This window comes from Ochotona curzoniae, unplaced genomic scaffold (assembly GCF_017591425.1).
Source record: "Ochotona curzoniae isolate NIBS_2020 unplaced genomic scaffold, NIBS_Ocur_1.0 contig_3819, whole genome shotgun sequence".
NCBI lineage: Eukaryota > Metazoa > Chordata > Mammalia > Lagomorpha > Ochotonidae > Ochotona > Ochotona curzoniae.
In genome coordinates this window covers 2506713-2576355 of record NW_024466004.1, presented here as the reverse complement: position 1 = coordinate 2576355, position 69643 = coordinate 2506713, and the positions used below count along the sequence as shown (strand labels likewise).

General features: G+C 52.5%; 3 protein-coding genes across 3 annotated transcripts in view; 2 read left to right on the top strand and 1 right to left on the bottom strand.

Annotated features, from left to right (window-relative positions):
- PXT1 (peroxisomal testis enriched protein 1) overlaps positions 1-11749 on the top strand; it is a 12873-nt gene extending 1124 nt beyond the window's left edge. Inside the window, exons 2-3 of the mRNA XM_040983047.1 lie at positions 3071-3201; positions 11645-11749. Of these exons, the coding sequence (XP_040838981.1) occupies positions 3071-3201; positions 11645-11749 (236 nt within the window). The remainder of the gene's footprint in view (positions 1-3070; positions 3202-11644) is intronic.
- Positions 11750-25225: 13476 nt separating this feature from the next.
- BNIP5 (BCL2 interacting protein 5) lies at positions 25226-36373 on the top strand. Its single transcript, XM_040983045.1, has 13 exons — positions 25226-25231; positions 25281-25436; positions 27709-28264; positions 28788-28898; positions 30084-30148; positions 30273-30513; positions 31348-31479; positions 32008-32066; positions 32283-32523; positions 33210-33341; positions 34019-34083; positions 34999-35262; positions 36004-36373. Exons 1-13 carry the CDS (start codon positions 25226-25228, stop codon positions 36031-36033), a joined length of 2058 nt encoding a protein of 685 aa, XP_040838979.1. The 3' UTR covers positions 36034-36373.
- Positions 36374-38225: 1852 nt separating this feature from the next.
- PNPLA1 (patatin like phospholipase domain containing 1) lies at positions 38226-65191 on the bottom strand. Its single transcript, XM_040983044.1, has 11 exons — positions 64987-65191; positions 49300-49532; positions 48683-48748; positions 47648-47857; positions 46782-46842; positions 42801-43410; positions 42121-42167; positions 41042-41114; positions 39984-40109; positions 38917-39022; positions 38226-38369 (listed from the first exon to the last, which is right to left on the bottom strand). The coding sequence occupies exons 1-11, from the start codon at positions 65189-65191 to the stop codon at positions 38226-38228; spliced, it is 1881 nt and encodes a 626-aa protein (XP_040838978.1).
- Between the last annotated feature and the right edge of the window lie 4452 nt (positions 65192-69643).

The window sequence follows — 69643 nt, the reverse complement described above, 5'->3', positions numbered from 1 at the left end:
CCCCTGCCAGCCCTTTCTCATGTTTTCACACTTACCCCACCCTCGTGAAGCTGACGGCTAGCTTTGGGCGACCAGCTGGCATCGCCCCGTTTACCTAAACCCCTTCAGGAGCAGAGCGAGGGCGAAATTAAAAGGCGCTGCGCAGCCAGCCGCCCGCCCGCTCTCCGTGTCCATTTTCGGGCCAGGGTCGATGCCCTGTTGACATAAACATCTGCTGTGGGCCTGGGGCGTGAGCCTCGCCGCCTGCCCAGCAGGAGAGGCGCCTCGGTCCGCAGCCCCGGCCCGCCTCGTCCGCCCCTCACGGTCCACTGGCCCAAGACGCGCGCGCGGGCGACGGTTTGGCCGCAGACACGCGGGGTGTGGGTGTGGCGGGGCCAGGCTTGCGAGGCGGCGCCGTGAGGGCCGCGGGAATCGGGACGGCGGCGCCCAGCGAGGCCTGAGCACACGGGGCGACAGGCCGAGGCGAGCGGGCGGGCCGTGCCACCCGGGACTGCGCGCCGGGCGCTGACCGTCCCTCAGGCGGCCGGGAGCGAGCAGCGCGCGCCCCATTGGCCGGCCCGGCCCACGTGACCGCTGGCGCTCCTCCCCCCCGGACAGGCTGTAGGTGCCAAGTGGGGGCTCTGCAGCAGGACAGCTTAAAAAAATATATATTAAGGATGCAATCCAGAACTGGGCCTGAAGAGATGAGGGACTGGGCTCGGGGGGGGGGGGGGGGAGCCTGCACGAAGAGCTACGAGCCCTTCCCGTGACCACCCTCTCACCCCTGGGTGCTGTGCCTTACCTGTTAGCTCTCAGATGAGTCTTATATTTACTTCTAATGGCAAGCTTTTAGGGAGTGCCTTGCTGCATCCTATGATTACTATTAGAGACGATGTCGGTCCAAGTGGGTAACTGCGTTAGCATATGTACTTAATACAGTAAATAGAAAAATGCACAATGATTGCAGCAAAGTGGAGAGTATGATGTTCCCAGATAGAGCTTAACAGTGCTCTGTGAGAGGCCACGTCTTTTTTGGAAGACCGAAAAAGATACCTTAAAGAAAAATTTCTTCTTCTTCTTTTTTAATGTTTACTTGAAAGGCAGAGTTTACAGAGAGGAGAGAGAGATCTTCCGTCTTCTGGGTCACTCCGCAGATGGCTGCCGCAGATGGAGCTGAGCTGGTCTGAAGTCAGGAGTCAGGAACCAAGGATTCCTTCCTAGTCTGCCATGTAGGCGCAGGGTGGCAAGGACTTGAATCGCCTTCTGCCACCTTCCCAGGCCACAAGCAGGGAGCTGGATCTGAAGTGAGGCATCTGGGACCCAGACCAGTGCCCACACAGGATGCCAGTCCCTCAGACAGAAGCTTACCCTACTATGCCAAAATGAACTTCAAATATAAGAATTGCTCAGATAAGAGATTGTTTAGTAAGAACATAAGCTTCTAGAAGGGTAAGGAGCTGCAGAGGTAACTTCACCTACGTTCTAAGGCCCTAAAAAGCAACCTGAAGAGTTTACGTAGCTATTAAGAATTTTTCTGTGATGCTTTTTCACCTTCAATATATATTTTGGAAAATTTTTAATCTACAGAAAAGTGGCAAGAATATGTCTATGGCTAAAAGCACTTCATGGTGGATTCACTCCCCCCCCCCTTTTTTTTTTAACATTTGCCACATTTGCTTTATGTTTTATCTTTTTCTCTATTTTTCTGTACATGTGTATAAAACACTTACCCAGAGGTGTTTTCCCTCAGTAAATCATTTCTGAGCGAGTTGCAGACATTATTTCATCCTTAAGTATTTCCACATGAGGAAGAAATGGCCTCAGAACAAATGTATTCTTCCACATCACCACAGCCCAGACATTCCTGAGATATTTTTGAGTATGATACTTATGACACGTAAGAAGTGCTTTATTTTATTTAATTAATTAATTTATTTTTTTGGTATGACTTGTAACAGTAGTTACACATTGAAAATAGTTGACATGTTGAAAGTGCTGTGTTTTTCGTAGACAGAAATATATTTTCTTGAGGTGAGCATTTGGCCTACCAGTTAAGAGTAGTTAGGCCACCTGCATGCCTTATTAGAGTGTTCAGGTTTGTTCCTGACTCCAGCCTCCTGGCAAAGTAGACCTGGGGGCAGTAGTGATGCCTCGAGTAACTGGACCCCCCTAACCCAAATGAGAGAGGCTGGATTGAGGCACCGCCAGCACAGACTATTAGATTCACCCGGGGAGAGAGCCGGTGGATAGAATCTCACTTTCTCTGCCTCTCTTTCTCTATAGCCCTGATTTTGAAAAATAAATAAAAGCTTTTAAGTTAATAGATAGGGCACAGCACGAAGGAGCATGGCTAAATCCTCGCCTTGCACGTGCCAGGTTCCTGTATGGGTGCTGGTTTGTGACCCAACTGATCCGCTTTCCATCCAGCTCGCTGCTTGTGTCCTGGGAAAGCAGTAGAGGATGGCCCAAAAACTTGGGACCCTGCACCTGTATGGGAGTCTCCTGGCTTCTGGCTTCGGATCAGCTCAGCTCTGGCCATTGTGGTCACATGGGGAGTGAATCAGCGGACGGGGAATCTTTCTCTCTGTATCTCCTCTCTGTAGATTTGCTTTTCAAATAAAAATAATAAATATTTTAGGAGTTAACAAATACATTGAATGGTTTAATTTCTTAAAATAAATTATTTTACTTGAGAGGAACAAGGAGAGTGAGAGAGAAACCTCCATCTGTTGTTCACTCCCCAGATGTTCACAGTGGCCGGGGTTGGGCTAGACTGAGATGGGAGCCAGGAACTCATTCTAGGTCTAACTGGCTGGTGGCAGCTGCCCGTTCTTTTGGAACCACCACCTGCTGGCTCCTAGGCTGTGCGTAGCAGAAAGCTGGATTTGAACCCAGGCACTCTGTTATGGGCGACAAGCATCCGAAATGATGTTTGACCACTTCGCTCCCAGGGTTTGCTTTTAGCTAGTTATTGTTATGGTTGCGTCCATCCCTCTCACTGTCTAATATTGTTTTGAGTAACTAGTAGTAAATGACTTTTATCAACAATTAAACGGAGCTCTCCCTTTTGAACTCTCTCCTGTCTGTGCAGATCCCAGTCCACCTTCACAGTCCAAGGAGGGTGACCTCGGCCTGAACCATCACCAGGAGGAGGTCATCCAGAGGTTGGCCATGCAACTGAGAGACATTGGGGACAGCATCAATCAGAGGATGATTCCAGAGGTAAGACTTCAGTGTTCCCAGCCAGGCCTGTCAGGTGGAAGAAAAGAACAGAGAGAGCTGCCGCCCAGTGGAGTCCAAGGCCCAGGAGTTGTCAGAACCCAGGGGTTGACTGTGCCTGCACTGCCACCCATCAGATATGACCATTGTGAGGGTACCTCCCAACCAGCGCTGGACATTGTCCCCGCTGCCCTTCCTGCGAGCCCTGGCCTGGCAGCCTCATCCTCCCTTGGCAGCTGGTGAGATGCTCAGAATCTCAGGTCCTGCCCATACCACCAGCCAATTGCAAATCAGACTGAGGCCTTTTTAATTTTTTTAAGATTTGTTCATTTTTATTGGAAAGGCAGATATAAAAGAGGAGAGACGGAGAGGAAGATCTTCCATCCGAAGATTCACTCCCCAAGTGGCCACAACGGCTGGAGCTGAGCTGATCCAAAGCCAGGAGCCAGAAAATTCCTCCAGGTCTCCCATTGCAAGTGCAGGGTCCCAAGGCCTTGGGCTGTCCTCGACTGCTTCCCAAGCCACAGGCAGGGAGCTGGATGGGAAGAGGGGCTGTTGGGACATAAACCAGTGCCCATATGGGATCCAAGCACGTGCAAGACGAGGATTTTAGCTGTTAGGCTACTGCACCAGGCTTCAGACTGAGGACTTTTGTACACATTCCCGGGGGACCTGTGTGTGCATTAGGGCGTGGGAAATGTCTCCTCACTCTCATGGTAAGATGGGAATCACCTGTCGAGTTCTGGCAGTAGTTGCCTGAACTAATAGTTCTGTAGTAGATGCCTGGGCAGTTCTGATAAAGGTGACAGTCGCAGCTCCCCAGGTGACTCTACTGTGTGGTCAGGGAGCAGAGCCTGTGGCTTAGCTCACGGTTCTCCTCCTGAAACCTATCAAAGGCTGTGTGAGCCAGATCCCCCGGCAATTTCTTCATCTGTTTTGATTAGGCGTAGAGACAGGAAGGGAAATAAAAGAAACAGAAAGGAAGACCTCTGAGATCTTGAGGGGTGATGAAAGCCACAGAAGGCGCTTTTTCCTCAGTTGGCAACAGAGGGAAAATGAGCACGTGAGGCTCTGTGGTGGGAGGGGCCGCTGCCCCCAGAGCCCGACCTCCTGCCTTAAGGGAGGGCTCCTGTTGTGAGAAAGTTCTTGTGGGTCCCTGTGGCCCCACACCGTCTTCTGGGAGTGCTGTGTCTCAGTCTACTCTCTGCTCTCTTCATTTACTTTGTTGGGACATTTTAGTATACAGGCTCCCGCAGCGAGCAACTGTTTTGGACTTCTTAAAAAAAGTCTTTGTGTATTGGAATAATTTCAGAGAGAGGGGGATAAAAAGAGAGAGGATGATCTTTCATAAGCTGGTTCGCTCCCTGAAGAACGACAACAGCCGAGGCTGGGCCAGGCACAAGCCGAGAGCCTGAAACTCAACCTGGCTTGCCCACGTGGGTGGCAGAGTCCAAGCACTAGTGTCATCCTGTCATTCTCAGGTGCACTAGCAGGGAGCTAGATCAGAAGTGGAGCAGCTGGGCCCGGCGGCAAGGCCTAGCGGCTAAAGTCCTCGCCTTGAATGCACCGGGATTCCATATGGGTGCCAGTTCTAATCCCGGCAGCTCCACTTCCCATCCAGCTCCCTGCCTGTGGCCCAGGAAAGCAGTCGAGGATGGCCCAAGGCTTTGGGACCCTGCATCCGTGTGGGAGACCTGGAAGAAGTTCCTGGATCCCGGCTTCGGATCAGCATAGCACCAGCCGTTGTGCTCACTTGGGGAGTGAATCATCAGACGGAAAATCTTCCTCTCTGTCTCTCCTCCTCTCTGTATATCTGACTTTGTAATAAAAATAAATAAATCTTAAAAAAAAAAAAGAAGTGGAGCAGCTGAGGCTTGGACTGGTACCCATATGGGCTGCCAGTGTTGCAGGTGGCAGTTTTATCTGCTGCCCAACAATGCCAGCTCTCCCTCTTTTTAAAGACTATTTATTTATTTGAAAGAGTTTACAGAAAGAAAGAGAGACAGAGAATTTTATCCACTGCTTTACTTCTGAGATAGCTACAATGGCCAGGGCTGGGACAGGCCAGCAGCAGGATCAGGAGCTTCATCCAGTTCTCCCATGTAGTGACAGAGCCCCAAGCACCTGGGCCCTCCAGTGCTTTCCCAGGCATGTTAGCAGGAAGCTGGAACTGAAGTGGAGCAGCTGGGACTCAGTGCCAACTTGGGACACTTGACATGTGAGCAGTGGCTTGAGTAAGCTGATACTCTGCTTTCAATTTTTTAGGGAACAGACTTAAGAGATGGAATTTCTGAATCATGTGGCTGCTCTATGTTTCACTTTTTGGGGGACTTCCAGGTTGTTTTCCACAGTGGCCGCACTGTTACGTTGTGGTCCAGCAGCAGGGTTTGAGGGTTCTGGTTTCTACTTTCTCATCATTGATCATTAACTGTGATTATAGCCAGCCCAGTGTGTGAAGTGGAATCTCATTGTGGCTTTGATTTACATCTCTTCAAGGGCTAGCCAGGTGCCTCTTTAAACACACTTGTGCAGCTCTTTGCTGAAATAGCTATTCAAGTCTGTTTATCTTGTTATTTTTGAGTTAAAGTTCTTTTAAATTTCAGTTGTTAGGTCCTTGTCAGGAATAGGATTGGCATTGGTTTTCCTCATTTCTGTAGGCTGTCCTTTCACTTTCTTCAGCAGTATGAAAGCATTTAATGTTGATGAAGTTTAACTTATATATTCCTTACTTTTAAATATTTTTATTATATTTTTATTTTTAATACTGTTTATGTAGTTGAGAGGTATGTACACCCATGTGGATCCTTGATTAGGGTAGGAGGTTCAAAATACAGAGACAGGTGGATGGGACAAATATTTCAACTTTTTTCCTCCTGGGTCCTGCAGCATGAGAAGGGGAGGGGCCTACTCCCTGCTGTCTAACTACATCAGCACCCAAGGATGAGGGATGGTCATTTGATGACACCTTAGAGACTCTGATGTGTGGAAGAGTGTTCTGAGGGTGTTACAAGGTGGTTTTGATAGTTCTGAGCCATTGCCAGATTCATTGCACCAGGGTTGGGAAGACTCTTTCAAAGGTCTATTGGCTGACCATGTCTACCATAGTGTAGCCACAGGTTGGAAACGTGTTGCAGAGCTTGTCCAGAGGGTGGTCCAACCTGTTTCGCCTTGGATCTTCTGACTAGCCACTCGATGTCCTCTGCCGACCTGGCTGAGCTGGCAGTCATGTCCCTCATGTGCTTCTGGACATGCTGTCCACTGCACAGGCATCAGGAATTAAGGAGGCTCAGTCCTGACCACATGCACTCCAAGATTGGACCACATACATGGTAATTTTTCCTGTGGCTGGGGTTTGAGTCTAGCAGTCTAGTTGGGGAGTCCCTCAAGAAGCCTTGCTTGAGCTAGCCTCAGACTTGACTCTTGTGTTTGTCAGCCAGTGCAGGGTCAGGTTCCATCTGCTCCTGCACCAGCCAATGCACATACCAGTGAGTACAACTTTCTGGTCAGTTCTGTCTCTAGCCCCTCTCTCATGTGAACTAATGGGTGCTGTGGCTTAGCCCAGCCCAGCCCAGCCCCCCACAGGCCCAGTCTTCAGGCACACCAGCGGATGCTGTGACCTAGTTGGAGCACCTCCCAGTGACCCTCACAAGACCTACCCCAGCACTGACTTTTGTATGTGCTGGCATGTACTTGGCTTAACCCAGTCTGTCCTACATCCCATATGGCTCTTGTGCATTCTCATGGGAGTGCTGCAGCTTAACTCAGCCTGACCCACACCCCCAAGCTAGGCCACACTTATGCCAATGGGAACTGCTGCCTTGACTAACCTGGCCTGCCCTCAGTCCTGGATTTCACGATGACCAGTATGAACTGCAGTCCAGCAGTGAGTTCCTGCTGTTCCCCTACCATGCCCACTCATAGACCTGGATCTTGAGCCTGCCAGGATAAACTGTGGTCCAGTCTGATATGATTCACATCTAGTCCCCTCACTTGCCAGCAGGTGCTACAGCCTTGCCCAACCTGGGACACTCCCATTTGCAGCTCTCATGTGAACCTGTGAGTATAGTAACCTAGCCCAGCCAGACCCACTCCCCATCCCAGCTCTCACACACACACCAGTGGAAGCTGCAGCCCAGTAAGGGAGTCCCTGAAGTTCCCTTACCAGGTCTACTCCCAGCACCAGGTCTAGTGCATGCCAGCAGGTGCTGTGGACCAGTCTGAGATGGCCTGCTCCCAGACTCGATGTTTGCCAGCTGGTGTTACAAGCATGGCTCAGTCTGGCCCATCCCCAGTTCTAGCTCTTGCCAGCCCGTATGGCCCGCCCCTAGCCCTCATGTGAACTGGTGGATGTTGTGGTTCAACCTGATCTGGCATGTGTCTCATCCTGACTTGCACTTGTGCCAATGTGTGCTGTGGTCTGGCTCAGCCCAGCCCAGCCCACTCACAGAACCAGCTCACACGTATGCCAATGGGTACTGCAGCCCACCCTGGTCTGGCATCCCCCAGTCCCGGCTCTGATACTCACCAGCAGGAGTTGCAACCTAACAAGGGAGTTCCCGAAGTTCCCCTACCAGTCCAGCTTCTAGTCCCAGATTTTGCATATGCTTGCGGCTGCCAAAGCCCAACCTTATATGGCTGGCCCCGAGTTATGCCACTCACCAGTGTGTACTGCAGCATAGCCCAACTGGCCTACATCCATTCTGCCTCTTGTGGGTGGGTGGGTGCTAGAGCCTTGCCCAGCCTGGTCCACCACAGCTCCTGTTCTCCTGCTCACCAGTGGGAGCTGCAGCCTCAGCAGGGGAGTCCCCAAAGTCCCCTATGATGCCTGTTCCCAGCACCAGATCTCATGCATGCTGGCTGGTGCTTCACCTCAGCTTGGCATGGTCCACCCACAGTCTCAGCTCTCACTAGTGAGTGTTACAACCTATCCCAGCTGGGCTCAGCCCACACCTTGTCCTGACTGTCATTGTGTGCCAGCTGGTGCTGCAGCCTTGCCCCTCCTTGTCCACTCTTGGCCCCAGCTCCTGTGCTTCTCAGTGGGATCTGCAGCCTACTAGGGGAGGTCTCCAAGTTCTTCTATCAGGCCTGCACCCAGTCCCAGATCTCATATGTGCTGGCAGGTGGCACAGTCCTGCTTGGTACAGTCTTCCCCCCGTCCTGGCCTTTGCATGTGCTGGTGGATGCTACAGTCTGGCCCTACCTGCCTTCTTCCAGCCCTAGATCCAATGTCAGATGAATTCTGTGATCCAGCCTGACTCAGCCTGTCACCACCCCCAGCTCTCCACAAAGACCAGTGTGTTTCAGTCCCACAGAAGTGAGCCCAAAAGTCCCCTAAAGAATCTGCCCCCAGATCTGGTTCTTTCACATTATGGTGAGTGTTACCGTACAGCCTGACATGACCCACCCCTTGTTCTGATACTTGCAGAACAGTGGGTCTGGCCCAGCCAGGCATGCCTTGAGCTCCAGCTTTTGCATATGGGGATTGACTCATCCTAGTATCCATTCTTGAAAAGGCTACTTCTGTCCTTTAAAAAAATATATATTTACTTATTTTTATAGGAAAAGTAGATTTACAGAGAGAAGGAGAGACAGAGAAAGATATTTACCACTGGTTTGTTTCCCAAATGGCAGCAATAGCTGTCCTGAGCTGAGCCAATCTGGAGCTAGGAGCCAGGCACCAAAGCCTCTTCCAGGTCTTCCCTGTGGGTGCAGAGTTCCAAAGCAGATGTGGAAGGGCACATCTGCTGCCCTTCCACGCCACAAGCAGGGAGCTGGACCAGAAGTGGAGCACCTGGGACAAGAACTGGCGCCCACAGGGGATCCTGGCGCCAGCAAAGGGAGGATTTAGCTAACTGAGCCATTACCCCTGTTTTTGGACTTTTCCTTCTATTCTGTTGGTCTATTGTCGTTAGCTTGTTCCAACTTGTCTTGCAGAGTTTTACAAACCTGGCTGCACCATAGACTTTTCAATGTATCACGTACTAAACTATAAATTGCATCTAAAAAACACCTCTAAATGGACCTCAGCATGTTTTAAAAATAATGTAGAAATTTGCTCCTGAGTTTGGCTCAGAAATGTTGAATCCTTTGCTATCTGAAGGCTGGCATCAAGCTACTCTACCAGCATTTCGTGGCTGCCAGGGTACCTGGCCTCAGTAGCCATCATTATTTACCTTTGGAGTCACTCTGTTTGAAAGATTTATTTTTATAGGAAAGGCAGATTTACAGAGAGAACGAAAGACAGAGAAAGATCTTCCATCTACTTGTTCACTCCCTGAGTAGCCACAACAGCCAGAGCTGAGACAATCCAAAGCCAAGAGCTTCTTCTGGGTCTCCCACGTAGGGTACATGGTCTAAGGGCTTTGGCCCGTCCTCTGTGCTTTCCCAGGTCACAAGCAGGGAGCTGGGTGGGAAAGTGGAACAGCTGGGGCACGAGCCAGTGCTCATATGGGATCCTGGTGTGTGCAAGGTGAGGATTTAGCCATTGAGCCATTGTGCCAGGCCCTGGGGTCACTTTGATTCCCTAGATGTCTTAAGTAAACTGTTATTCCACCCTGGGGACTTCCTCCCAGGGAGCTCACCACAACTCATTTTTGTCTCATGAATTGGTTACATTTGAGCTGCCACATACTTGGCTCTCCTGTACTTTTCGCTGAAGTGAATGCTTGGTTGTTTTCTGAAAGGTTCTGTGCCTTTCAGCACAGTATCTTCTGTTTTACCATTTATTATCTGGGGGTTTTTGTTCAACTCTTTGCTTTGTTTTCTTGAAACCTGGGCCCTGGGACTTTTTGACATAGAGAATTATTTTAAAACAGACTTCTCATTCACAAATGCTGTGCAGTGACATTTTTTTTTTTTTCTCCGCAGACGGTCTCCTTTGGGGAGATTGCGCCTCCTTGGCCCACAGGCTTGGGAGTGGTGACAGTTCTGCTGTTCACATCCCTATGACTTCTCTACACCTCTGTGGACAGTCTGCAATTTTCTCTTCCCGAATTAGCCTAGTTTGAATATGCCATCTGTTTTTACCGTGACCCTGTCTGATACAAATAATGCCTTTCTCGGTCAGAAAGAAGGCAGGAAAGCTGATGTTCATTTACCTAATTTATTACTTATTTTTAAAAATTCCTTTTTTGGAAGGCAAAGCAGCGCACACACACACACACACACACACACACACACAGAAAATCTTTCATTCTGTGGTTCACTCCCCTGTGGCATCAACAGCTGAAGCCATGAGCTGGGAACTCCGTCCGGGGCTCCAACGTCGGTGCCAGGGACCCAGCTACTTTTACCTGTTGCTGTTCAAGATCTGCATTAGCAGGGCGTGGGGACCTGGAGCAGAGCTGGACTCTGATAAGTGATGTACGTGGCCCAGAAGATGGCTTAATTGCTGAGCCAGGCACCCACCCCTTAGCAGTTTCTGAATAATTTTTTCCCAAGCTTTTGAGACATGTTTACATATTTCCTTTAGTTTTCCCAACAGCACCATGGATTCCATCACAGGTGTCACAGTAGAGACAGTCGAGTGTTTGACTATAAGGTACCAGAAATCAGTTGGCTTCTAAGCTGCACCCTTGGATATAAGCGTGAGGGTGCGTATTGTTTTCTGCCACGCTGGTAGGAAGTACGTTCAGCTTTTCTAACTAGAATCCACTGTATCAGGGAGCCAAGGCCTTTAATAAACTCCAGTTACTGATAAAACAAATCTGGATGGCTGAGCTTACTGCTGATTTATCATTCATTCATTCATTTAATTAATATTTATCAAGTATCTGCTGTGTGTCAGGTTCTGCTTAAGTCTTGGCGATATGGCAGTGCCAAAAGAGTCAAAAATGCCCCCAGTTTCAAGGACTTCATTAGGGATAAACAACTGATCCAAGTGTCCTAGGGTGCTGAATGTTTTGATGTAAGAGCAAGCAAGGATGAGGGGTACTGGTCAGGGCCTTGATGGCACCGGAAGGGCTTTCTATGAAGCCAAGGGACAGCAGCCACGTGCAGCCACCCGGTGAGAACCCTGTAGGAGACAGCCTTGGGGTCTGCCCCCTCGGCCTCCCCTTCCTGAGACCCCCACAGGAGCACAGTGCTGCCAATTTACAGCTCCCAAGCAAGCTGATCACCAGCAGCGTGGCTCACATCCACGCCCCATCTGCTCCCTGTGTCCAGGCAGCCAACCTGCCGGCTTTCCAGACGCATTCTGGAAGGGCCAAGGGACAGGCTGCCGGTCCCCTAGCCAAGGCATCAGACTTTCCGTGGGTCACCATGGGGTCACCCCAGCAGGCCACGTGGAGGCCTTGACGTCCTGTTACAATTGCTCACCCACAAAGTGACCCAAGCAGCTTGCTGGTCACCTGAACTCAAGCAATGCTGTAATTGTGTTTTCAATTTGGGATTACACTGTCTCATCCTTTTTTCCCCCTAACATTCTCCTCCCTCTCTTTGGAAACAGGATCCCCCGCTGCACGGCAGAGCGGCCCTGGCTCGCTTCGTCTTCTTTTTCTTCAGGAGGGCTTGGGTGCTGCTGCGCCTGGCCCGGAATGAGCATTTGCTGTAAACGGAAGATCCACATCGCGCTCTGTCTTCTGGGACACAAAGAAACGCCATTTCCCACCTTCTACAGACAATGGGGAAGGGGGCTTTTTGCTTCCCTTCTTCGCTTCAGCAAGATGCTGAAGCACCGTGGGCTCCCTGGCCGAGCACCCGCCCAGTTAGCGAGCCACTAGGTGTCTGTGGTCCCCTGTGATGAAAGCCCGGGCCCCAGCAGACACCATGTTGGGTCTCAGCGCTCTTTGTAAGCCTGGTTTGAGAATTTCCTTCCACAAGCCCTCATCCGTGAAGCTGGGGTCCCAGAAGTGGGCTCTTTGTCCTGAGCCTCTCCAGGGTAACCCCCTGTGACTAACACACAGGTGCAACAGGGGCCAGCTGCACCCCTACCCACACCCCCGGATACCATTGGAGTCTGCAACTGCTACACCAGCTGGAACTTCTGACCTCAGCCCTATGACCTCTGGCAAGCCATCCCCAAGTCCCTTCCACGCGGCTGTGCCTACCAACCTGTCTGCTCCACCATTCTCCTCTACTGGCTCTGCAGCTGGGACTGCATACACCCTGGCCAGCAGCCTGCCTTCTGGAAAATTAGCCAGACCAAATGAGATGGGAGCTGGTCACAGGCAAAAGCTGGGCACTGGCTTCCTGCTGCCAGCAACCCCACCAGTGGGCCCTTTGCTGGGTGGATGTGTTTTGCTCATTAGCCTCCCTTTGGGCCTGTTTTTTCACCTCCTATTCCCTCATTCCCCTGTTAAAAATAGTTTCAAGTGTTAAAAAGTTTCTTGTTAGAAGTTAAAAGTTCATCTAAATACCTTGTTCAAAAAGAAGTAAATATTGTGTTACTGAGCATCAAAACCCTGTGCACGCTGCTTCTGTGACGGTGGGGCCCTTTGCTCCTGTTCACTGGTGTTCTATAGCACCCACATAGCACCCCTCATCCCCCCACAGGGAAATGACCCCAGGTTTTGTTTTAAGATTTAATTATTTTCATTGGAAAGACAGATTTAGAGAAAGAAAAGAAGACACAGAAAGATTTCTTTCTGCTGTTCATTCCCCAAGTGGTCATGACAGCCAGTGCTAAACCTATCAGAAGTCAGGATCCAGGAGCTTCTTCCAGGTCTCCCACACTGGTGCAGGTACCCAAGGCTTTGGAACATCCTCCATTGCTTTCTCAGGCCACAGGCAGGGAGCTGGATGGGAAGTGGAGCAGGTGGGACATGAACTGGTGTCCACGTGGGATCCCAGCACTTGAGGACTTTAGCCACTAACCACCATGCTGGACCCCGGCCCAAGGTTTTTAAAATCTCTTTAGGGCAGTTCCTGTTCAGCTCCATCATCACCTAGGTCATGGCTGACTGGCATGGAGCAGAGTCTAAAATTTCCCTTTTCTTGACTTTTTAATTCTTTTGCAATATTTATACAACTCCCCAGTTGGCCACAATGTTTGGAGGTGGGATGGTCCGAAGCCAGGAACCAGGAGTTTCTTCTGGGACCCAAGTACTTGGGCCATCCTCTGCTGCTTTCCCAGATGCCTCAACAGGGATCTGGATCAGAAGTGGACCAGCCAGGACTCAAAAACTATGGGCTGGTGGCACCACAGATTTTGGCTTTACATAATACGCCACAACGCCGGCCTGTGTGTTCATATTTTCTACTTAACCATTCCCTCGGGATTTCCTGGGGACAAGCAGAAAGCACTCGGCCATGTCTCAAGGGCCTGGTGCCTCTAAAACGCCACTATTCATGGGTAAAGGGATGCCGGCTCAGGGTATCAGGCTCGGCCCCTCCCTACTCCCTTCCCATCGGCCAGAGTCCCATTGTGACCCTTTTTAACTAAGCCACCACAGAGCAGCACTTAGACTTGGGTGGGGAGTTTGAAGTGGGCTGTTATGAGACTGGAATGTGCAAATTGAAGAGGGAATGTCACCATGGTTTGATGTTTACAATTCCAAACCCCTTTGTAAATCAGTTGCTTGTTATGTGGGAGCCGGGTGGTGAGCACACAGAGGAGACTCAGAAAAGTCTGCACTTAAGTGGGAGGGGGCGCAGGCGGAGCTGATGAGCAGCCAACTGGTCACCGTTCCCAGGTGCCCACAGAGGGGACAGCAGGAGCTAAATGGTATGGGTGAGTGGAAGAGGGATTTGGGGGATGGAGAACGTAGGGAGAGAACTGCAGTTGTACATCATGTGCACCAGGTGGCGCAGTACTGTGTGTGTGTGTGTGTGTGTGTGTGTGTGTGTGTGTGTGTGCGCGCGCGCGCGCTTTGGAGCGGAGCTCTCCAGGGAGGTTGGTTCCAGGCACCAAAAAGCCACCTGAGCACTTCTGTGTCACCTTTCTGTGCTAATCCACAGTCTGCCCCTTCTAGAATTTCTATCTCCTTAGTTTCTTTGTTGGGGATGACGTTTCCTCTTTTATCATCTTTCATCATCGTTTTATTCTCAAGTAGCTTGTCAGATTTCTGAGACCTACAGGACTAGCACACCTGCCAGGGCTGGGTTAAAAGCTGCTCCTCCCCACCCATGCCGTCCATCCGGGACCAGACATCCGAAGGTCTCCTGCTACTTCGATTCCCTGTGGCTTTCCTGAACCCCAGTCTGCTGACTGTCCCCTTGCACAGGATGAGTGACCTGATTGCCGGGTGATGCTCTGCAGAACTTCCCAAGGAAATAAAGCATTCCTTTGCTAGTAGGTGGTGCTTTAGCACCAGTGATGGGCAAGGGCCTGGGGAATTCCACGACGTGGACAGGTGAACTGAGAAATGTGGAAGGCAATGTCAGGTGGTGCAAAGTGCTGGGAAGGTCGCAAAACAGTCAAGTGAGGACAGATTTTTTTTTTAAATGAATTTGAGAGGCAGAATGAGAGAAAGACAGAGAGAGCAGTTTTGTCTGCTGCTGCTTCCCGCCACCGTTCCTAATGCCCACATGACTGGGGCTGGATGCCAGGAACTGAAATAAGGTGGGCATTCACTGCTGCCTCCTGGTGTCCGCGTTAGCAGGACAGTGGAGTCGGGAGCCCCAGTGGAACTCAAACCCAGTCACTGCGATGGGAGATGGTGCTTTGGCTAGTAGCAAGAGCCTGCGAAAGCAGGAGGAGGGCCCTGTCAGTCTTTCCTGACATCTGTCTGTCTTCTTTCTATCTGACCTGTGGATGTGGGACAGGTGTCAGGGTTGCCAGTTTCTATCCCGCACAGTCCTATGCCCTGTTAAGAGGCAGGAATGGCACAGTCAGACAGGCTGGGAGAAGGTGTCCAGTGTGGCCAGGGCAGCCCCTCTCTGTCCCCTTCCTTAACCCCGAGCCAAGACCTTGGGGGAGACAGCAGCGTCTCATGAACAGTTAAGAGCACTACGCCAGAAGTCCCACTAAGAAAACGACAGGCAAAGCCCCAGTCTCCTGCACAGACAGAGTCTGACCACACCCAGCCGCCTTGGGGCCAATGTTGTGGTATAGTGGCTTCAGCCCTGCCTGCAATCCTGGCATCCCCTATGGATATGGGTTCAAGTCTTGGCTGCTCCGCTTCGGATCCAGTTCTCTGTTAATTATGCCTCCGAAGGCACCAGAAGGTGGTCCCTGCACCCACTTAGGAGACCCGGATGAAGTCACTGGTTCTTGCACTTGGCCTGGGCCAGCACTGGTTACTGCAGCCATCTGGGAAGTAAATCAGCAGATTGGGGGTGGGGGGACCTCTGTGTAATTGTGTAACCATGTCTTTCAAATAAATAAATACATCTTTAAAAAAAATCCGATGCCTTTCATGGGGGAAAAAATCAAAACAAAAACAAACAAACTAATAAAAACCCTCCAACTGTCAAGACCATGAGAACTTGACCTCAGGCTGAGCTGGGCCATTTGTGAGCACACCACACCTGTCAGGGCAGGTGGAAAACTGGCTGCTTTCACTCTCTGAGCAGGAGGGTTTGGCTAGGTAAAAGCAGTCAAAGGCACTGAAATTGGATAGGAGGAGGTCGAACTGTCTCTGTTCAGAGACAACACAACACTGTATTTCCAAAACCCGAAAAAATACACAAATGAGAACTGGTCCATGGGCTGAGCAGGTTGTGAAAGTCAGTTGCGGGGGTTGGCATTGTGGCACAGTGGATGAAGCCACTGCTTGCAGTGCCTACCCCTGCATTGGTGTACCGGTTGGGGTCCCAGCTCCTGCTTTCAGTCTGACCCAATCCTGGCCACTGTAGCTGTCTGGGGATCGAACCAGCAGATGGAGGCTATTTTTCCTCTCTCTTTCTCGCTCTGTTTCTATCATTCTGCTTTTCAAATAAATAAAGTCAATTTTATAAAAATTAACCGTGAACAATCTGAAACTAACATTAAAAATAGTTCTTCCTGTCATAACACAAAGAAGGAAAAATATTTAAGCATAAATCTAAAGTACAACTCATGCACTCTGAAAACAAGAAAGCATTGTTGAAAGAAACGAAAAAGCTCAATAAATGTTCTGGTCCCGGCACCGTGGCGTAGTGGCTTATGCCTCTGCCTGTGGCACTGTTTTCCCATAAGGGCTCTGCTGCAAGTCCCAGCTGCTCCACTCTTGATCCATTTCCCTACGGATGGCCTGGGAAAGCAACAGAGGATGGCCCAAGTCCTTGAGCCCCTGCACTCATGTGGGAGACCTGGAGGAAGCTCCTGGTTCCTGGCTTCAGATAGGTCCAGTTCTGGCTGTTGTGGCCGTTTAGGGATAAGCCAATAGACAGAAGATTTCTCTCCTTTTCTCTCTGTAAGTCTGCCTTTCCAATAAAAATAAATAAATCTTTTTTTATTTGTATAAAATATATAAATCTTTTAAATTTCATTTTATTTTTAATTTTTAAAAGATTTTGATTTTTATTGAAAAGTGAGATATACAGAGAGGAGGAGAGACAGAGAGGAAGATCTTCCACCCAATGATTCACTCCCCAATTGGTCACAATGGCTGGAGCTGTTCTGAAGCCAGAAGCCAGGAGCTTCTTCGGGGCCTCTCATGTGGGTGCAGGATCCCAAGGCTTTGGGTCATCCTCGACTGCTTTCCTAGGCCACAGGCAGGGAGCTGGAAGGGAAGTGGGGCCACCATATGGGATCCTGGCACGTGCAAGGTGAGGGCTTTAGTTGCTAGGTTACTGTGCAAGGCTGAAAAATAAATCTTTAAAAACAAAAATTTGGGGCAGGAGAGTTAATGTTTGGGAAATGGCAGTCCCCTCTTCCTTTCCCCCTAATCCCAGCTCCAGTAGATGCTCAAGTTCTAATTCGAGGTGAAAGGCTATGGAGAATGCTCTGCAGGACCCGGAGGGTACCCTAGCTTTACCCTCTGCTGCCAGGCAGAATTAGATACCTCGGCCGGGAGCATAATGGGGTGGTTATTTTCAGCATATTTTACTGACATACTTTCCTTATTCCCAGGAAGGGGCTGGATGCTCTGTGATCTCATGTTAGGTATTGAGCCTGGACATCAAGTCAGTCCCAGCTCCCCTGTGGCTGAGCCAGCCATCCTGTATGCAAATCAATGGCAGCCGCTGGCCAGTCAGGGCCAACATGTCCGCAGGACGTCGCATCACTAAGTGATCCTTGTGGAAGACCCAGTGGCTTCGATTTCCCTCCTGGGGTCTTTGTGTCCTTTTCAAGTTTTCTCCAGGGACTAGAGATCTGATTAAAAGGCTATTCAAGAAATCATCACAAGCATGACCCATGACTGTGTTGCTATCCTTCTCCATTTCACCTGGTTTGGTGGAAATAAAGAGCTGTGCCTGTCAGGGTTCAGTCACAGTTAATACAAATGGTAGCAGATAGATTCAACAGGGAAGGAGTCACGACTTTCTTAAAAAGATTTATTTTTATTGGAAAGGCAGATTTATAGAGAGAAGGAGAGACAGAGGGAAAGAACTTCCATTTGCTGATTCACTCCCCAAATGGCTGCAATGGCTGGAGCTGAGCTGACCTGAAGCCAGGAACCAGGAGCTTCTTCTTGGTTTCTCACACGCATGCAGGGTCCCAAGGCTTTGCGCTATCCCTCTATTGCTTTCCTGGTTCACAAACAGGGAGCTGGATAAGAAGTGGAGCAGTTGGGACACAAACTGGTGCTCACATAAGATACTGGTGCTTGCAAGGTGGAAGATTAGCCAGCTGAGCCATTTCTAAAAGTCCCTGGAAGGGCAGGTGAAGTGGAGTCCAAGTGAAACCTCCGGGAACAAGCCATGCACCACCACTGAGCCATCACCCCTGTTCCCCAGAGTTTGCATTACAGAAAGCCAGTGTCAGCAGCTGGTTCCAGGTACCCCAATGTGGGACACGCCTCTTAGCCCCTAAATGCCCACTCCCCATCATTGGATTTAAAATCCCCTGTAAGTTCATGGTGGTCTCAAGCTTGCAATCCTTAATTCCCTCTGCAGACACGTTTTCCAAGACAGTTTCACACCTATAGCTTCTGGGTGTTAGGACTTGAGCATGTCATTTGGGGGCCATGAGCCAAACCGCTCCAGAGAGGGACCCACCATCATGGAGCCTGGTGGCTGCGCCCCTCACCCTTTGAGTCACAGCAGTTCACTCATTGTGGCATGTCATTTGGTGGTGGCTGCCACTGTCCTCTGTCCCATCCCCTGAACAACCTCAGAGCTGTAGAAGAGGCCACAATCTTGTGGAGTCTGTTCAGATCTGGCCTGAGGTGTCAATGGAAGGCAAGATAGAAGGGCCCATAGGGCAGACTACTCCAGAGCACCCTGGGCCTTCTGGAACTCTCTCTCCTCCCTTCTGCTTATTGTCCAAAGCCACGAGGGGGGAATTCGATCTGAGCCTCCCACACACGTGGCAGAGACCCATCTGTGCGAGCCATCACCTGCTGACTTGCTAGAGTTTACATTTGCAGACAGCTGGAAGCGAGAATGGAGCTGGCAGTTGATCGCAGGTGCTCCTGGGTGTGATGTGAGAATTGCAAGTGGTATCTTCGTTCATTGCTGAGCCCACTGCCCCCTGCCTGAGAAGACGTGTGTGTGGGTCTGCAATCCTCCTGGCAGGCATTCGTCCCAGGCAAATGGTTAACACGTCTTCAGTTGGATACGTAAATAGTACTCACACACATTTTCTATGAAAAGCTTTGAGCACTTCACAAAGAATTTTTTTAAAGCAAAAATTATCTGTAATTCTAACCCAATAGAAAGTTACTTACAATATTTAGGAAATTGTAGTTCCATTAAAAATCATCTGTGGGTGTTATGGTATCATTTGGTTTATTCTGCATAGGCAATTTAAGTCCTGAAGTTTTTAATTAATATTGCTTCAAGCATATATCCAAGGAAGTAAGCCATGGGCGATCCAGGCGTGGAGCTTAGCTGGGGTTCCTGGGGTCGGGGCCCATTATCATTTTTCTTCTTAGGAAGTTCTGAACCCAAATGTAATTATTTATGCACATGGTGAATTTTTGAAACGATTTCTCTTTTTTTCATTAATGATTTTTTAATTTTTGATGACTTTTACATAGTTGATTAGGATGATTATGGTCAAGGGCTACAGGAAGTTGAGTGAGATCACCATTTCCACATTCTCTTTTTCCTTCCTGTGTCTTTAAACTGTTTTTATACGTGGTGCATTCGTCTATCTGGAAGGGCTGTTTTTTTTGGGGGGGGGAGCAGGGAGGGGGCGACACGTGTAAGAGTGTGGGGCTCAGCTGAGCCTCCTGGCCTCCAGGCAGTCTCTCCCACGCTGACTGCTGTGTGTTCCATCTCTTGCTGTCTCCTATGCTTCCTTTCTCATACATGAAATTCCTGTATTATGCAAAATGATTTAGAGCTCATTATGTTTTTCAACGAATTATTAGTTTGGTAGATAGATACATATGTAGCTACACAGCGGCTGGGGCTGGATCAGGCTAGAGTCAGGAGCTGGGGACTCCTTCCCACGTGAATGGTGGGAACTCAGGTACTCAGACCATCATCCTCTGCTACCCAGGTGCGTTAGCAGGAAGCTGGATGAGAAGTGGAGTAGCCAGGACTTGAACCGGGCTTCTGATATGGGGCACAGCTGTCCCAAGCAGCAGCTTCCCCCACCGTGCTCACCACGGGGTGTGTTTTTAAGTTGCTGTGAAGACATGAATATTTTCTTTCATTATACTTTTAGCTGCTTATATAGAAATAAAGAGAAAAATTTAAAACATTAGCCAAAAAGAAACTTTGGGAGTGGTGAGTATTCGTGCTGCAGGCAAGGTCTAAGAGCTCTCAGTTGCTCCCACTTTTCCAGGCATGTGACTATGTTGTTGCAAGCGCTCATCTCTGTTTTCCCTCCTGTCTCTGCCTCCCTCGCTTTAAAAATATGGCAAGAATCAGCAGCACGAGCCACACTTACACGGGCTCGTGCAGCATCCGCCCTCCTTATTTCGCTTATTTTTCTAGGGTTAACCATGTTGTCACACCTGGCAGCATTTTCTTCTTCGAGGCTGAATAATGTTCCACTGGAGACACGGATGGCTTCTTGGTACCCTCTATCCATCAGTGCATGTCTCGGTTGCCTCCACATCTCAGCTGATGTAAAAAACGCTAACGTAAACATACGCTGACCTCTCTGAGACCCTGAGTTCCACTCCTTGACGAAACGTCTAGCAGTAGGATTTCTGAGTCAGGGATGATTTCTATTGCTAACTTTTGGAAACATTCCCAGACTGCTTTCCATAGTGACTGCACGCCGCTGCCTGCCTGTCCACTCACCCAGCTTTCACCGTCCCTTTCAAGTCTAGCTCAAGGCGTAGGACACTGCACAGAATTCCACCCGACAACATTCAGTAACGAGTCATGTGATAACTGGCTTTCCCTTTTATTCCTGTTTTTAGTCGAAATATCTCTGGTGTTCCATGATTGTGCACGATGTTTGAAAGTGGAAGAAATTCATTATTTTTTGCTTGCTTTTGCTTTTTCTAGCGTTTCCCCACCCCCTGGGAATCTATGGTGCAGTTCATCAGCTGCATCATTGCCCCCACAAAGCCACACAGTTTGTGAGATGTGTGTGTTTATTCCCCACCTTTCTCTCCCCAGCCTGTGTCGCGTGAGCATGTTTTTGCACGTGTTCCTACAAAGGAGGCATTATGGTTTTGCATAATTCTATTTGTAGTTTGCATGAATATTATCAGATACATCCCATTCTGTTTCTTTAGGATTTATTTTATTCGTTGGAGAGGTGGAGCTACACACGCACACACAGAGTGTTGTAAATCAGAATACAGAATCTTCGATCTTTCAAGGAAAATGGAAGTTTAATATGGAGCATGGCAGCCACTACCTTGCAAAATGGTGTCTCAAGGGGAAGGCTAACCAGGATATTTTTTTTAAAGATTTATTTTATTTTTATTGCAAAGTCAGATATACAGAGAGGAAGATCTTTGGTCCAATGATTTACTCCCCCAAGTGACCACAATGGCTGGTGCTGCGCTGATACAAAGCCAGGATCCAGGAACTTCCTTCAGGTCTCCCATATGGGTGCAGGGTTCCAAGGCTTTGGACTGTCCTCTATTTCTTTCCCAGGCCATAGGCATTGCACTGGATGAGAAGTGAAGCTGCCGGGATTAGAACCGGTGCCCATATGGGATCCTGGCACGTTCAAGACAAGAACTTTAGCTGCTAGGCCACTGTACTGGGCCCCACACTATCACTTTTGTATATTGTCTATTTTAGCTGATCCATGTCAGAGAGAGATCTTCCATTCTCTCATTCACTCCACAGATAACCACAATGTCAGAGCTGGGCCAGGCTGTCAGGAGCCAGGAACTTCATTTGGGTCTCCCACATGGGTAACAAAGCCCCAAGTTCTTGGGCCAGCTCTCACTGCTTTCCTAGGTGCATTAGCAGGGAGCTGGATCAGAAGTGGATCAGCCGGGACTCAAACATCGCCCCCACAAGGGTCACAAGTGGTAGCTTAGCACACTGCATCGCAGCACCAGCCTCGACCATTTTTCATTTTCTAGAACATAGTCTCCTTGGTTGTGCTGGCCACGTCAGTGCATGGACTTCTAGTGAAACATAATGTAGGAAAAGACACCCCCAGGGCTGGGTGGGTTCGGAGGCTCAGACTGCAGGTGGGAGCTGGCCTTTGCCTGGGCAGGCTCCAGACGGGGGTGTGGCTTTGGAGTGGGGTTGAGGGGGGTGCAGTGCTGGGCACTGTGCTCTGGGCATCCCCAGGACAAAGTCTGCCAGCCTGCTGGAGCAGGGTTTCTGGGAAGCGGCCTTCCACAGTCAGGAGAGACTCACATAAACTTTGTGGAAATTCCCTGATCTGTTGCTCGCAGCTTCCCGACACCCAGTCCCTGAGATGTGGCCTCTCCTTAAGCCACGCCTCCTCTCGGGGCACCTTCTCTTTCCTTCAACTCCAGGTTCATCTTCTGTGCCCCTGTGGAGTGAAGCCAGGCCACGCAGGAAGGTGAACGGGAAAGTCTCGGGGCACAGGACTGCCTCATTTTGTTAACGTCCCACCTCTTGCTACTCCTGCCCCTGCTAATGCGCGTTAGAGCCGCTTTTGACTTTTGTGCTTTTTGGCTGCTATAACTCATGTGCAGATAAACCCTCTCACAGTGAGTGGGCTTTGGGTCTGGGGGTGGATACAAGGATGTTGTCTGTGACAGCCCCTGGGCTGTGCACCTGTAACGTGCGCACTGATCTGTATGGGATCCTTAAACATTTCAGAAACACACCCTGTCTCCTGATATCCTGCCTCGTATCACCCGATCAGGGACTGTCCCATTGAAAATGCCCTTCCCTACCATGTGACCTGATCAAGTGCTCTGTTTACTGCTCTGTGGTGTACGCCTTGAATTTCTTGGCCCGCAGAGTCCCTGGCTTCCCCTGGGTGCTGGGTCTTACAGAGCATGAAGCTGGCCCTGGCAGCCTCCAGGACCTGTCCCCAGATGGATAGCCCAGGTTGTGGTGGTTAACAGATGCTGGGGACTGACAAGGGAAAGCTCTGGCAGCATCTGGGAAGAAGCTTGGTGGCTGGCTCAGAGGGCGGGACCTGCACGGGACCCTGCCTGGCTCTCTCTCACCACCCTCCCAACCTGCCATTTATTTTACTATTGTGTGTGATGCAATACACATGATATAAAGTCAGCAATTCCAATCACGCTTCAGGGTGTGAGGGTATTTTGAACGTTTGTGGAAAATGAGCTTCAAAGATAAGTTTATATTGATGTAAAAAGTTGTGAAATCCATGCTTTTTTTAAATCACATCTGTTTTCGCTGAATGTCCTGATGAGCCATGGGTGGCCGCAGCAAGGGGTTATACACATGACACTGCCCATCCTTCCTCCCACCTTGAAGAAGTAATCTCTCCCCCACTCTCCTCTCCTCTCCCTTCCGTCTGCTCCCCTCCCCTCTCCTCTCCCCTTTCTTCTCTTCCCTCTCCTCCTCTTTTAAAGTGATCTTTCTATGTTTTTCTCCTTGCCCACTCCTCTGTGCACTCCCCAGAGGCCAGGCTGGATCAGGCCTGTTCCCCCGGAAGAGAAGCCCACTTGGTATGCACAAGGTAGGAGAGCAGAGGAGAAGTGTTTAACCAGCACAGTTTGAATCAATGAAAGCCACGGAAGATGACTTAACTCCTGCATGAGCTGAGCTAACCATGTCTCTGAGCTCATTGTTGAGGCCGTGTCTTGCTTAGAACTGGATCCTAAGCCTGTTTGTTGGCAGAGTGTTGGCAGAGTTCCACTCCTCATGGGAAACCATGCACCTGCTAGTGAGGACGTGCTAAGTGCCAGACACCAGGAAACCCCAAAAGGACAGAAGCCAACGCCTGGCATTCAGTGTGGGTTCTTCCTCTTCTTACATGTGTGAGCCCTGTGGCTTCAATGGGAATGCTTGTTTGGTGAGAGACAAGTTGATAGACTCTGTGGCCCCTGCCCAAGGTCACACAGCTAGCAGCAGAAAGGGTCTCAGGTACAGGCACCTCCAGCCCTCAGGGTTTCCCTATTTATTTGGCAATGCCTTCCCTATTAATAACCAAAATGAGATTTTTACTTTTTTTTTGGCCTTCATTTAAGTAAAGCCTGTATTCCTTTTTCTGATTATAAACATGTATATACTATTTATAAGGAAAATCAGACGCCTATCGAAAGTAAAAATATATCTTTTAAAAATTCACTGATTTGGAACTGACACTGTGACATAGCAAGTAAAGCTACCACCAGCAGTGCCAGCAATCTGTATGGGTGCTGGTTAGAGACCCCCAGTTGCTCCGCTTCTGGTCTAGCTCCCTGCTAATGCAGGTCTAATCTCCCTGGCAAAGCAGCAGAAGATGGCTTAAGTGTTTGGGGCCTTACATCTATGTGGAAGACCTGGAAAAAGCTCCTGGCTCTGGACCAGCCCAGTCTGGCTTTCATGGTCATTTGGGGAATAGACCAGTAGATAAAAAATCTCTCTCTGTGTCTCTCCCTCTATGTCTATAACTGTGCCTTTCAAATACATAAATAAATATTTTTTAAATTATTGGTTTAAAAGTTAGTTGAAAGATAGGGATTGAACAATCTATCCACTGGTTTACTCCTCAAGTGTCCATAACAGCCAAGACTGGGTCAGACCAAGGTTGGGAACCTGACACCCAATCTGATCTCCAGGAGGTGGCAGGAAGCCCTGTAACGGAGCTGCCACCTGCTGCCTCCCACCGTGTGCATTGACAAAAGTTGGAATTAGAAGTGGAGCTGAGGCTTGGACCCAGGCATTCTGATAACTGATATGGGCATCCAGGTAGTGCCTTCATTTCCGTGCTGAACACCCAGAAATCTAACTTTCTTTTCAGAAGATTCGTTTGAAAGATAGAATGATAGTGAAGGAGAAAGACAGAGCGAGCTTTGATCCACTGATTCACTCTCCAGATACCCTCAACGGCTGCAGATGAAGGCAGGAGCCAGGAACTCTTTTGGAGTCTCCCATGTGGGTGGCAGAAACCCACGTAGGTCCTTGGGCCAGCATCTGCTGCTTCCCGGGAGTGTCGGCAGGAAGCTGGGTTGGAAGTGTAGAACAGCCGGGACTCACCCAGGCAGCTTGCTATGCAACGCAGACACCCTAAGCAGTGGCTCCAGTGGCTCCGCTCTAATGCCTGCCCCTCAGTTTTTAACACTTATGATGGTCTCCCCAAGTTCATGGCTGACCTATCCAGGAGTAGCAGAATTTGGAAACTTTGTTCCTTATCAGCTCTTCCTTGCAGATGTTGTCTGGGTTATGAACTGTATTTTATTTTTACATATGTGACCTGTTTCTCTAGACCCATGCATCCCCACTGGCCTTCAGAGAGAATGAAGGAGGATGTGGAGATGACAGAACTGTCTCTGGCTTCCTTCCCCAGCCCGGGGTTCTTGGAAGGCCTTGTTTTCAATCCCACAGACTAGGCACGAGGCTGTTTGAGCGTTACTTTCTTCCTGGGTTTTGAGTGCAATAAGGAAGTGTCACACGAAACTGTTTTTTTTTTTTGTTTGTTTGTTTTTTTCTGAGCTCTGTACCCAGAAACTTAAAGCAGCCTTGGGTAGGGCAGTGACAGATGGCAGTAAGTGGGCTGGTCCTTGTCTCTCGGGATTGGCTACCTGTGAGCTCAGCTCCCGGAAGATGTGATATATACAACCACATTTGCTCCTGGAAGGAGCTGCTCCAATACCCACACTGTCTGCCTCTTGCTGCCCACAAGCAGTGCGACCCACCACACAGCCCGCTGTCCGGAGGCCCCAGCCCAGGAGCGACTTCCAGAGTCCCAGGTTAGTTGTACAATGCCTCCCTCTTTTGGGGTGGGACAGAGTGTTGGCTTACTGGGGTCCTGAAAGAAAGCTGGGCCTTGAGCCAGACCCTAAATCCAGTTCCAACCAGGTGTGGGGCTGGAGCAGAGCAAACTTTTCCTTAGATGTGGGAGGGACGGCCATTGCCAAGGTCAGCTCAGCCTGTGGGGGATTTTCCTTATGATCCAGGCTGGCCACAGTGGAATGTTCTACTTCCAAGGTAAGAATTTTGCCACTGCTGCCCCTGATGGAGCCCAGGTTGTGGGTCTGTCACTAAGAACTCCTGTGTTTGAGCAGATGGGGGTAGGTTAACTCTAAAAACCTATTTGGGATCCCACAGAGAGGAGGACCTTGCATTGTTCCTAATACCTGGGAGGCAGGTATGCCAGAAGGATGGGTCTAAGGTTGAAGGTAGAGGTGAGCACTTGTCCCCTGTGCCAGCCCTGCTTGTGGAAGCTAAGAGACCCCCACCCACTCATCCACCTAGAGGACTCCTTGATGCACTATATGCGGGGAGGTGAGAGCCACGGATGGAGCCAAACCAGGGCAGGAGACCTGTTATGCTGGAATTATTTTGAGTGTGCCCATGTGCTCTCCAGCCAGCTTCCTGCCCAGGGTTCTGGGAACTCTACTCTGCATTCACAGTCGTCACCTCTTGAGCACAGGTGTGTCTACCTGGAGAACAAGCCCACGTGTGGTTTTACACACACGGACCATGGCCAGGCATGTGTGTATATGTGGCTATCTCTGGTAGCACAAACAGCAGATTGGCTCCCGTGCATGCACATGTCTGTATTTGTGGAAATGCATGGGGGTGGGAGGGGAAAGGCAGGCTCTAGTGTCTGGAGAGGGGATTTCAAGTCCCATCCCTTGGCCTTTTTGCTGTGGGGCCCTGGGTGGGGGGTGATGTACCACTGGGGGCTGTGATGGGTTCCCCAGTGCTGGCCTCTTTCCCTCACAGCACATAATCCATGAGGTGATGGGGAGGAAGCAGCGTTTCCTCCATGAGTTGCTTTGTGTCTGTCTGAGTGTTGTGCCTGTGTTCTGCACACACTGAAGGTCTTCCAGGCCCCGGGGATGCTGTGGGAAACCCTGGCAGCGTGGATCCTCTTTCATGGGACAGACAGGTGGGCAGGTGCCAAGCAGGAAGGCGGTCACCTACTGATTCGGGACAGCAGAAGCCCTGGGCTTCTTTCTTTTTTTCCTTTTACAGTTTATTTATTTAAAAGTCACAGTTACAGAGAGAGGAGGGGAGACACACAGAGAGATTTTCTCTCTGCTGGTTCATTCCCCAAATAGCCACAACAGCCAGAACTGGGCCAGGTCAAAGCCTGGAACCGGAAACTTCTTCCTGGTCTCCCCATGGGTACAGAGACACAAGGCCTTGAACTCTCCTTTTCTGCTTTTCCTCAGGTCACTGGCATGGAGCTGGTGGGGAACTAGAGTAGCTGGGATACAAACCGGCATCCATATGGGATGCTGGCACCACATGTGTCGTCTTAGCCTGCTACGCCCTGAGACTGGGCAGCAGTGTGCTCCCGTGACACCCGGCTACAGCTCTCTGTGGCCAGTGGGTCCGCATGGGAGAGCCACATGCACTGCCCTCAGTAAGGCCATGTGGGTGTGTCAGCTGCCTGTTTTGTGCTCACTTTGCAAGGGACAGGGCAGGGAGGAGAGTGGTGAAGCCAGAGCAGTTCCAGGGTAGCCAACCAGGAGCACAGGGCAGAAAGCAGCAGACAGAGGAGGTCAGTGTGTAATTCAGAAACAAACCAGACTCAGCCGCGTGCCAAGCTCCCTGCTCAGGGAGTCCTCTGTTGTTGACTGCCCGTGTGAAACACGTCGTCATGTGCCAGCCCTTATCACAAGTCCTGGGATTGGCAGCTGCTCGGGGATTTCCGAGCTGGGATGGACTTTGCTCTGAAATCCAACTGAGTCTTCCTTCCCGAGATGAGGGTGTGCTGGGGCTGGGGAGGGGTATGCCCAACTGCGTGGGTGTCCCTGAGGGGCCAGACACCTGTGGATACATGCGTGTCTTGGGACTGAACCTTCCATGTGGTCAGGGAGGGCATGATTTCTTCCGGGGGGCTCTGGAGGAGTAGTTGGGAGGTGTGAGCACTGCCTCTCTCCTCTGGCAATGGGAACAGTGATATCTCTTCACCAGGGTCGCCATGACAGGGGGACAGGTCTGTCAGTTGCAAGCAGGGACTGGCCCCAAGTCCTCAGGGCCTCTCCTGAGCCCACTGTTTGCTTGCAGCCCACGGAGAAACAGAGGCAGCCACAGACACCCCCTGTGGACAGGAGAGTGCCTTCTCCAGAAAGACTGCAGGACCTCCGCAGGGACTCTGAGTCGTGCCACTGCCAGTGCCTGTCCGTGACCTCAGTTCCCCGCAGAAGTGCCCTCCGTCAGACTGCCAGCATCGGCACCAGCCGTCCTGTGGGGACCACAGTGCTGCCTCCAGAGGAGATGGGGGATGGTCTCTACAGTGAGCAGAGGCCCCCACGGGACACCAAGAAGGACAAAGCCCCAAGGTGGGCCCAGCAGCAGTGGCTAAAGATGCTGCTAAACTTCCTGCTGCGGATGGGCCCCGAGGAGCCCAAAGAGAAGACCAGCAGGCTGCCGAAGGAAAAGGAGGGTCACCCCCAGGCCTCGGAGCCCCCCAGAGCAGCAGGGGAGCCAGCCATCAGGAGGAAAACCCCAGATAGGAAATCCAGTCCTGAGAGACACAATGCTGAGAAACCCACCATGACTCAAAACGCTGAGGCTGGAGGTCCCGAGGCAGGGCGGACAGGGCTGGGCCCTGCTCATGGAGGTAAGCAGACAGCACCTGCCTGGGTCCAGACAACTCTGAGCTTGCCCCCGTAGACCTCTCAACAGACAGGGCAGGGAGAGGGGGACAGCTGGGGAGAGAGGCGCTGTGACTTTTCTCAGCAGCAGAGCTGAGAGCATGGGGTCAAACTGCTGGCAGGCTCACCCTTCTCCAGGGGTGTGGCCTGGGGACAGCTACAGGCTCGGAAACAGGGGAAGGAGGGACGGGGGCAGGGAGGAAAGCCCTCCCTGCTCCATCCCACCATCCACATGCGGCTGCCGGGGCACTGGCTGCAGAATTTGAGCCTAGGCTTGGCACCATCAAAAATGAACCTTGAGCAAGAGGGCTGGTCCCTGCACTTGGGGCTCAGGCAGTGAGAAGGATGCCTGAGTTGGGACAATCTCTTCTTGGGTCCCAGCTTAGGCAATGCCCACCATGCTGGGGGCACAATGCCTTCTGCTCATGCAGGTCAGGACAAAGCCCCCAGCCCCCCCACACACCTTACCTTCTGTGGTCTGGATTCCAGGTGGGGACAATTCTCATCTCCACCAGTCCTTGCTCACCAAGAGAGAAGGTGCTGGAGTCGTGGAAGCCACAGGTCCCCAGCAGGAAGAAGAGGAGCTCGCAAAGCTTGACCGTGAGTCCTTGTCCCAGGGGTGGGGGCTGGTCCCCAGATAAGCTGATGGCTGACAACGGTCGCTGAGCCTCAGCACTGGCTATAGGAACGGGCACACTTCGTTGGATGCTGTGGTCGCACTGACATCTCTTGGGGGTCCCAGAAGGGTGTCTTAGGTTTGAAGAGACCATTGGCCACTGCTTCTGTCTTTTCGTGGTCATGGGACTTTTGAAGTCAGTCTCCCTCAATGTGTTTTACTTTGGAACATATGTGGCAGCGTGGCCAGAATGGTTCGAGGGGTCCTGCTGTATCAGTCCTGGTCACATTTCATGTGTATGTGCACCAAGGGTTACTAAGGAGCTCATGTGTGGCGGGGGGTGGGTTTGTGAATTACGGAGTGGGGGAACTACAGACTTCCAATTTCTTGTACGCCAATAAGCTAAACATTTAATTCCATCTTCCCAGGAAGCCCCTTGTGTGGGTATGATTTGAGCATAGAACCACTTTAGAATAAGCCAGACTGGATGCACATGTGAGAGGGAGGTGGGCGGGCAGTGAGAGGGAGGTGGGTGGGCAGTGAGATGGAGGTGGGCTGGCAGTGAGGGGTGGAGGCAGCTTGAGGAATTGCCTTTGCTTCTCTCAGCGTGAACAGATCTGCTGGCCTCGGCCCTGGAGCAGGGTGGCTGGGGTGTCACAGGACACTGCTCCATTTTGTGTGGCTCCTTCTGGAAAACTCTAAAATGTGGCACCTTGCCTGCTGACACCCCTCTGTCCTCCACTCGAGTTAGGCTGGCTGTCCGCCATGCCCCACCCCACAAGTTTGCCAGCTGGGGAGTCAGCCCTGGCTTTGCTGAATGTTCCCAAGGCCAGTCCTTATTGGATGGCCTGACAGCCAGGACAGGATGAATCCTATCTCAGAAAGGAAAGAGGTGAATTCCCAGAGATGCTGAGAAACCCATCTTTGGTCACACAGCTTGCCACACACACTTGCCAGGTCATGAAACATGGCAGACACAAGCCACACCCTGGGAAGGCTAGCTGCAGTGAGGAGGGCATTGAACTCCACACTTTTACATAGGATCCTACTCTTGTGGGCCTCCCTGCTTCCCCTGGCCTTGGGAGCTGCCAGAGAAGACCCTGCCTGAGGGAGGGGGTGAGGCCCAAGGCTGTCATTCCACAGCGTGACCGGCCTGCGGTCTCTTGCAGAGGACACGGCCATCCAGATGATTGTGGAGCTGCTCAAGAGAGTGGGGGACCAGTGGGAAGAAGAGGTGAGCAGTGCCTGTGGGCAAGCCCCCTTGGACCCCCACCTTTCTCTCACCCTACACCGGGCCCCGGCTGCCCCTTGAAGGGCTTTTCCCAGCTGAGGCCCTGACCCAGCTTCTCTCCCCACAGCGCCTGCAAGTCCCTCAAGCACAGGCTGCCCTGCAGACCCTGGCCGCCACTCCCAGGAAGCAAGCCCATGAGAGGAAGTCCAGCCTCAAGAGAGCTTTCTCTCTCCGGAAGTCAGGCTCTGGGGCACCCAGGGGAGCCAGGCCTGCACACAGCCCCAGCGCTGAGGCTCGGCCGCCCAGGAGGCCCGGCTTTCTGCCCCTGTGCATGGGTGGCCACCGGCCCTCCATCCCCAGCAGTCCAGGTGAGCAGGCTTGCAGGTCACCATGGCTGGAACTTGCTTCTTGCATGCTTGTGATGGTTCCTGAGCCACAAAAGGGAGGGTTGGGGAGGAAAGGACAGATAGCCATGGCTCTGCTGTTCATGGTCTCAGACCCCAGCTCTCAACAATCTCACCTTCGAACCCCCGGCCCCAGGCCTCTGCCGGGGACATGTGTGCATGAGGGAGCTGGGGCTGGAGCGATGGGAGCCTGGGGATCGCGGCCTTATTTCCTCCATTTTCCCCCACTCCATGTCTCAGTTCCCCTGACTATAAAAGAAGACATTTCCCACTGTGCCTGTGTCTGAACCAGTTCTATATTGATCGGCCCATCTCACAGGTGGGAAAACTGAACCATAGGGAGGTGTCCCAGGCCATGTGGCTCATCAGAGACGGCAGAGCCAGAGGCAGACCGGACAACCAACTTCTTCCAGGGTGCCGGGGACGGGCAATGACAGGCTATGCTGGCAAAGGAGGAGACCATGTCAGCCACCGCAGTCTGTCCCCAGTGGTCGGGTTTAGGTCACCACCAGGGATTCTGGCCACGATCCACTCCACTTCATGTCATGGAACCAGGCACCTGTTTCTTACCTTGTGGACAAAACCAAAGCAGTGAAAGGGTTGGAGGGAGTGGTGGGGGAGGGGGAGGTGCACAGATCCCCCAAAAGTGGAAATGCACAGGAGCTTGGTTGGGCCAGCGCCTGGCTCAGTGACAACCCAGCAAGACCTTGGTGAGACCTGGCAGTGGTTGCCTCTGCGGTCTGCACTGGCTCGTCCTCCTCCCAACCCTGGTACCCACTGCTTCGTTTCGTTTCTTAGGCCTGGAAGAACCCGAGACCCAGGAGGCTGGGTTTGCTGATGGCGGAGGTCCCGGTCATTCTACCATCCCCCTCCCAGCAGGACACCAGGGACCTGGGGAGGAGCTGCAGCTGGACAGAGCTTTGGAATCCAGTCAGTACCCCCACCTCTTCTCAGACACCACTGAAAACAGCAGGCCTGGCTCTTCCACTGTCCCCGCCTTCCCCCAAGAGCCATGGGCTGGGGAGGCAACGTGGGATCCAGCTCATGGTCATCCCCCAACCCCTAGTGTTTCAGTTGATTCTGAACCAGACATGAGGCTGGCACGAGGTCTTCTCTGGGGTCTGGACTTGAATCTGGTCTCTGACCCCTGGTTGCTGTGTGAACTTGGGCAGGTGGCTCCATCCCCGGGGCTCAGGTTCCTTGCCTGTGAAATGGGATAGTGACTGTCCCTCCTTAAGACAGCTGGAGGTGCTAATGAGCCAATACCTGTGGAGCAGTGAGAGTGGCACCTGTCACAGCAGCCCCATCTGGCCCTGGAGGCAGGGGCTGCTGGATGACCACACACACAGGGAGCCAGCCCTGGCTCCTTGCAAAGGGTTGGAGCCTGGGAGCTTTGTCCCAGGACTGCAGATGGACTTGCAAACACTGTGGCTGAGCAAGCATGCTGATCTTTTTCAGAAGAATTCATCCGGAAGATCACTGCCCTCCTCCACAATGCTGAGCAGCAGGGAGCAGAGGTGAGAGGCCCCGACCCCTCCCCACCGCACCCAGACATCCCTCCCCGCCCTTGCCTGAGCCCAGCTAGGTTCCCTGGGGTCCTGCCTGGATTTTCCAGCCTCGAGCACCTATCCTTCTGCTCTTCCAGTCCTTTGCATCCTCCAGCCTGAAACCCGTGCTTCCCCCAGCTCTCCAGGTCAGAGGTCCTGCCTCAATCTCTTCTCCCTTCCCCACAGCAGCATCAAGTCTGCAAGGCACAGGTGCCTGCAGAAAATCCGGTGCCACCCTGCAGGAAGAAATCCCACGAGAGAAAGTCCAGCTTCAAGCAGGTCTTTGCTCAGAAAAGGCACTGCTCCAAGGAGCCCAAGAGAGGGGGGCCCACGGTGACTGCCAACCCAGACCCTCGGCCGCCCAAGAGACCTGGCTTTCTGCCACTGTGCGTGGGTGGCCAGCGACCCTCCTTCTCTGACAGCCTGGGTGAGGAGCTGGGGCGTTGCCATGGTGACAGGGCTGGGGATGGCAGGCCCTGTGGCTCAATCTCGACTTCTGCCTTCTCCTGCGGGTGAAGTAGCGCCAATGAGGGGGGTAGCAAGAGAGGGTTGGGCTGCAGGCATTGTTGACCCATCACCATCGGTGCCCTGACCCCGTTCCCACGCACGTGGTGTGGTGTGGATGCCGTTGTGAAGCAGATATGGGCATCAGGACCCATTAGCAGGCTAGCAGGAAATCAGAGCCTCACGTCGGAAGTTTTGTTTGTTTTTCTACTAAGCTTGTGGTTGCCCTGATATTTGTGGCATTTCTGTTCTCTACTACCTTCACAAACATCATGTAACCGGCTCACAACCTCCTGTGACTCCCATTAGGCAGATGGATAAAGTGAGGTTCACACAGGCTTGGCAAGGTTTACAGAGTTAAAGGGGAAAGTGGTTCCCCCAGTGCTCCTGGATACTGCCTTACTGCAGGTGGGTGGGAGGCAGAGGGGGCTGCTGGGTGAGTGGGAGATTTCTGGGCAACCAAAGACCCCTGCGCACGGGGCCCGGGTGCCAGGATTCCTCCCCTGCCGGCGCTGCCCTCAGCAGTGACTTGGTAGGGGAAAACTCAGCTCTATGCGATGCAGCTCTCAGACCGGCAACATACGCTCACCAACCTTTGTTTGTGGGCAGATCCAGAAGGTTCTGAGTCCCAGGGGCTTTCACCGACGGAGGGTCTCCAGCTGGCCTCTCAGAAGCAGCCCCCACAGGCCCAAAGTCACACGGTAGAAGAGGGACAAATTTCAGACGCCGAATGTGGATCTAGTGAGTATCACCTTGCTCTGTCCCTAGCGGCTTCTGGGAGCTTCTCTGTGGTCCTGGGAAGCTTCTGTGATGGCAGCTGGCAGAACCCCCGGGAGACTCTAGAATAGGACCAGGGAGGGCCAGGGAGGTGGTGGGCAGGGGTGGCTGGGCCTGGCCTTTGGATTGGAGCTGTCAGAGTAGAGTTGCCAAGGGAGGGTCTTTCCTGGGCAGTTGGCAGCTGCCCATTGTCTGGTCTTTGGCACAATGGGGGTGGTGACGTTCTCCAGAGGTGAGGACATGTTGGCTGACAAGCTGGGCGTGAGTGGCAGGAGGAGGGCCCCATGGGTAGTGTGTGCAGAGTTCCACAGCCTAGATATTTCTGCTGGCCCCATTACCAAGTGCCGGAGATGCCTTCAGGGCAGCCCACAGATTGCCTGGGTATTTATAATGGAATCCATACACGCCGCCCCAGCCCAGCACTTGCTCAACACCCAGGTAGATGGACCCATTCTGGCATGTTGTCACCTGATGTGGACAGGCCTCAGGATTCCCCTTGGCCAATGGGAAGCTGCGTGTGGCTTCGACTTAGCTGATGTCATTCACTGCTCTCCTTTACTGAAGGGATGTGAAGTTGCTGCACTTTGTCATTGGGGCGGAACTGGGGGTCACTCTACTCATGGGTGCTTCTTTGCCCCCAGAGGATCTCATCATCCAGGAGCTGGTGGCCCTGCTCCAAGTGCTGGATGGCCAGCTAGGGAAGCAGGTGAGCGCTGCAGCCTCCACTCTGACCCTGCCGCTGGAACCTCGTCTAGACACACCTGATGCTTGAGCTCAGCTGTCTGCATTGCATTTCTGAGTGAACCCCCCCGCCCCACCCTCAATTTCCCCTTTGGTACAATCAGGATTGAGGATCTGCCTGACCACTTGGTATATGCCCAGAGAATGCCAGGCACCTGGCACATAAGGCAAACGCTAGTTTCAAATCACATAATGTTCACAAACACACACACACACTGAGCCTGCAGGTCAAGGGGCGGAGCTACATTAGCCATAGAGCCGGGCTCCCACCTCTTAACACCTGAGTCTTTTTGCCTAGCATCCTCTTACCACCACCAACCAATATGGTGGGCGGAGTCATCTCCTTCCTCAACCCAGAAAGACCCCTGCCTACCAGCTCCCTCACCCTGGGTGGGTGGAACTGCAAGGTGGGTGCTCTGTGCTGGCTCCCAAAGTGTCCCTGGGTGAGTCAGCACCTGGTTGAAACCCTGGGCCAGCTGCCTTCCTGTCCTTTGCCCCCATTCTCTGTCCTTCCATCTGTGTTTGCTGGGGTTACTTAACAAGCGATCTACCCTTGCCCAGTCCTTGTCTCTGGGGCAAGCCCACCTGGCACAACTGGGTATTTGGAGGAGAATCTTGCTGGAGGAAGCTGCGAGAGGCACCCAACCCTACCCTGCACTTCGCCCTACCAGCTCCTGGCATTCCCTGGGGTAGATGATGCCTGCTGCTACCTCCATTTCACAGGTGGCTGAAAGGCTTTTTGGTCCTCGAGGCAGCAGCAGGGGAATTTGAGCAAGGGTGCTCATTCCCAGGGATTCTCAGGCACCTAACCAGGCTGCAGGGACATGGGAGCAGGAGACCCTGCCAGCATCTCCAAGGTTGTCCTCCTGTCTGCTTCCAGATCAGGCGGCACCCCAGCTTCAAGATGTTTTTTTACGAGTTCCCAGACTCTTCCCTCCAGAAGCTGGTGACCACCCTGCGCAGCCAGGAGGTACGCTCCCTTGATCCATGCAGGAACCCCACAGGAAGACCCTATCCATTTGCTTTGGGCCTGCCTGACAGATTTGCTGGAGATCACAGCCACGCCAGCTGCAGACTCATGGGCTCTGTGGGCCACTATCGCCGGCGCAGTTATTCCCACTTCCCAAACTCGGAAGCCCAACTGGTAAGAGAACACGGACAGACCATGGCGATAAGGGAGGGTGTGACCACAGGCCGATGGGCAGGGACCATCTCCAAGGCGACCTCCTCGCTGGGCCTTTCTGAGACCCAATTCCCAGCCACAAAGACCCTTTTCTTATCTAAAACTTCACTGATTTCATCCACTTTTTTTTTTTTAACCAAGAGTTAGCATCTTCTTTATTTGACTCTGATCTCTTACGTGTATGTACGATTTCACATTTTTGGATGTCATATGATATCAGAGTGGCGAGTAACTAGGGAACTTGCAAAAGTTTGTGGAAACAGAATTGGAAGATGGATTGATTCTGGTGCATTCTGTGAGCCACATGTACTCCTACTGTTTCAAGGCTTGTTATTTCCTGGGCCCTGCCGCGTGGCTCCAGACCATGGTACTATGTAACCAGCAAACACAATGAGGTTAACAATCCATCTCCCGGGTTTGGTGGCTTTACTAGAGTTATGATGACAATTTTCCAGCAGGTGGCAGCATGGTGCCTTGGAAAGGGAGCAGCTTTTTTGTGTTGAGGTAGATGAGAAGGCTCTGTGGGCTCTGTGAGCCTGGAAGGCTTCCAGGAAGTGGTGGAACCTGGAGGTACCGAGATAGGATGGACAGGAAGTGGTGCAGGAGCCCAGGTCCAGAGGTGGTAGTAGGTGGATGGTGTGAACAGGAGAGAGAAGGCAGGTCCACAAATTATTGGTTAAGACTTTCTCATTCTCCTCCCAGAATGTCACCAGTCTTCAGAGTCCAGACTGAGAGCTGCACCTCCTCGCACCTGCGTTCCCTTGAGCTGGCCTGGGGTCTGCAGCGCAAGCCAGGGTCACCCTCCCCCCCCCGCACCGACGCTGCTTCCTGCTGTTGCAATCCCATGGTTCCTGGAGAGAGCTGAAACCCAGGGCTGTGTGCCCACACAACCGTCAGAGACTCTGCAGGGCAGCCTTCTGAAGAGCTACATGCAGAGGCTGGGGAAGCCAGCATGGGCCTGGGGGTTACAGGACCGGGGCTGCGCTTGCTCCACCTGCTGCTGGACGCTGTGTGTGATGCCCTGCCCTCTTAAGGTCTTGGATTTAGCCCATCATGTGGATTTGTCTAAATCGACACTCTTCCTGGTTGTCAATTTTTAATGGATTTTGGTTATAAACATAGTTTTGGATTTACTCCCTAGCTGGAATATCTATGTGTATTTGCATAGACATGCAAAAGCCCTTGTTTCTTCCCTCCAGAAACCCACAAATCCACCTCCCATAGGACATGGTGGGGGAATGGGGCACCGTGTAAGGTGGGGGTCCCTCAACTCCCACCTCGAATGCTTGTCCAAGAGCCTTGAGGCATCTGGGAAAGCCCACTGCCTTGAAAGGTGGGCAAGTGACATCATGGCGTGATTACCCAATTTCCCGCTCCCTGCCACTCTGAGAAGTCAGGAGGCTAAGGGTTCAGCAGTGAACTAGGGGTGCGGGGGATGTTAACAGAGTTACCCAGAGAGCTGTGTTGCAGGGGCACCCACGGGCACCCAGAGGTGCTTATCTGGAAGACCACAGCATGTCCTGGCCCCTGCCTGGTCCTTGGTACTGGCAAGGCCTCCCAGGTTCAAAGCACAGTGGCCAACTCAAGAACAGCAGTCCTTCAGTGATGATTAAGAAAAAGCAGGAGGCGAGGCTTTGGCCTAACAGTTCAAATACTGGCTGGGAGACTCGGACCCTGTCAGGGTGCCCAGCTTTGAGTCTCGGCTCTGCTCCCAGTGCATAGCTTGGGAGTCAGCAGGGGATGGGTCAGGACTTGGATCTAGGCCACCCATGTGGGTAAACTGGACAGAGTTCCTGGTGCCCAGTCCTTGCTGACCATTGCAGGCATTCAGGAGATCTTCTCTCTGCCTCATTGCCTTTCAAATAAATAAGGAGAATAACAATAGTACAAAAAGATAAGTGGGAGACAGGATTAATTTAGGATGCTAGAGTGGCCAGATGCAACTTCAGGAGGTCCAGTTCAACGTGAATTCCAGACAAAAAGACAATCATCAGGAGTCCTCAGAGCGGGTGGCCATGTGTGGTTACCTGAAGTTCAGATTCAACAAATGTGCTCCATCCTACCCGGCCAGTCTGGAGTTTACATGAGCTCCGTTCTCCGAGCTCCCTCCAGTGGCAGGAAAGCGAAATGGCGCAAAGACACTGTGGCAGGGAATTTAGGACACCTAGCTGTTGTGGGCGGGGTCCTGGACTTAGACACAGGCTCTGCCTTAGGAAGCTAACCATTCGTGGTTCAGGCCTCCCTAAACCGGCAAGCAAGCACTGCTGAGCTGTGCAACAGAGAAAGGTTCCCGCCCCAGTTTGGGCCTCTGTGCTCATCAACATCACTCCATGGAAGAGCCTGCAGCCAGGGAGACACGCTGTGATACACCGTCTGGCCCGAGCTGCGCACAGCATCAAGCAGAGTCGGCAGAGCGTGCAACAGGCCTGGGGCCTTCTCAGGGCCTGCCAAGGTGCAGTTTGTCGCCTGCGTGGGGCCTGACACATGTGGACTCCAACTGTGGCTGCACCTGCCCTCCTTGGACTCCCTGTCCAGCCCACCCCTGCCTTCTGCCTGTCTGAGCTTGGTCTTCTAGAATTTGCTAAGCAAATGCAACTGGGCCTGGCAGTGACCGACTGGAGGCTGTTGGCTCCCTGGGGAGCCAGAGAGATGGGTTGCAGGTGATAGAACAGTCGAGAGTCCAGTCTCTTGATGCCACAGATGGATTCTGGGCTCAGTCTGCTGGAGATCTGACTTATTCCACAGCAGCTGGGGTCCCTGGGAACCCTGAGGGTGACCTGGGCCAGGCAGAGGTGGTGTAGCCAGGCTGAGGCTGGGGCGGGGTATCCGGCAGTCTGTGCAGAGCAAGGTCGCTGAAGGGTCAGAAGGACACAGAGCAGTCGAGAGGTCGCTGGGATGAGGAGACGCTTGGGTCCTCTGCGCCCTCAGGACAGGCAGCGAGGGTCCTCCTGGGCCCTGAGTGGCCCACACTCCAGAAAGCCATCCATGGGCCGTGGATGGGAGGTTGAGCCCCGGGCCTCGGGCATACTCCGTGGCAGCTCAGCTCTCTTCCCTCGGCTCCCAGCCTCCTAAGGAATAGACACACATCACATCCATCACTCGTGGGTCCCCATCCAGGACTGCCCTGCATCCCACGGAGGATGCCCCTCACAGACACCTCGGAAGCCCTGGGCAAATAGCCAGCTTGCCATCCCCCTCCACACACACACACACACTCCCTGGCCATAGCCAGCGTGGGACATACTTACAGGCAAACCTTAACCAATGCCAGAAGCCCACAAAGGCTCAGCCTTATTAGACATGGGATTTTCCAAGGGAAGCAAGGAAAGGCATCTGAGTCATTGTCAAGTTTACACAAAGTCTCGGCTGTTCAACAAGGAGCTGAGCAGGGGCACTGCGGGCTCCGGGCTGCGGGGCACAGCGTGCAGCCTGACCACTGCACTGGTTGTCGAGCACCCTGCTCTAACTCGGCGAGCACGTTATGCACTAGCCCCCAGCATCCGGCAGGGACTAGCATTGACCTTGATTGTAACCAGGAAGTAGAATGTAGGGGCAGATAGGCAGCTGGGTGGACAGCCCCAGGAGTTCCCACAGCACCCCAGGGGAGTCCCATACCTCCGGACGGCTGTGTTCTCGGGTCTGGCTGGGATGGGGTCTATAGGAGATCCAAACCGTCTCAGAAGCAGAGAGCAGAGAGAGGCTGAGCGGACAGGGTGCTGACCTGGCCGGGAGAAGCCGGGGACACACGCATGAGTAGGAAGGTGGATGAGAGCAGGGGACCTCTGCCGTTGTGTGACCCTGGACTGTCCCTTTGGGCAAGGAAGAGCTTGCCCAGCTGAGATAGGCACAGACATCTTCTGAGTGATTTCCAAATCCAGCTTTCATTGACTGCAAACTGCAGGCTGCTGGATCCCCAGCATCCAGCCAAGAAGGGGGACAATCTGAGGTTGATCTCTCACACACGAACGTGAACGGATCCCCGAGTGTTATGGAAGGAGCACAACTAGAAATAAAAAACTAAGGAGTCCCGTGATCACCGTATGAGACAGATGTCCCTAATCAACAAATGGACTAGGTGAACGTCAACTTCCAACTAGAACAAAAGCTATTTATTACTGGGTATTGGCCAAGTGTCAAATTCAAGGTTAGGTTTTGTACTGTAGGTGCTGTCTGACCTAGACCAGAACGAAGCAATGCCCCCAGCATCTCACACTGCACACGGCTCTGCTGTCTGCTGTAGCTGGGACTCCAGGTCTCCCGGGTGGGCAGCAGAAACCTACCTCCTCAGGCCCTTCCCACTGCCTCCCCAAAGTCCACCTCCGCACACAGCCGGCATCAAGAGCAAGAGTGTGGACACTCACAGCCACACACGCCCGCTGACATGTGGGAGTCAAGGACCCAGTGCACCTGCTGGCTACCAAGGGCTATGACACACCTGTGCTCTACAGTTTGTAACCATTGGCGTTAAACTCTCTCCACCTTCCCACTTAAGGGACCGTTTGCCAATCAAGAAGTGGAAGCTTGGAGAGATCAGGTGCCCCAAAGTCACAACTGGGGATCCACGCCACAGCTCAAGTCTCCTCCCTCATAGCTCCCCTAATTCACCTTTGGAATACCTCTGCTGGTGCTCCCCACTGCTGCCCCCAGACCCCCAGCTTTGGGGGAGCCTTGGCCGTGCTCACCACACGCTGCCACTGGGCTCTTTGGGCCGTGGCAGTCTTTGACAGCCTCTTCTGGTGCCACTCATCTTCGGTTTGCTCTTCCTGAATATCTTGCTCACCCAGTGGGAGTCCTCAGCAGGGCTGTGCCTGGCAGGGAGAGGAGGCATGGACGCATGTGCTTTGTCCCTGGCCAGGTCCTTTGTCCTCCGAGGTCAGGGCCCTGCTCCTACTCAGGCGCATGGCAATGCCCGTGGCTCTCAACCCTGCATGCCCCAGCTGATGTGGGTTTGCTCGTTATCCCGTCAGGATTGACCTCAGCAGTGCCATGCCTGCTAAGAAGCTGCAGAGCTATGTGCAAGTGCACAAGAACTCAAATTGTGTGAACAACATGCTTCCCCACTCATGCCAAAGCTAGAATGCATCACATACATGAAAACTCGGGGAAAAAAACCAGCCTGGTAGTCAAGATGGCAGCTCATGAGGGAGGCAGGTGCATCCTCCCAGTGTGAAGCCTCTGGCCCTGCCTTCCTGGTACCAGTACCCTAACCAGAGTGGTGGTCCAGGAGAACCTGGCCTTTTCCCAGCTGCCCCAGGGCAGGAAGGGTGGGAGTGGGGGCTTCTGGCACCTTCTGCTGCTAACCCAGCACCTTCCAGCCAGCAAGGGCACCTGGGGAACATGAAAGAGACAGCCATCTTCAGATCCATTCACATTTCCTGCGATATCCATCATGCATACATGGTACACAGCCCAGACAGCTGACACTGGTGGACTAGGAGCCCCATGTCGTGCTGACAGCTCCTAATAACCGATTCAAAGCAAGTGAGGCCTTCCATAATGTCCCTTCACCTGCCGTGCAGGGGACACTGCAGGCCAGGGAGCAGGAAGCCTGAGAACCCATAGAGTGAATCAGAACAGATGCACACACTCTCTCACACGCTCAGAGGCTTTGCAGTGTGCCCAGGAGGGAGTCGTCACCCAGCAGGCTGAGCCCCACCCCGCCCTCACAGGCATCACTGTGCACACCAGGGAAGGATGCCAGGGTTCCCCGGGGCCACAGCGGGAGGAGGAGATGACCTACGGTGCACAGGCCTTGCTGATGGTGTCCTTGGGCTGAGGCTGACGCGCTGGACTCGTCGGAGAGGCAGGGGAGGCTGCGGGCACAGACGGAAGCGGAGGAGACGTGAGTGAGAAAGGGTTGGCTATACTTGGTTCATCTGCAAAATGGCAACGGAAAGTCACGCTGGAGTGTAGAAAACCAGCAGAGGGGCTGTCCAGGGGCTGGGTGGAATGCCTGTGGCCCACAGCACAGTGCCTGGGTTCAGTGATCTATTGCATGTCCCCAGGGCCCTCAAGCCTATTTGTCCTCTGTGGGTTTCCCTGCCGTGTGTGTGTGTCAATTCTCCCAGCCCCCTGACCGAGCAGCACCACCTAGGCCATCAGTAAAATGGCTAACAGATAGATCCATCTATCCTCTTATGCCAAACTCCCACCATGGCTTGTGGTAGGGGTGTGGGTGGGCAGAGGGATTGGTGCTGAGGCTGTGCTGCAGGTCACCACCACGTCTCAAGCTCGGACTGTAGGAACCAAGGGTCAGGCAACTCTATGGGGACCCTCTGCCCATAGGATTGTACGGTAGTGTCCCTGGCCCCTACCCATCAAGGAGGCAACCAAAGCTATCTGATGGCCCGGAGAAATGTCTCCATGGGGCCAGAAGTGCCCCGTGTCCATGCCCAGTGTGGTCCTGCTCCTCCGGCCCGGTCCTGCTCCTTCCCTGCCAATGCCTCTGCATGCACATGCGTGCCTGGTCCCAAGGAAGTGCACTGCACAGCACCAGATGCAGGCATGCATGTCAAAGCCCTTAGGCCAGTTTCCTCTTAAAACCCTGATGGCTGTGTCTCACTGCAATTTTAAAGATCAAAGTAAATTCATTCCGTAGAAAGCGGGTCATCCCTGACTTGGGAATGCCCAAAGAATGGAGCCTTGTTGATCTATGTCCATGAGGGACCATGCTAGCTTGGCTGGCAGGCTGTGAGGTGCAGCCCACCCTTCAGGTCAGATTCCCTTGCCACACACATGCCTTCTTCAGCCTCAGTGTCCCTTGACCTTGGACCTCCTGAGTCAGCAAAACCTGAAATCCCATCCAATCCTAGAAGCCACAATTGACAAGAGCCTGCCTTCCTTTTGGCTCACTTGTCACAAGAACCCTCTTTTGCTTGCCCCAGCCCAGCCCAGCCCCTGAGAAGAGACCACCTTCTGTGAACCCACCCAATGCTGCACGGTAACTGTGGAGGGCTTTATGCCTCTCATGGGTACTGTGGGAAACCAAGTACCACTTCTCTTTGCATTCCCTGGAGTGCTGCTTCTCACATTATCTGTGGCAATCATACTGGCAAGGTTTTATCTACTACACCCACAAAGGACCAGTTCTTTAATGCAAGTGAAGCAGGAGGAAAACGGCCATGCTCTCAGATGGCGAGGTATCTCCACACCTTAAGTTTTTCTAACAGTCTGTTCCCAGTCTCTGCACCCCTTCCATTGTGTCCCAGAAGCAGTTCAGGGGCTGTGCTTGTCCAGGGACCCTTCTTTGAGTAGCCCTGCCCATCACAGCGGCTTCCACGCAAAAAGCCACGGCCACAGTGTTTACATGGGTAAGTGCAAGTAGGCTCTGGAGGCTAGCACAAAACGATACTTCAGCATCCGTGCTGAGGGACCAATATACATCGACTGCACTGCCCCCTTGTGGTGCACTTTCTCCTAACAGGCAGAGCTGCGAGAGCTAACTGCCCCATTTCACTCCTCTGAAACCAGAGTGGGGAAGGCGTGAGAACCTCGAAGGCTCCATACCTGGGGGCTGTTCCGGTCCCAGTTCCTCCACAGATGGCTGTGCAGGTGGTGCTGGAGGGGAACCTCGGGGTGGTGCTTGGCAGGACTCCACAGCTGAGGACCCTGGAGCTGGCAGGGCTGATGTGGTTGACCTGGATGTAGGGGATCTGGGTGGTGACTCAGGGGTTTGGACCTGTTGCTGAGATGACACAGGTACCAGCCCAGTTGGTGTGACAGGTAGAGACGAGCCAGGGGATGAGCTGGGGGTCACGTTGGCATCTGGGGGTGCTGCAGGTGGCTCAGGCAGTGAGTCAGTTGGAGAATGTGCTGGAGATGAGGCCAGTGGGGATTCAGGTGAAGACACGGGTGGTGGGACAAGTGACTCCACAGGCCTCTCACTTGTGAGCTCGGGTGGGGACACGGATGGCACGTGGCCACCCTTTCCATCTCCCTCAGGAGCCCACTGCAGGTGACCTGTGGGTTCTTCCGGACTGGCCTGCTGCACGTGGAGGTTGAGCTGGCTGCGCTCAGGACACTCGTGGCCAAGGGCAAGTTCAATTTGGCAGTAAACTTCTACTCGGGGGAAAATCACTCTCTTGGAGGGAGAATTGAGGTAGGTAGCATCTAAAAAAAGATTTCCAAGTTATTTTCATAAGCAAGGTTAGCACTGTTCAGTGGCCTTTCTTGGCTTAAATTGGCAGGGAGGAAAAATGCTCATGATGGTTCCTGCATTCTTGCAGCTTTGTCTGCCTAAGCCATCTAGAGAAATCTAATCAGGAAGTTGTGGCATTCAGTCTGCAGCAAGGTGCCAGTGGCACCCTCATCATTGTGAGAACGCAGCATCCTGGGCACCATATCACAGCTGACCCATGTGAAACAGACCTGGAACCTAGAACTATTCCCCCGAACTAAGCTTATTCAAGGTCTGAGAGGGCAGAAGGGAAATGGACAAAAGGCTTGAACAGGCACCTCCCCAAAGAAGAAATTAAAATGGCAGATAAGCAGCTACAAAGGTTTTCAGCCACAGGTGTCCACAGTAAATGTCAATGAAACCTACAGTAAGACACCCCCATGCACCTACTGGAATGGCCAGCCCTACCATATGCTGTGAGCATTTGGGAAAACCAGTACCAATATCCACTGCTTATGGTCATGTAATAGGGTACAACCACTTGGCAAAAGCAATCCGGCAGTTTCTTAAAGAGCCAAACAGACATTCTGGTTATGGTTATACGCCTCCAAATTAAAAACTGGACCTCAAAGACATATTGACACATCTCCGTTCATGATTGTGTAATCCACGATAGCCAGAAGGTGGAGGGGCCCCAGTCTCCCTTCGCAGGGAGGGGAAAGACACAGGTGGCAAGCATACACTGTGGGTATTGTGTATCAGAGGAAAGCAGTCCTTTCTCGTACAATGGCAGGGATGAACCTTGTGGGTGAGATGTGAAACAAGCCATCGATAGCAAAGACAACTGCTGTGTGTGTCTGCTTGCGTGAGGGATCTGAGGTGGTACAACTCAGAGAAACAGAAAAATTGCAGGAGCCAGAGGAAGAGGAAGGCGGGAGAGTCCCCCTGGCAGGTGCAGGTGGGGGTTTGTAAGATGGAAGAGTCCTGGAGGCTTCTGCACAGCAACGCAGACACCGAGCATGCTTCTGCACAGCCCACTTAAAAGCGTCTCCATGGTGGCCAATCCCACATGATGTGTTTTCAGCACAACCAAAACATGTACAGGTAATGTTTCTATGTGCTAAACATGTATGCACGACACAACATACACATACCATGTGACATCTGTACCACACATGTGTGTACCATACAACCCTGTCATGACATTCTGTTTGTCCAAGAGACAGAACAGCACGGTGTGTACACAGACTCCAGTCAGGAGACTGTATAGCAACTTGACTGTGGAATCCCACATCTGGAGACTGCAGCAAATGGATCAATGAGCCCCACAGTGGCTCTGCAGGGAGATGAAAGGCACAAACAACGTCCATGTTCAGGAGCCCAGACAAGACTCGGCAGAGTGAGGCAGAGTGCAAGACCAGATGGTGAAAGAGCCTGCACTGTGAAAAGTCTCCTTATCCAGAACCCTAGACGATGTGACTTCCTGTGGGACAGCAGAGAGCAGTTGATGGTTAGGGGGAGGGTGGGAGGGACGAGGTAGGAGGGGACAATGGGGTGTCCACTCTCTGGGTTCTGGGGGATGGTTTGTCTTCCAGGTGTGTACCTGAAACTTGATTAAGCAGTGGGAGGGCCAGAAGGCAGGAAGACAGGTGTGGTGGGCTTGCCCGGGTGCCAAAAGGATGCTTCAGATGCTTGCCCTGCGAACTGCATCCTTGTTGGACACCCAGCTGCGCTCCCCATGCACACACCAGCATGGGGAATGTGGATTTTCAAGCAGCCCAGCACACCGTGTCCCTCCTCCTGGCCGAGGGCCACCCAGGGCGTCGAGAGTGGCTGGCTCATTTGGCAGGAGCAATTAGGAGGATGTGATTCCTGGGGAGTTGCGCATGACACATTTTGGGGTGCAGCTTCCTGCCAGAGATGACCCCATGCTTGAACCAGCCAGGTGGAGGTGGGGGTGGACCCTGTCTTTCCAGGAAGCTGGCAAGGATTAGGAACGCAACTTGGAACCAACTGCAGTTTCTCAGATGGGTCAGGCTTCCCATTCACATTTGGTGAAGGAGACATCCAGCTATGCAAGTGTGAATGATGGGGAAACTGGCAGGGGAGAGTCTGGGTTAGGAGGACCTGTCTTGCAGACAGGTGCCTGCTGGGACCTGCCACCGAGGTCTGAGGGGTAGTGGGCTGGACTGGATTGGTCACAGCCTGCACGAGGTTCTCTGATACCCCGTAAGAGAGCGACGGTTGATCTGAGCATCACACTGAAGCTTCATGCAGCTTTGCTCCTTGATCATGAACCCTCATCCCAAAGCAGGGATGCCGGTGAACGTTCAGCCCCTTTCACAGGTGAGGAAACTGAGGCAACTACTGGGGCTCACACAGTCAGCAGACGTTAGGAACCAGAGCCTAGCCCCTTATTTTGGAGGCAGGAAGTAGCCTCCCTGGGGAAGGTGTGTGTGGTGGTGGTGGTGGTGGTGGGGGACCAGGAGTACTTGTCTCCAGTGCAGACATTCTCCCGCTTCTGCTCCTGAACTCTCCAGCCCCTCCCCACCCGCAGACTCCTGGACGGGACCAGGAAAGCCTGAGGGGAGTTGGAAGCAATTTTGGAAGAGGACGTGAGGCTATCCTAGGAAGAAGTTCTCATTCAGTCCCTACCTGCTACTCCCAAGATATCTTCTGAAACAACAAGCGCAAAGCATTCCCCACAGTGCCACTGAGAAACACCTGGGAGCTGCTGGCAGCGAGCAGGCAGGGGGCGCTGCACAGCTGGGATTCCACAGCTGTCGCTGCTTTATCCAACATGTGGGTAGCACAGAGTGTGTGGCATGCACCACAGGAACCCTTCCTCGCACCCTTGCGATCATGCACAGAGGGGCTGGTGGTCCTGAGCACCTGCTGACCCTGCCCCAGGCACTGATTCTCCTCACGGGGTGGTCGCTCCTGCATGTCTTTCAAAGTCCTGTACAACTACAGACTGCTCATGTCTGGTTCTACATCAGTAACACAGTTACTAGAAAGAGACGGAAATGGAAGACACGGAGATGGAATTCACCCCACGGGCCTGAAGTTGGTGCTTCCTAACATCGTTTTCAGAGCCATAAATACGTGTGTGCCTGTGGGCTCCACACCAGCCCAGGTGTTAGCTCTGAAGCCCTCTCCCCATAGACGCACTTGGTTTCTGCACACAGTGGCCCTGTTCAGGATGATACTGATTGCTGAAAGGGGAAGCCTGGGCAGTCCCAGCTCTGCAGGTGGGCTGTGTGGCGCACCCCTTCCCAAACCCCTCCCACTTCCTGCACTTGTTCCTCCCCCAGCCTTCCAGCACCTTCCCCACCCTTGTCCCCCAGCACCCACAGACACTCACTCAGCCGCTTCAGGTACAACACGGTGTCGTCGTACCCTCGGTAGTAGTAGTCGTGCAGGATCTAGGGGTGGACACCGGATTGATGCAGCCGAGGCCTCAGCAGTGGACAGAGCCCCAGCCCCACCAGCCCCACCAGCCCCACCAGCCCCACCAGCCCCACCAGCCCCACCAGCCACACCAGAGCCACACCAGCCACACCAGCCACACCAGAGCCACACCAGCCACACCAGCCACACCAGAGCCACTTGAGTGCTAGTGGATGAACCTCTGAAAGCCCACACATGGCAAATTCCTGGTTGTCTGGGCACAACTTCTGCTCGTGCGCCCCAGGAAGGTTGATGTGCCCTCACTGGGCTCACCACCATGAGAGGGTGAGATGTTTACCCAGGGACCAGAGAAGGGGCCCTGGGGACCCAGCTGATAATCCCAGTGCTGCCACCTAGTGTTGTGTGGCTGTCACTGCTTGCAGCCTTCATTTGCTCATCTGTAGAATGGGCACACTCAAAGCACCCTGCAAAGGAGACTGTGGGGTTTACATGAGGTATTGCCCATGCAGCTTTTGTTGTAAAGGGCCAGAGAGGAAATATTTGGGCTCTGTTGGCCATGTGTAGTCTCTGATCAATACTTTTTTTTTACAATTGTTCAAAAATAGGAAACCCATAGCGGGGCTCCAGTAGGTGCAAAACCAGTGGCTCAGTGCATGGGTGTTCCGCCAGCACTGCATTTCAGTGGAGCAGTCGGAGGCTGCGGGGAGCAGGTCCACGGGGCAGTTCAGGAACCATGCGAAGAAGGGGCATGGATGAAGCCTGAATGCCCACTCCCCACCCAGCCATTGCACCCTTGCCCCTGGCTCCTCTGGCACTCACCACCAGGTCCGGGGGAAAGAGAGCGTGGGTCATCCGCGCGAGGTTCTCCAGGGAGAACTGGAAGGAGTAGTTGAACAGGCGGAAGTCATTGAAGATGGCGGGGCAATCTCGGGGACAGATGTCCTGCTGCCCGCTGAAGGTGGAGATGGTGATAGAGTCGGTCCAGAAGGAGCAGGGCTGCATGTCTGTGAAGCCGCCGTCGATGTACCGCTGTGGGGCAGCCGAGAGTGCTCCTTTGAGAACTGAGGGTGCGCAGCCACCCGGGGGAGGCCTGCCCAGGCAGGGAGGATGGGTGGGGGAGCCCGGAGGTGGGACCTCCCTGCTTAGGGCTCTGTCCTTCTGGTTCCAATCACCACCAGCCATCTCATTGATGCCAGCACATCTCTCCGGCTCTGGCTTGGATGGGTAGGAGGCCATGCCAGGTGCCCTGCCAGGTGCTCAGGCACAGCCAGAGCTTCTGTCTGCTGAGCTGCCGTCATCTGATTCTGTCTTGTGCTAGAATTCTAATTGCTATAGCTTATTTTCTCCGTGTATAAAATGAGGAGAGGGCGTGGGTTTGGGCAGCCTGTCTCAGAGTGTGGCCCTGGGGGCCAGCAGCACAGGCACCAACTCCTGTCCCTTTCCCCACCCTTCCTGGATTGGCAAGAGGCCCAGAACAGCCAGACCCACCCTCACTCCCAACGGGTTCTGAGATGCAGGAACATTTGGCTGGCCCCGGCCTGCCTATCTGCCCCCGAGTTCTAGGGTTTCTGTGCTGCCCTCTCTGTCCAGGATGGGACACCCGGAAGGCCTTGACTTCCCAGGCTCGGCAACGGGCAATGGGTTCAGAGGGCAGAGCACATTCCAAATGGGGATATCCATCTGTCCCCCACCTCCATTCCCGGAAGTCTGTCTGCAGCGGGAATTCTGAGTAGGAAAGCATGACATTTTCCAACATTTGGCCCTCCCATTGCACTCTGAGCCCCTCTTCTCCAAGGTCCCAGATGTGGATCCTGGACAATCCCCAGGGAGTTCTCCCCACTCTGGAGCACTCACCACACCTCGGTAAGTCGGGGGGATGAGGCCACAGTAGACGGGGACAAAGCAGCTGCAGTACAAGGCCTGTGGGGGACAGCACAAGACAGAGATGTAGGGCCCTGGATGGGGCGCAGGGGGCTGAGCCCCACCTGCTGCCTGCCAGGACCTTCTGAAGCCCTGGGCGAAGCCATTGTCCCCGAAGCACAGCCTCGAGTTTGGTGTGCGTGCTGGCCCTGGCTTGGCAACCTGCACAGTCTGTCCGTGCCTGCTGACCCAGCTCCAAAGAGCGAGAGAGGACAACAGTATGGCCAGGGTCCCCATGAGTCCAGGTGACCCAGTGACCTTACAAGGACTCCGTCCTGGGTCGGGCCCTGAGGCGGAAGGAGGTGAGACGTCCATCTCTGAGTGAACTCAGCAACGGCTGACAGTAGGACGGGGCGGCAGGGGCTTTAGTGCAGGTAAGTGAAGACTTGGTGGCCGCAAAGGAGGTTGCAGGGACAGCAAGGGACAGGTGGAGGTCCCTGCACCCCACCCAGATTTCTGGGAGGTCAGAGGTGGAAGCCCTGTTGACACAGAGTGAGGACGGCACATTTCCCCCCCCACACACCCCGCTCTCCGACTCCCCGCCTCCTTGCCTCAATGAGCTCCTCCTTGGACGTGTACTCCGAGACCACCACACACTCCCCGTCGGTGAAGCGGGTGAGGCTGACATGCAGCTTGCCATTGGCCGCCTTGTAGGAGTCCTCGGGCAGCACACGGTACAGGAACTGCCTCATCATCTGCACCATCTTGCAGGATGGGGACAGGGGCCCCAGGAAGGACTTCTTCACCTCAGCCACACCCACGTTGAGGACCCGGAGGTACTCGTCTGCAGGGGAGGTAGAGGGCAGAGACGCAGAGTGATGGCCACTGTGCTGTGCACCAGGGAGGGTGTGGCCCAGGAGGAGGAAGTCATCATGGTGGCACTGCTGGACCCAGACATCCAGGCTCCCTGACTGTGAGCGGACATACCACAGAGACCTTCCCAACCCAACACAGCTCAGCCCCACTTCCTGTCACCAGACCCACCGCCAGGCCATATTCTCCTGGAGCCTTGGGTGAGGTTGTTATCCCACACAGCTGCAGCTGCTGGAGGGCCCTGGAGTCTGTGCCAGGAGGTACGCTGGCCTTGAGGCAGGGGGCATGCACTTTGACCTGAAACCATTGCACATCTTTCCTCAATGGCCCTGGTGGGCTAATAGTGAGGTGACCTTGACCTACAGAGCATGTGAGCACGTGCAGGGGCTTGGTGAGCAAACGAGCAGCTCCAGAAGAAGACCCAGCAGGGCATACTCCACCAGAGCTGTCCCAGCCCTGCCCCCACTGCCACGCCCACCGGGGACATTTGGGCTATAATCTTCCTAAGAAAAGTTGTTCTGCTTGGTTTCATCATGCTATGGGGAAATCGTTTCTAAAATCATCTTACTAATTAGGAAACCAAGACGCGGAGAGGTAATATGGCTTGGCCAGGGCAACCAGTTGGTAAGCGGACCAGGGAAGGTTTAACCTGAGCCTGGAACTTCCCAGGTTTCTAAGCCCAAAACTTCCAGAGCTGGGCCTGCACCTGCTTCGTTCTTGCTGAGCCATGCTGATTTGTTCCCTACACAAGCTCTCCGGAAAACTCAGGAATGGAGCTGGCTCTGAAAAGGATGGCTAAATCCTGAGGCGCATAGGGGTGGCTTTCATTGTGAAGCATGCTGTGTGGAAGAGCTAGCCATGGTTGTGTCCTGGAGCAGCAGCCACTGGGGCATGTGTGTCACGGTGTGCCACCGCGGTGTGTGTGTGTGAGCGAGAAGGGGGAAATGATGAAACAAACAGGAGGACAAAGCCCCATTCCTGGGTTTATCCAAGGGACTTCTGTGCAGGTGCTTACAACTGAGATTCCCTCCAGCTCTGAGGTTTGGGATTCTTAAAGAGCTTTGCAGTGTATGGGGAAGGGATGCCTTACTCTCCCATTGAAAGAAGGAACACTGAGGCACCCAGAGGTTAGGGTTATGTGACTGTCTGTCTGTCTCTCTCTCTCTCTCTCACACACACACACACGAGTAATTTGGAGAAGTATTGAAGAACCTAGCTGTTTTCTGCCTTTTGTAATTCCTGCCTTAATGACTTGGCTGGGGGCTGTGTGAGCTCCAGGCCTGATAGTCTACGTGACACCTGGCAAGAAGGAGGTACCTGGTGTTTGATAAGATTCACCGCCCTATAGCTCATCAATTTGTACTTTTTGGAAGTTGCTTGCTTCAAACCCACCAATAGAAACCCGCTAAATCATGACTATATAGTTAGTAACCTAAAATGTATAAGAACGCTGGGTTGTTCAACCAGAGGGGCTTTCTCGCTCTCGCTCATCCTTTTTCTGTCCTCCCTGCGGATCCTAGCAGCCTCGGCTGCGGCTGCCTCTCTCTTGCCCAGCCCTGCTGGGCTTGGGGAGGTGGCTGGGAGACCTAGGTTAACCTGAATAAACCACCTTTATGCCTTAGCACCGACTTCAGACTTGATAATTTTCTGGGGATTTCAAAATCCGGCGCAACAGCATAAGAATAGGGAGAGGCAAACAGCTCTGCGGTGTAGTGGGCTAAGCCTCCGCCTCAGGCATCAGCATCCCATACAGGTGCTGATTCAAGACCCAGCTGCTCTGCTTCTGTTCGAGTTCCCTGCTAATGGCCTGGGAAGGTAGCAAAGCAGGGACCAAGTGCTCGGGACCCTGGGCCCACCTGAGAGAGACCCAGAAGAAGCCTCAGGTTCTTGGCTTCAGCCTTGCCCAGCCCTGGTAGTTGCAGCCATTTGGGGAGTGAATATCTATCTCTCCTCTCTTTCTAATTGCCTTTTAAACAAACAGGTGAATGTTCAAAAAACACACATATTAAGGATTGTCTCTCTTCTCATTCTTACAGTTCACAGATTATTCTACACCAGCTCTGGAGGTGGGCAAGATGAGAAGCTGTGGGACCATTTTAAAGATGTGGAAATCAAAGCAAAGGAAAAGCAAGCAACTTGCTCAACATCAGCCAGCCAGACTGTGGGTTCCCTGGCTCCACCACCCACAAGCCTGTGGGGTCCCTGGCTCCAGCACCCACCTTTTTTCCCTGAGTGCTGGAGTTGAGCCCAGGGCTGAAGAGGGCTGTGAACCCTGGGTTGCCATGGTGACAGCCTTTTCTTACCAGCGGCCAGGATTGCTCCTACCTCTGCGTGAAGGGGCTTGACCTGAACTACGCAGCATCTCGGCTGACACCCTCTGGCAGAGCAAGGATCAGGGGAGGCGAAAAAACCCTGCAGATTTATCAAGATCAGGTTTACCAGCAGCCCAAGAGTACAGACGGCGCCTTCCTTCAAAGGGAGGGTGGTGGCCAGCCTGTTAGCAGGTGCTGGAGCAACTGACCATTGAATACTGAGGAACTGGGTCACTGAGGCTCTGCCTATAAGAGCAGCTGAGCATGGACATGCAGGTTTTGCAATTCTTTTTTTAAAAAGATTTATTTATTTTTATTGGAAAGTCAGATATACAGACAGGAGGAGAGACAGAAAGAACGATCTTCCATCCCATGGTTCACTCTCCAAGTGACGGCAACGGCCGGTACTGCGCTGATCCGAAGCCAGGAGCCAGGAACTTCCTCCAGGTCTCCCACACGAGTGCAGGGTCCCAAGGCTTTGGGCTGTCCTCTACTGCTTTCCCAGGCCACAAGCAGGGAGCTGGATGGGAAGCTGGACAGCCATGATTAGAACCGGTGCCCATATGGGATCCTGGCACGTGCAAGGCGAGGACTTTAACCACTATGCTATCGTACTGGGCCCAGGTTTTGCACTTCTTAACCAGCAGCCAAAGCTGGCAAAGGTCAGTGAGCTTCCCCCATCCTTGAGCTGGGAGCACCTGAGCCAGTGGAGCTTCTGGACTTCCACCAGGAAGTGGGGATGGAGGGAAGAACATTTGCTCTCTTCATTACCATGCTTGCAAAGGGGACAGATGGGAGGATATTTGTTCTTAGTACACACACGTATGTTGCAGAGAAAATGTTTTTTAAAGATGCAGATAAACAATAAGGAAGGAAAAAAGTGGGTAGGACATCTTCTACCCAAATGTTATTATTATTTACTCTGTAGGCTGTTTATTGCTTAGAGTGCACCCTGCTTTATACGCTATGAATGATTTACTTTTTCCACCTAATATGAGGGATATGTAAATATCCCTTTATAACCTCATTTTAAAGATAGAAAGTGGGCCTGATGCAATGGCTTAGTGGCTAAATTTTCATCTCACATGCACCAGGATCCCACATGGGAACAGGGAGGGGTATGTCTGACATCTCCTGGTCTAGGCCCAGTCTGAACGTCATTCCTGCTGTCCTGGCAGCCATGGGGCTCGGGACGACTTTATGTCAGCATCTTTCTGCTTCTCTCCAGGTCCCTGCGTGTGCTTCTTCGTCTTCGGAGTCTCTGACTCTCATCTTTCTGCCATCTCTCTCTTCTCACTTTCTCCTTCGCCACCCTGGGAAGAATATTCTGGTTAAGCAAGTTCCTGTTGGTAGACAGCCGAGCGATAAGCACAGCAGCTGCTGGGTGCTGAGAAGAGGGATATATTTAGTTCCTTCTGTATGCATCTCTGTCCTTCTAGCACCTTCTCCCAGTGAAAGACTTCATTCCAACCTACAGGCAGCCTGCAAGGTTTGGAACTAGATGCACCCTCACTACAGCAAGCTGGGACTTAAAAATGAACAATAGGATGGGCATTGTGGGGTAATTGGTAAAGTCACATCCTGTGGGAGCACGAGTTCAATTCCTGGCTGCTCTACATCCAATTCAACTCTGTGCTAAGGAGCCTGGAAAAAGCAGCCAAGGACAGCCCTGCAGAGGATGGTCACCCACACATGGGAGACCAGGATGGAGCTCCTGGGTCTCGGCTTCTATCTGGTACAGCACTGGCTTTTGCAGCCACCTGAGGAGTGATCTAGCTGATAGATTATCTCTCTACCTTCTTTCCATTCAGCTCCCTGCTTGTGGACTGGGAAAGCAGTCAAGGGTGGCCCAAAGCCTTGGGACCCTGCACCCATGTGGGAGACCTGGAAGAAGTTCCTGGCTCTGGCTTCAGATCTGTTTTAATTCTAGCTGTGGTGGCCATATGTTGAGTGAACCAGTGGACAGATTTTTTTTCTGTCTCTCCTCCTTTCTGTATATCGGCCTTTCCAATAAAATAAGTAAAAATAAATCAATCTTGAAACACAAAAGAGAGAATGGCCCCACAGACCCAAGTCCAAGTGTATTAGGCGCTTCTGGTCAGCAAGCTTCTGGAGGGGGAGAGCAGTGTTTGTGGTCCTCCTCCCCTCCCCTCTTGACGGCCTGGCACTGTGCTTTGCCCAAAGGAGGTTACTTGGAGACCTTCCCTGAAGGCTGGGAACCTTTCTGGGGAAGAGGTGGACCACACTCTCTACCTCCCCCCAAGCTTTCCCTGACACTTGATGCGTGCTCAGTGTCTGCTCTGTGTGAGTGCGAAGAAAAACAGAAACCCGAGATGGACAGACAACAGAGACAGCTGTGTTGAGTGTGGTTCAAGGCTCAGGTCTTGTGAGTCTATGGTGGCAAACCTCAGTAGAAACACAAGTGAAGGACACACCGGGCTGAGGGACCCCGTGAGGCTCAGCCACTGAGGGACCCCTTTACGCTTTCCCATGGCTGAGCCAGTCCCAGCTTTACTGCATACCATCTCGACCAGGGCCGATGACATAACTATGTCCAGCCTTTATTGTCTCACCTGTAGACTGGGGACAAGAGAAGCGCCCTGCACATAGCAAATGCCCAGCAGACACACTGCTGGCAAGCCCCTACATAGCTGGGGGAGGTTTTTAGGGGTTTCTGTCTCTTTCTCATCTGAACAGGAGAGCTGGTCCCTGATCCACTTTTTAGGGAACTATGGGCTCACAGGTGGGTGCAAAAGGGGCAAAGTTACATTGCAAGGGAGAGGGCATCCTTGTGGTCAGCAGGGGAGGGGAAGAGGAGGAGGAGAACCAGATCTATGCATTTCAGTGTGCGTGTTCCCTCATTCAGAAGTAAGCATGGCCCCTGCCTCCTTGCTACCTTCCTCCCTAGCATTGGAGGAGGGGCCAGGAACACACAGGTAGGTACTGAACACAGCGCATGCCTGACTAGGAAATAAACGAATAAACGGCGGCCACCCTGGGGAACACTGAAGCTCAGAGAGAGAAGGAGCCCGTTCATGAGGGCCCAGGTGAAAGCAGGAATCCTCTCTTCTCTCCTCCAGACAGCCCCTGGCTAAATGAAAAGCACCCAGAAAGATGGGCCTGGGGAGGCTGACAGTTTAAGCCACTAGGCGTGCAGGAAAGAGGTTCTCAGCTGTGTGGGATGGATGAACCATGTATGATGACCGGGCTGTCTTCCGCCTCAACTGGTAGCCTAGCAACAACCTCCAGCTCCACCAATCACCGCGAGGCACCGCCGCTAGCAGCCCTTCCCCCTACCCTCCAAGCTGCTGCTTCGCAGTCCCAGGGGAGGCGAAGCAGCAGGGGAGGCGAAGCACAGAGCATTCTCAGGAAAGCCCTGGCAATTCTCAGGACCCCTGCATGTAGCATATGGGAGTCCACAACTCATGCTGGGTCCCAAATTACAGGCTCTGTTTCCCCGTGTGTATATCTTGACTGTCTACCTCCACTGTAGTAATTATGATGATTATTATTATCACCACCCTAACAGTGGTTCCCCCCCCCCATCTTTTTCACCTATAATTTCAGCTTATCCTTGCAGCAACAGCAAGCCCCTGAGGGGCACCAATCCTGATTTATTCATCATTTTATTTTTGTGTGCTATGCTGCAGGGCCACTGGCTGGAAGCTACAGTGTTATCATTGGGTCTCTTATTTATTTGAAAGAGAGAGAGAGAGAGAGAGAGAGAGAGAGAGAGAGATATCTCCCAACAGCTGGTTCACACCCCAAATGGCCGCAATGGCTGGGGCTGGGTAGGTCAAAGTCAGGAACTTAGAACCCCATCTGAGTCTCCCTTGTGGGTTCACGGACCCAGGCATTTTGGACCATCTTCTGCTGTTTTCTCAGATGCATTAGTAGGGACCTGGATAAGAAGTGGAGGAGCAGACTCAAACCAACATCCACATGGGATGCCTGTGCGGCAGGCAGTGGCTTAATTCACTGTGCCACATTGTCAACCCCCAAAGAAACCTTAACTGGAAACCTAGTCTCTAAAAAGGTTAAGAACACAGCTGTTCTAGGATAAAGCCAGATGGGGGGACCCATTGCCCCACTCCAGCCTAGGAAGGAAGAGTCTCAATCACTGCCCTGGAACTGTCGGGTCTGGGAGCTTAGGTTAGGAACACCAATGTGCATAAATTCACACTCAGGACAAAGGTCAAGCTCTGGAAACACTGGCCAGCAGACTGGCAGGCTGGGTAAGTGAAGGCCATGTCCCTGTGCTTCCCCTCTGCTCTACAGGCTCTGGCCCACAGCGCAACAACCCTGACCAAACCAAACAGCCCATCTTCAGTACATAACAGCCCTGCCTCCAGCAACATAAGCATCCCAAATGAATGCCGGTTAGAGTCCTGGCTGCTCTACTTCCAATCCAACTCCCTGCTAATATGCTTGGGAAGGCAGCAGCGGCCCCACATTGGAGACTTGGAAGAAGCTTCTGGTTTTGGCCTGGTCCAACCCCAGTCATTGTGGCCTTTTAGGGAGTGAACCAGCAGGTAGAAGATTTCTCTCTCTGTAATTTGATGATTCAAATGATGTCTGGAAATGTCATCCACTCCATATTTAAAAGTTTGCTATGAAATGGAAGCACAGGTGAAGCAAGGCTGCTAGAACTGATTCAGCTAACACCTGCCAGGACCAGGGTGATGAATCAGTGTGTTCCCCTACATCAGTTGCTTGGCAAATAGATGTTTCTGCTAAATAACCATTTCATGTGCTTTTACTTAAATGTCCAGAGGAGGAGTAAGTGTTTAGACTACAGCTTAGCATGCCCACATTCCACACTGGAGAGCCTGGGTTGATCCCTGGCTCCGGCTCCTGACTCCAGCTTCTTGCCAAAGCAGACCCTGGGAGGCAGTGGGAATGGCAGTGGGTTCCTACCGCTCCTGTGAGAGACGTGGATTGAGTCCCTGGCTTCCAGTTCAAGTCCAGCCCAGCCTCAGCTAGTGCAGGTATTTGGGGAGTAAACCAGTACATGGGATTTCTTTCTCCTTCCCTTTCTCTGCTCTCAATAAATGAGCATTTTAGGTCTAAGGATGATTTTGAGAAATAAATAATTTCCCCCTCATCAGATAAGTCTAAGCATGTACAACACAAGCTCCTGTGAAGAAGTAGAAAAAGAGCCCAATTGGGCAGCAGGAGTGACAGCAGCCATCACACAGTGACATCACATCCACAGCATCTTACACAAGCCCTGTCTGCACCTGCCAAGCCATGTGGTCTCACTGTGCTAATCAACATGTAATGGCTGGACCACTGGAGTCTACAGAGAAAGCAATCATGCTTCCTGTAAAACCACGTTAGAAATCAGAAGCCTAGAAATTTAGACATGCCAGTCTTGGCTGTGCCGTATGAGCCGAAAGAAATTACCCACTCTCTCAATCCCGTTTTCACATCTGTGAAATGAGTGTAAATATAGAATCCTCTTTATGGGTTCTGAGGGGATTAAAGTAGATTGTGTTGATTAATAAGGCATTTGGCACAGCACCTGGAACATTCAAAGGGTTTGACAAATAGCTACAAGTGTCATTAGCACAAAACTAGGACATAGATCCTGAAAGAATACTCTCTCCTCCAAAACACTGCTCTAGCGGGCAGATAAATAACACAGACATTGACTTTTCATGAAGATACTTTCTGTCCTTAATACACCGATTGCAAACTACTGGCTGAAGAGAGATTAGACTGCAACTTGTAACTCCATCCCCTGGCGCGTGGAAGCAATTGTCTCTAACGTAAGGGCATCGATCTCCCTTCCATGGAATGCCAGCATCAAAAGCCACATTCAAAATCATCCCAAGAGTCAGGTACCACTCAGAATAGAAGTTGCAAAGATGCTTTCAGCATCGTCCCTGCCGACAGCTGGGAACCCTCAGGAGTTGGTCAAGTGTCTCTCTCTCTCTCTCTATCTCTCTCTCTTTTTAAATATGGAACGCTTCAGATTTTAGTATATGTGCTGCCGAAGCAAACACAAGTGTCTCTTGTTTGACAAGCAGTTGGAGGCAGCCACGGAACCCACAGGATCTCAAGGACATCAGCCAATCCTGTTGATGAATTCAGAGAGAACAGCTGAAGCAACTAAGATGGACAGCACCCCATGCTAGAATAGGCACACAGATTCTATGGGCAGACTAGACACCAAGGCAAGGAGAGATGGACGTCTCTGGAAGGGAGACAGGAAGGTCACTGCAGGAAGCCCATGGGGGCTGTGGGGCATGGTCCAGGCCTGTGTAGGCTTGAGAAGCTCATGTCCCTGGCGGCCAGCAGAGCATCCTTGTGGTGATCTAGTGCTGTGACCCTCTCCACCAACACACTGCACCTGACCTTGTAGATATGAAGTCACAGTCTTGGTCCTAAACCGGGAACCATTTCTGCAACATGCTCACATCTGTGATACAGAAGTTGTGCCTGAGCCCGTGTCTGTCTCTCCTTCCTAGTCACTGAGTCTGAGCCCCCTGTTCTCAACTGGACACATAGCCTTGCAAGGGAAAGCCTGTATTTCCTAGTCTCCCCAACAGGAGGTGTGGTCACACAGCCAAATTCCTATCCAACGGGACGTGAGGGCATAGGATGGACGTCACCTCCAAGCTTTGTGGTTAGAGCCCAGGGGTGGTCCTAGCTGGAAGGCAGCTAAGGCAGGAAGCCCTTGGGGACTGCCGATAGAGGCCACGCATGTGAGAGACACAATGGGACAGTCTGCACAATGGGTCCTTACTGCATGGAGCTGCCACACTGGCCTTAGGGGCCAGAGGACGAAGGTGCCAGGAGCAAGAAGTCTTCCCCTGCCTCAGCTAAGCCTCTGCTTATTTAGAGATCTATCACCTGGCACTGCTTGGGAGACCTACATCCCATAGCAGAGGATGGGATGTGAGTCTGAGCTACTCCACTTCCGGCCTCCTGAGAATGCACACCGCGGTAAGCAACATATGCTGGCTCAAGAGCTTGGAGAACTCTAGGCAGTTCCAGGCCCCTGGCTTCAGCCTACGCCAGCCTTGCCTGTTGCAGGCATTTGGAGATCTCTCTGCCTTTCAAACACAAATAACACCAAGCTACACCACAGGAATATAGGGTCTTGTCTCATGTCTATCACCAATATATCTGAAATTTTGCAGGTTTAAAATTTAAAAGATATTTTTTGTAAAGAGTTATTGTTTGACAGAGTTACAGAAAGAGAGTTCTTTTATCCACTGATTCATTCCCCAGATAGTTGCAACAGCCAGACAACTCCTCTCCCCATGTAGCTATCCTGGACCTCCCATACAACGGAGTCACCAGGACAGGGTCTGTGTGTGTCTGTTGCGTGGATCCGTGCTGCCTCCCTCACCATAGGGATGCACTTGGTTTATCCATCCAGCACATGGGAAACCCAGAGGAAGGCTCCAGCTCCTGACTTTGTTTGCAGCTGTTGGGCTTGACAGGCATGGAGGAGTTCAGAGATGGAAGCAAAAAGACTGAGTGTTTCTTTGGAGATAAATAAAATATTCTGTCATTGGTCGTACCGACGGGTGCACAGCTCTCATATGATGCCAAATGTCATTAGAGTGTATTTTTCAATGCTTAAAAAAATTATTTTTAGAAAGAAGAAATGATTTTTTTAAAAAAGCAGCCACAGCTGGTTCTGGGCTGGGAGCTCCATGGTAGAAGTCATCTGGGTTTCAGGGTGGGCTCAGGAGACTTCAGCCAAGGTCAGTCTTCCCCACCCATGGCCCAGCCTGAGCAACGTCCACAGAAACAAATCCGGCCCCACATCATGGCAGTGCCACTGCTTTCCCCTACCCTAACCATTCCCCATGCATAATCAGACACAGAGCTGTCACTGGTTTTGAACTGCCATGGGCCCTGTTACAGGATTCCATCAGAAAGCCTTAGCCTGTTTCCCCAGCCTGATCACAAGCCTGCACATGACCTTGCCCCAGTTTTCCACAGTGTACATGCTCTCCACTGAGGCTGCACGCTGGGATTCCTTTGGGAAGTTTTAACAAGCATTGGTGTCTGCACCTGCCACCCAGAGCCTGACTGCGTTCCTCAAGGAGGAGCCTGCGCAGCAGAGGCCCTACTAACTTCCCAGGTGATTCCACTCGCAGGCAAGACTGAAGACTGCTGACAGAGCATGTCCTGATGGACTCTTAAAAAAAAAAAATATATATATATATGAAATATATATATATATGAAAGGAAGATTTACAGAGATAAGGAGAGACAGAAAGATCTTCTATCCTCTGGTTCACTCCACAAATGGCTGCAACAGCCAGAGTGAGCCAATCTGAAGCCAGGAGCCAGGAGTCTTCCCCAGGTTTGCCACATGTGTTCAGAGTCCCAGCACTTGGGCCGTCCTCTGGTGCTTTCCCAGACCACAAGCAGGGAGCTGTAGGGAAGTGGAGCAGCCCAGGCATGAATCAGCACCCATATAGGATCCTGAAGCTTGCAGGTGGAGGATTAGCCAATAGAGCCATTTTGTCAGGCCCATGATGGGTACTTTCTAAAGATGCAATGCAGTAAGCCACCAGGTGTGACACCAGCCTCCCATAGGAGCACTGGGTTGGGTCCTGGCTGCTCTACTTTCAATCCAGCTCCCTGTTAACATCCTGGGACGGAAGCAGAAGGTGGCGCAAATGCTTGGGCTCCTGCTACCCATGTGGCAGACCCAGATGGAGTTCCTGACCAGCCCTGGCCATTGCAGCCCTCTGGGAAGTGAATCAACAAATGCAATCATTCTCTCTGTCACTCTGATTTTCAAAAAATAAATCTTTAAAGGAGAGAGAAGTAGAAGATAGGCCCTTTGCTGCCCCAGATCTCAAGGAAATAAAACGCACACAGCCCCAGGACAGAAAAGCTCAAGGTAGCCAGTGGAGGAAGGAGGTGTGGCCTTGAGGAAAGAGGCCTGGGAACACGTGCCTAGGATTATTATTTTCTTAAAAAGATGGATCTTGGGCCCGGCATGATAGCCTACTGGCTAAATCCTCACCTTACATACACCAGGATCCCATATGGTCTCCGGTTCTAATCCCGGCAGCCCCGCTTCCCATCCAGCTCCCTGCTTGTGGCCCAGGAAAGCAGAAGGCAGCTCAAAGTCTTGGGACCCTGCACCCACATGGGAGATCAGGAAGAAGCTCCTGGCTCCTGGCTTCATTTCAGCTCGGCTCAGGCCATTGTGGCCACTTGGGGAGTGAACCAATAGATGGAGGATCTTCCTCTCTGTCTCTCCTTTTCTCTGTAGATCTGACTTTCCAATAAAAATAAAAAATACATTTTTAAAAAGAACACAAACTTCAAACTTAAAAAGAAAAAAGATTGGATCTCTGGTTATGAGCAGACTGGGTGATTATTTGCATACAGAGTCCTAGATGAGCTCCCAAAAACTTTTACAATTACTAAGAATGTTTCACAAAATTGCTCAAAGAGATCAACATGCCAAAATCATAAGCATCCGTCTTCTTCGTGGTCATCAGTCGCACTAGAAAACCCTGTTTCCTTTAGCGACAAGAACTACAAGGCGCTCCGAGATGCATGTACTGAGCCATACACACGTTTACCTAAGAATGGGAAAAGCCAGAGCAAACAGGGACAGTATTTGCACACGGAAGGTGCCATTTTGATCAAAATCACAACAGCACAGCTCATGAAGGAGAAAGAGAAAGCTCATAGTAAGAGAGACAATATATGAAGAAGGAAGAGGTGGCGAGCAGCAAGAGGACAAAGGGCTTGCCAGACATCGTGTGCCCCTTATGACAAGGCTCTAGTGGTGAGAACGAGTGATGAGACGCAACAACGGACGCACGGGCCCTTGGACAAGCAGCGACTCCTGGGAGTCCAGGCATTGAAGGTGGCTGCTTTTCAAATCAATTTTTAAAAAATTCACATATTAGAAGATGAAAGATCTGATTCATCTGACTGCTTTAAATTAAAAAATTTCAGAGTGACTTAAAACATCATAAACAAAACAGAAAGAGGAACTCTGGAGTGGCCGGGGACAGACAGAAGGTCTGTAAGTGACAAGCAGCTTGGTGTAGAATGCAGAAAGAAAGGCCAATGAAGGAGACTGCCGGAGACAACAGGAAAGAATCACAAGCAGGCCAGTCCCAGGGGAGGGGACAGAAGTGGTTGAAAAACAAATGCAGAGTTGCAGATTAAATAAGCAAAATACATTAGATATAATTTCCTATTTAGAGACTGATCTAAACTGTCAAGTCTGGCAGCACCAAGGGCTAACAGCCTGGTGGGAACATTGGAGCTTGTAGAGGCTGGAGACGTCCATTGCGGTTTGTTTATAACAACAATCCTGTGGCCGGCCCCACCCACAGCCCTTCGGTCCTGAAGGGGCACAGAAGTCAGATCCTTGGCCCTGGGGCCTCTTTGGCTTCTAGTTGTCTTCTAGATGACTTTTCCAAGTCACCTCTGTCTGTGTTGTGTGCTCTCTCCAGGATATGCTGGAGCTCTTTCATGCCCACCCCTGTTTACAGGCAGGTCCGTGTGCAAACTCCAGGTGCTCCGAGGGACCTCCCCTCCCTCACTACCCCCAGCCAACATCCCTGCTCTCGCAATAAGAACCAGGGTTGTTTACAGAGAAAGAGGGTGGACTCTGGCTAGAGACGAGGTCTCAGGTCCAGCGGTATTCTGTGCTGTTTGCATGACCAGAGGCAAGTTATCCAAGCTTTCCGTGACTCAGTTTCCTCTCTGTAAAGCAGGGATAATAACAGTTTTCACCTCGGAGTGTTGAATGAGTCAATGTGTCCAAGACTTAGACAAGAGCCTCATATAATGGAAGTGCTGGTTAACAGGAGACAGACCTAGCAGTTAACATGAATGAACCAGACGACGGCAGCACAGATAAGCCTCATGAACACGCTGCTAAATAGAGTCCCACACTTCTCTCCCCATCTCTGCATTTACCTAACAGGCTCCGGCTCCCCCTTACACATGCCCACACTCCAGTGTCCTTGTCACAGGTATGAGTCCCAGTGTCACTGTCCATGGAGGCCCCAGTAGGCTCCCGGCAATGGTGACCAAGTTGAATGAATTGCATTCATTCTCAAACATCTTTGAGTGCCAGAGAGTGGAGACACCACTGACATGGGTGTCTGTGTCAAGGATTCCCCTGGGGGAAAACAGAGGAAGCTGAGAGGGAAGGCGCAGGAGAGCCACACAGAATGATGGGGTGCAATGGGGGCACCTCCCAGGGGCAGGCACTTCCAGCGTGGGATTTCCCTGACTTTGGGGACGGGTCTTGCCCCGGCTGCTTTCCAAAGACCACTGGGTGATGAAGGCATTAACTGTTACATCGACAGAGGATTTTGTGCACAGAGATCTAGAAAGATCCATTCTGAGTCCTGGAGCACTAACTACAGGAGGGAGATCTGGGGATCCAGTGTGAAGGGGTCTTTCTACATACATTGTTTTGAGTTTTGTGAAGCAAAAATTTATTACTTGAGAACTCTTTTTTTAATTAATTGAAAAATCTATTCTCTTGTTTGAGAGGCGAAGAGATAGAGCTGGCACACTGGTTAACAAGCTAATCTTCCACCTGCTGTGCCAGCATGCCATATGGGCACCAGTTAGAGTCCAGTTCTCTGCTTATGGGCTGGAAAAGCAGTAGAAGATGGTTCAGGTCCTGGGGTCCCCACACCCACATGGTAGACCCAGAAGGAAGCTCCTGGCTCCTGGCTTTGGATCTGAACAGCTCTGGCCATTGTGGTCATTTGGGGAGTGAACCAGTGGAGGAAGATCTTTCTCTCTTTGTCTCTCCTCTCTGAAAAATACACCTTTTAAATAAAAACAAACAAATAAAAAGAAAGAAAGATAGAGGAATGGCCAGAGAGACTGAGGTCTGGCTAGGGCTGGGGGCTGGAACACCCATGTGTACCTCTCACATGGCTCTCCAGGCCCCAAGTACTTGAGCCAGTATCAGCTGCTGCTGCCAGAGTCGGTATGAGCAGGATCCAGCCATTCTGATGTGGGAGGCAGGCATCTCAGTCAGCATTCCCCATGCCAGACTAAACATCTTCCCCATCACTTGTGAAATACTGGCAAGAAAATGTTCTTTCGTACGTGGGAGGTGTTCAACGTGAGGGCATGGCTCTCACTCCTGACGGCAAAGATTGGCAGCTGGTACAGACTGCCGTGGGGCCTGCTGAGAAGTGGGCTAAGCTGCGTCTCGTCCTTCTCGCACAGAGCAGGGAGGGTGCAGGCTCTACCTGAACCTGGCATCCTCCCTCCTCTTGCCACACCTGCTCAGCTTCTCCTCGCCCCTCCTCCCACCTGCTCTGCCCAGCAGTGGGCTGAGCAGGGGAACTCTTAAAGCCACAAGCACTGTTAGGACAAACAGTCCATGTGTGTTGGTCCTGCTAATTCGTTAGCAACAAGGAAAGTCCACACCCTACCATGGAAAGACAGAGCCGTGGTCTAGTCCGTGGGGCAGGTACTCATCCTCATCCCCACCCCCTCCTCACTGCCTGCATCCCACCTTCCCAGAATAGTCCACTGCTCACTTCCCAAATAGGTTCCATGGTATTCCATGTTCCTTTCCAGCACAGGCTCCTGGTAGAAGTCCCCCACTACACACACACCATAGCTGCCACTCCTGCCCACGACTCCACTGCTCTTTGTGGGTTAACACGGAAGCCCCGGTCCAGCAGGAGAGGTGAAACAGATCTTCCGCCTCCTTCCTTCAAGCTCTTCTTTCCCCAGGGAGTGGGGCCTCCTCCTGCCCTTCTTCAGCCCCACACTTTCCACCTTTCCAAGCCACCTGCAAGCCAGGTGGTCAGGCTCATGCCCACCAAAGTGGTGAGGAGTGGAAGCCTTGCCCTGCCCAAAGCCTTTGACTTGCTTGTCAAAGAAGCCAGACAGGAGCTGCCACGCATGACTGTACCCTGCCTGCTCATCACCTGTGTCATTTCTCACTCCAAGATGTCTTGGGGGAGACCCTGTCGCAGACCAGGGCACTACAGTCAGCAGATGGCCTGGCTGCCCCACCTCCTCCTCTCTCACCACCCAGGCCTGGCTTTGCCCCCACCAGCTTCCCTGAGCCTCCTGAAGCCCTGCTCTGAAACGCCCCCAGGGGACTCAGAACAAAGGTCTTACCCATTTCAATCCCACAAGTGACCAGGGCTGCGATCACCGCTCCTGCTGATGTCCCCGCAAAGCGGTGGGCTGTGTCCAGCATCCGGGGGGCCAGGTCCCGCAAGGCATCCACAGCCCCAGCCTGGTAGAAGGACAGGAAGCCGCTCCCGGAGAAGGAGATGGAATGAGGGGTGTCCGGGTCCCCCTTAAACACCTGTTCATTCATTTCCTATGGCCTTCGGCACTCACTCTGCAGGAAGCACTCTTCAGGCCTGCCCGCTGCAGCACGGGCTTGTTGTTTCTGTCAAGACTTGCTGCCCGGCCAGCCCGAGCCTGGAGTCGGGCTGTCCCCAGTCTTCTGGGACCTCCACCGTGAGTTCCAGCAGCCTAGGCCTGCTAAGCTCGTCCAGGAGGCAGCCCCAAGGGTTGGCAAGGGATCCCAGGCCCGGCAGTTGGGGTGGAAGGTCCCAGGGGTGTGAGCAGGGTCCTGGTCCTGGGAGCTGCTGCTGGCATCATTGTTTAGCTGGCTTCATCTCTGGCACGGGCACCTCAGCAATTGGCACGCCTGGGAACACTGGCAGCTTCCGGGAGAGGCCGTGCCCAGAGCAGCCGGCACCACTTAACCCTCAGCCGAGGTGAGGCGGCACCTGCAGGGGATCAGGACGTACCGCAGGCCCGCCTCCTCCGAGAGGACGCGATCCTCCCACTGTCATGCCCCTCCCCAGCTCCTTCAGGCCCTGTGCGCGCAGTGTGGGCCATGAGTGTTGCACAATTCCTCCTTGTTTACTCACTTGTTTGTCTACACACTTGTCAGGACTGGCGTGGGCAGCATCATAGGGGAAAAGAAGGCTGGCCTTGCGGCCCCACCCCCAAAATACCCACTCTGGGCCTCTCTCCCTGTCATCCCCTGTCCCCTTCACTGACCCCTTGGTACCCGTGAAGGACTCAGTCTGAAATCTAGATTATTCCAAATGGCTGGGCCTTCCTAGCATATGCTCTGCTTCCCAAGATGACAATATTTAATTCTAAAGGTGGAGAGCTGGGGAGGTACCTTGGGGACATGGGGAGGGAGGAGCCTTCTGGACCAGAAGCCGCCCATCCTGGCTGCCTCACAGCTGTAGCCCGTAGACCTGGCCAGGAGGAACCTTGCCCCAACACACTATCTCTTTCCCAGTCTCATCACACCTTCTCCTCAGAGAGGTCTGAGAAGAACAGAGCCCAGGCTCCCAAGCCCCACCTAGTGCCCGGTCCAGCGCAGGCTCTCTGAGGTCACAGGTCCTGGGCTACTCCCACTGGTGCTGGAGGCATAGCTGATGGCAATGGGAAATCAACAGCAAAGAGAGGGCCAGCTCACTGCCTTCTGATTGGGGAGGGGAAGGGTGGCGGTGGCGCTAGTGTGTGTGTGTATGTGCATAGCCGCATACTCAAGGCATATTCGCCCTGGGGTGGAGTGGGTGGTGACAGAATAGAGCCCGGGCAGCTCTGGGGCCAACAGAGGCCTGACTAACTTGCGGTCTGGCTCTGGAAGGAAGCAGAAGGTCCCACTTGTCATTCAGCCAGCCAGCCCCAGCTCTGGGGTGCATGCAGGCTCACATGAAATACCCAGAGATGCATATCAGGACAGGCTTGTGGGGAGCTGAGATGCTCCTGCCGGGGCTGTGTGGAAAGGAGCCATCAGAGAAGCCGTGAGGCAGAGCACTGGGGTGCAGAAGAGCAGGAGCTCCACATGGAGCAACAGGTCAAGGTCACAGATAAAAGGGACAGGCGTGAGCCTCCATCCCAGCTCTACTGCTTGCATGCAGGATGACCTGGGCTCCTCTCTGGACCTTGGTCGTGAGAGCCAGTGTCTGTAAGAGGCCTGGCACAGGAAGTCAGCATGGTGGCTCAACAGGCTAATCCTACACTTGCAAGCACTAGCCTCCCATAATTGGCACTGGTTCGTGTCTCGGCTGCTATGCTTCTGATCCAGCTCCCTGCTTGTGGACTGGGAGTGCAGTGGAGAATGGTCCAACTCCTTGGGACCCTGCACCCACATGGTAGACCCGGAAGAGGCTCATAGCTTCCAATCAAGTCAGCTTAACTGTCATTTGGGGATTGAGTCAGCAGATAGAGGATCTTTGTCTCTTCTACTCTCTGTGAATTTGTCTTTCCAATAAAGAAAATAAATAAATCATTTTTTTAAGTGCAAGAAAATGTCCTTTAAAAAGAGAGGGAGAGAGCCTGGCAGCGTGGCCTAGCGGCTAAAATCCTCGCCTTGAACGCGCCGGGATCCCATATGGGCGCCGGTTCTAATTCCGGCAGCTCCACTTCCCATCCAGCTCCCTGCTTGTGGCCTGGGAAAGCAGTCGAGGACAGCCCAAAGCTTTGGGACCCTGCACCTGTGTGGGAGACCCAGAAGAGGTTCCTGGTTCACTGGCTTCGGATTGGCGCAGCACCGGCCATTGTGGTCACTTGGGGAGTGAATCATCGGACGGAAGATCTTCCTTTCTGTCTCTTCTCCTCTCTGTATATCTGACTTTCCAATACAAATAAATAAATCTTTAAAAAAAGAGAGAGAGGGAGAGAGAGAGAGAAAGAGAGAGAGAGAAATCTGGCACATGATGTGTCCACCATCATTAGGGTTCTGGAACAGTGGGACCCCTTAGAGGAGATGGAGTCGGCAGAGGGAGGCCTGGTCCAAGGGCCTGGCGGACAGGAGTGCAAGATGGGGGCTGCTTAGCCCAGGTGGCAGCTGGAGGCAGACAGGTCTGGCGGCCCTTGCCACAGAGGGCACACAACACTGGGGACTGGTTGGATGGGCAGGGTGAGTCAGGGTGTCTCCTGCTCAGCCTGGGGCTAGGGAGGGTGGGGCCACCTGGGAAGACTCCTGGAAACTAGGACAGACCTGAGGAAGCAGGTGGAGAGCCGTGCTCCTGAGCAGATGATAGCAGGATCTCGGTGCGCTGCATGGGGTGGGGGGGACCAGAAGGATGGCTGTGGCAAAGGGGACAGAAACACCTACCACTGAGGTAATGGAAAAGGGTGGGCACATCTCCCCCAGTTGAAGGAAAGACAGTTTCTCCTTCCAGGTCATCTCCTGATGTGGTGAAGGTAGGCAGGCCACGTGCTCCAGGTAGCTGTGGTACCCACCACGCCTTCTTGAGGGCACCTGCTGTGCCACAGACTCCTCAGGACTGCTGTCCGTCATGGGTGCATGGGAACCATTTCCCTACCACGTCCCCACCTCTAGCAGATGCCCTGCAAACCCAGGCCCGGGCACAGCAGAGCCAGGCAGCAGGGTCTAGTATAGACCCTCCAGAGTAGGCTCCATATAGCACAGGATGGTGGGCGGTTGGAAAGGTTCCTCTCCTGTTCCTCCCTCCTGCCATCAGACGTCATGGAGGAAGAATGACTTTCCAAGGCTTCAGCACTTACTTTTCAAATCACAGTAGAGTGGTATTGGATACTTCCTAATCCAGCTCATGTGACTGATGCCTCAAACCAGCGTGAGGACCCAATCCAGCCTACCCTGCAGGATTCCACCACGGCCACCTGAAATATACCCTAACCCTGTGACTATAAGCCTGCAGGCTTGGAAGCCAGACAGGTCTGTTCTGGGGCACAAGGATGTATCTGGCTGGGGCTTGCACAGTGGCATAGCGAGGAAAGCCACTATCTGTATCTCTGGCATCCCATATGGGTGCTGGTTCGAGTCCCAGCAGCTCCACTTCCCATCCAGATCTCTGCTAAAGTGCCTGACAAAGCAGCGGAGGATGTCACAAGTGTTTGGACTCCTGGATCCTGGCTTTGGGCTGGTCCAGCCCTGGCCATTGGGACCATTTGAAAGATAAACTAGTAGATGAATGGTCTCTCTCTATCTCTCCTTCTCCCTTCATAACACTAACTTTCAAATAAATTTAAAATACATTTTTTCTTATTTGTTTTTTTAAAGATTTATTTATTTTATTGGAAACTCAGATATACAGACATGAGGAAAGACAGAGAGAAAGATCTTCCAACCCATGATTCACTCCCCAAGTGACCATAATGGCCAGAGCTGCGCCGATCCGAAGCCAAGAGCCAGGAGCTTCTTCCAAGTCTCCCACATGGGTATGGATCCTAAGGCTTTGGGCCATCCTCAATTGCTTTCCCAGACCACAAGCAGGGATCTGGATGGGAAGCATGGCTATTGGGATTAGAACTGGCACTCATGTGGGATCCTGATGCATTCAAGGCAAGGACTCTAGCTGCTAGGCTATCTATTTATCTATCTATCTATCTATCTATCTATCTATCTATCTATCTATCTATCTATCTAGTATTTCGCTTCTCATTGCTAGGACACCATTGTCCTTGAAAAAAAAAATATTTTTTTTCTGAGTGAAGGACCTGGCTGTTTCTCCACATAACATAGCATGAAGATTCAAATGTAACCTGTGAATGCTGTTGCCAAAAATGCTTAACCTGATCCTGCAGGGGCCTAACTTCTGTGTCCAAAAAATCAGAGCTGCAATGCCAGTAGCAACAACCAGACAAGCTGAGTGTGGGGAGGGCCCTGTGTGAGCTACCTTGAGCCATGCTGCTGTCACTCCCAGCCATCCCCATCTCCCTGCTGAGCAGCTGCAAAGGCCTGGTCTGATTTCCCAGACTCCTTTGTAGCTAAGCATAGCATTCAACCCGCTACAGGGCAAGGAAAAGT

Coding starts and splice junctions, on each gene's coding strand:
- PNPLA1 (XM_040983044.1), bottom strand. CDS start 65,191: ATGAATGAACAGGTGTTTAAGGGGGACCCGGACACCCCTCATTCCATC. Junction 40,110..41,041: donor ATCAGCAAGGCCTGTGCACC/GTAGGTCATCTC, acceptor TCTCCCTGCCAG/GCACAGCCCTGCTGAGGACT. Junction 39,023..39,983: donor GAGCCCAGTGGCAGCGTGTG/GTGAGCACGGCC, acceptor TCTCCCGGCCAG/GTCAGCACCCTGTCCGCTCA.
- BNIP5 (XM_040983045.1), top strand. Junction 30,514..31,347: donor CTCCATCCCCAGCAGTCCAG/GTGAGCAGGCTT, acceptor TTCGTTTCTTAG/GCCTGGAAGAACCCGAGACC. Junction 35,263..36,003: donor CAAACTCGGAAGCCCAACTG/GTAAGAGAACAC, acceptor TTCTCCTCCCAG/AATGTCACCAGTCTTCAGAG.